The sequence below is a fragment of the Lithobates pipiens genome, unplaced genomic scaffold, assembly GCF_037356315.1.
Source record: "Lithobates pipiens isolate NorthernLeopardFrog02 unplaced genomic scaffold, aLitPip1_a1.2 Scaffold_25, whole genome shotgun sequence".
Taxonomy (NCBI): Eukaryota; Metazoa; Chordata; class Amphibia; order Anura; family Ranidae; genus Lithobates; species Lithobates pipiens.
The window spans coordinates 133,880,759-133,952,847 of NW_027507787.1; positions in this window are offsets into that span (position 1 = coordinate 133,880,759).

Consider the following 72,089-nt stretch of genomic DNA (forward strand, 5'->3'; position numbering starts at 1 on the left):
GAGATGGGGAAAAGGGGGAAGGGGGGAGGGTTAGTCGGGAGGGGGAAGGATAGGCTAGGGAGGGGGGGAGAGGGAAAAAAAGGGGGGGGACAGAGGTCATCAGGAAAATTGGGGAGGGATAGGGATAGGAACCAGAGGAGGCGAAAGCTAAGGAGGGAGGGGAAATGGGGGGCTGGTGGGTATATAGTAGATAACTAAGAGGAGCTAACATCATCTACAAATGTAATTATTAGATCATGTATATAAAATAATCGCGGATATAGCCTTACATCACTGGACCAATATAGTGCAGGTGTGAGGCTCTTTTAGCATAGCAATAAAAAGTGAATCACAATACAAAGGAACAATATGAGAGTTAGGCTCCATGTAGGCACAGAGCCTCAGATCAAAAGAAAAAACGGTTAGAAAGCAAAGGATTTCAATTTAGGAGTCGTCGGTGCTGAAGAACTTGAAAAAATAAAAATAAAAAGAAGAACAAACAAGAACAAGTACGTACGGAACAGCAGGTCGAAAAGATTCGGTGGAAGAGGTCCTCCGGAGTAGGGGACACCATTCATCTTCCGTTCGGATGTCCGAATCCTAGAGACCTCACAGGGAAATGTAAAAAATTTAGCGATAGAAACCTGAAAAAGAAAGGAGTGAAAATTTCCGAGCAGTTAGTTCAGCGCGGCGGGCGAGATTTGGGAGTAGAAGCTATGTCATCCGACAATCTGGCGGGGGTTCCCTTGCGGACAGACAACGGGCCCGGTTGGTTACGATGCGGCGTAGCTGAGTAGGGATGCGCTGCCGAACGTGCTGGAGTGCGGGGTAAGCTGGTCTCCGAGTGTAGGTCCGGACGAACTAGGTGAAGGCTTTCCAACAGGCGTTGCAACGATTCCGGGGACGAGCAAGTGTGTTGCTGTCCCTGATAGGAGAATTGTATGGCAAAAGGGAACCTCCAGGTGTACTTCAATTGGTGATGAAGTAAGATCTGTAATTGTGGTTTCATGGCCCGGCGCTTGGTGATAGTGAGGGGAGCCAAGTCCGAAAACAGCTGATAAGTGTGGCCCTGAAATTGCAACGATTCTTTATTGTGTGCTGCAGTGAGTAGTTGTTCTTTCGTGCGAAAAAAATGCAGCTTAACGATGATATCCCTGGGAGGTCCGTCCGCCTGTCTGCGGGTCAATGCCCTGTGGATTCGATCGAATTCTAGACGTTCGATTGGTATGCCCGGGGCTAATTCCTGAAACATAGCCGTTACGAAGGACTGAACATCGTCAACAGTCTCAGGGATTCCTCTTATTCTCAGGTTGGCTCTTCGAGAGCGATTCTCGGCGTCCTCCCATCTTGAGAGGAGGGTGACATTCTCCTCTCGGAGGGCAATTTGCTCTTGGGCTTGCTCCTGTAAGGTAAGTTCAATATCGTCCATTCTGGACTCCAAGGTGGCTGTGCGCTGACCGATGTCACGTATCTCCCGCGAGAGTCTGTCGGTGATCTGCTCTGAGGTAACTTTCAAGGCTTTCTGTAACATGGCTTCCATGTGTTTAAGAAAGTCACTGGGGATCATACTCGATGGTAAAGAGGAAGTATCCGCGGGATCATGTATACTGTCCTCATGATCATTATCGCTGTCTGAAGTTTCGCGGCTGGGGGCAGAGGAAGCTCGCTGGATAGCAAGGGCCTTAGCCGCCATTTTAGACGAAGCACGGGCGAGGGCCTCCTTGATGGGTTTGGGTTTGTTCTTACCTCTGTGACCCGTGAGCACCATACCGTTTGATGCCAGGGTTTGCGAGGTAGAGATACAGTCCAATAAAACGAATGTTGCGGGTCCGGTTCCGTAATTAGGTCCCGATACAGTGGTGGAGAGTGCGGAGCCTTAGCAGGATGCGACCGCCATGCTAGACTTCGCGCATGCGCCCCCGGATCTTTAGTTTTTTTAATAGGTAGTGCTATCAGAGAGCAATCTCTTAGCCTCACCAACATAATCACTTTTGTTTTGTATTACGATCCCTCTGCCCTTATCGATCAATTTGATGGCAATGTCATCGGCCTCGTTCAGAGATTTAAGAGCTCCGATCTTAAGGGGGGAGAGATTGTTGGTTTTGGTGGTGCTAGAGGACTGGCACAATTTTTGAAAGTCTGCGAACACAACCCTATAAAAGGTTTCGATATACAGTCCCTTGGCATGTGATGGGTTGAAGATGGACTTAGGCCTGAAGGGTGTATGGATAACAGGAGGGGAAGTGGCAGAATGTTGTGTGAGCAGATGAATCAACTCTTCATCTAACAAAGAGTTGTCAGTATCCTCAATGGAACTAGTATTAAATAAAAACAGGTCTGACACAGTGGGGGGGGGGGTTGTGTAGGGAGAATAGCACTAGACAGTAAATTATTTTTTTTCTTTAATGTAATAGAATCTTTTCAGTGAGGTTACGTACATATCTGTTAGGATCCTTGAAAAGAAGAAAGAGATTGGGTTTATTGAGGGGAGCAACATTTAGTCCTCTACTTAAAAGAGAGGTGTCAGCAATGGAGAGGGTGTGTGTAGATAAATTGAATATTTTTAGAGTTGCCTGATTTTTAAAGCATTGGGATTATTTCTTCCTCCTCTGCAACCTTTCCGGTGAGTTTTCCTTTTGTGTTGTTGGAGGCTGTCAGAGGAGGACTGAGCACTAAAAAAGAAGTGGTGGTGGAGGGGGAAGGATTAGTATTAGTGGTAATTGCTGATGGATCAATGTGAGATGTGAATAGGATAGCATCAGTTTCACAGAGGGAGCTTCTGTAGTATCCATGATATTAAGAGTGAAGATACTAGTGTCTACATTACCAAACATTATACGGTTATAAGATCATCTCCCCTGTATTCTGGTTTCCCTACAATGGGCTCCTCAGCATTGTTCACTTGCATTGGACATAATTATGGTCCAAGAGAGGGAGCCTGAGGTGACGAAGTTTGAAACTGTCCACCAACATAGACTCCTGCGCATTACTCCTGTTAGTAGGATCATCTGAGAGAGCAGATGTCTCCTCCACTGTGCTAAGAAACCTGCCTGGAAATACCTCAAATGCCAATGGGTCCAAAGAATTAGGGGTATGCATGAGGATATGAAGCTCAGGCATTATAAAGTCATCATATGCGAGCTCTGGATGACTCCGATCATCCTCTGAATGACGATCCTTACTTTCGGAGGTGGTAATGACACTGTCCCCTGTTGCGTGTCAAACATTGCACCCAGGTAGATTACTCGCTTTGTTGGCACTAGTTGACTCTTAGTTGTCCTTGGGGACATCCTGGCGTAAGGCCGTTTCAAAATTTTCTGTCCAGGCTCTGATGGCATTTGAGACAGAAATGAGGGAGGAGCTGCTTGTAAACCAGATAAGTAGGTTCTTTTAGGATCTAAGTGTAACACTGACCCACAAAGGAGCTGCTGGTTTTAATGGGCTTACCATTACCTTCTCACTCCTCGTGTCTAGGGGTTCCTGTGGTAGATGGTCCAGAAACTTTAGAGACTGACGACAGATCCACTTAAAGGGATTTTTATTTGCTAAAACTTAGTTAACAACAGTCTCTAGTATAGGATTAGATGGTTAGGTGAAAAGTCCAGGTACTCTTAGTGTCAAAGTCAATAATAAAGAACTTTCTTACTTTGAATAAATCCAGAGAATAGCCATTCACAGCTCGATGTTCACTCTAGTTGGATAGTCCCTCTCTCACAAGGCCTAGCAGCCAACAGGGTGCTTAAATCAGGAACAAGTCTCTGCCACAGACTCGGTTGTAGAACACGTATGAATAAATCTCTGCCACAGACTTTGTTGTAGAACATGTACAATGAAACTTGAATACTTTTAGAACACTCGTGCAGTATCAGAATCTTTCAGCTAGTCCGGCGATACCGCATGAGATAGGATTCACTCAGGTCCTTCAGCTTTACCAGGCTCTTGCTAAGAAGCCAACCCTTGCGTGGCCTTCTTCTGAAGAGTCCTCCCCTGGATAACTGTGTTACCCTGCCTATCAGAAGAGACAGCACCCCCTATGGCCAGGCTGAACACCCTATAGTCCAGTCAGACTGATGCTGAGGTCAAAATTTGTAATAATTATACCCAAACCAAACTGCAGTTCAGGTGTAACGTTAAATTTCAAAAACATAGCGCTTGCTCTTCAGGAGCCAGTGCTACACAAGTCAATCCGTCTGTCAAGCATGTCCTTGCAGGATGCCTTCATCGGGAGAGTGATATTTTTTGCCAGGCGTACTACAGTTGCATCTTCTACTGGCATGGAGTTTAGCGACTGTGTTTCTGACTCTTTCTTATCCGGCTTTGTATATTCATTCTCGATTATTTCTTGGATTTCGGCCATCAAAGGAAAGACAATCTGTTTCCTTTTGAGGTGGTTCCTCTGGGTCCTCCCAGGCAATTGTGGTCTTGATTGCCTGGATGAAATTTTGCACCAGAGCATAACTGAACCCAGATGGATCTGATTCCTGCAAAGGCTCCTCCAAGGGATCTTCAGGTAATGAATCCCCAGCCGGTTGATCTGACGGGAGCAGAGACGTGCTCACTGCTGATAGACCTGGAGTATTAGGTCCCACACCCTGCACTTGGGATGCTTGAGGGACTGGCTGAATGGGAACTAGGGCCGCTAACTCTGAAAAGGAGTCCTTCATTGCTTAAGCAAGTCAACAACCTGCTGACTCTCCAGCTCACAGTTGTTCCTGAAACAGACCTTACAGATCAGCTTAGGGATTGTGAGGATGAGGCCCTTCTCCCCATCAACATGGGGACAAGGTGGTTTGGGGTGGGCCGCTACCCAAAAGCACCCTCCCAATGTTGAGGGCATGTGGCTTGGTATGGTTCAGGAGGGGGGGGGGGCGCTCTCTCATCCCCCCTCTGCCAGGTTGCATGCTCAGATAAGGGTCTGGTATGGATTTTTGGGGGGACCCCACACCATTTTTTTAAATGTTGGCACGGGGTTCCCCTTAACCACTTCAATACAGGGCATTTATACACCTTCCTTACCAGACCAATTTTTAGCTTTCAGCGCTCTCACACTTTGAATGCCAGTTACTCAGTCATGCAACACTGTACCCAAACAACATTTTTATAATTTTTTTCATACAAATAGAGCTTTCTTTTGGTGGTATTTAATCGCCACTGGGTTTTTTTATTTTTTGCGACATAAGTGAAAAAAGAGCGAAAATTTAGAAAAAAACAACACTTTTTTTAGGTTTCTATGATAAAATTTTGCAAATAAGTCATTTTTGTTCATAAATTTGAGCCACAATTTATACGGCTAAATCTCTTTGGTAAAAATAAACCAAATTAGTGGATATTATTTGGTCTCTTTGAAAGTTATAGAGTCTAAAAGCTATGGTGCAAATCATTGAAAATTGATCACATCTGATTACACCTGATGTACTGACTAATTTCTTGAGGCTCTGAAATGTCAGGAAAGTACAAATACCCCCCAAATGACCCCTTTTTGAAAAGTAGACAGTCCAAGGTATTTAGTAAGAGGCATGGTGAGTTTTTTGAAGTTGTAATTTTTTCCCACAATTCTTGGGAAAAAGAAGAATGTTCTTTTTGTTTTGTTTTTACAAAATTGTCATAATAACAAGTTATTTCTCATACACAGCATATGCATACTTCCAATTACACCCCGAAATACATTCTGCAAATCTTCCCAAGTATGGCAATACCACATGTGTGGGACTTTTACACAGGCTGGCCACACAGAGAGGTCCAACATGCATGGAGCACCGTAAGGGGTTCTAGGAGCAAAAATGACACCTCTAATTTCCTAACGACCTATTACATTTGTGAAGGTCCTGGAGCACCAGGACAGTAGAATTATCCACAAAATGACCCCATTTTGGAAAGCAGACACCCCAACATATATTCTATGAGACATAATGAGTCTTTTTTGTATCAATGAGTTTTTATTAAGTTTTTCAAAGACAAACAGAACATAACACAATACAATACAGAAAGGAAAATTGGGGTGGGTATCTGGACTCAGGACATACAGCCAGTAGATATGTAAAATATATAGTACAGACAAGTAAAGTACTTATCGTTCAGTTAGCAAAAATCAAAGCAAAAATTATTGTATCAGTCAGCGATAACAAGGTTCTAAAATAAGATGTAATTACGTATCAAGGCCCAAATCTGGTGGTCCACAGCTTCCAATCTTTATCGAATTGCTTACAGCAAAATGAGTTAATTGCAATCAATCTTTCAAACGTATAATTTCTATTAACAATGGTGACAACTTCAGAGAAGTTAAGGGCCATAGATTTCTTCCAATTACGAAGAATTAGGTTTCGTGTGGCTAGTAAAATATGTGTCACCATAGCTCTATCCCCACGTGGAAAGGTTTCAATACCAATGTGCAGTATAGCTAGATTAGGGTTTGGAGGGGTGAGGATACCTGTGAGATCAGAAATTGTTTGGAAAACTTTGTTCCATAAGCTTTTTAAACACGAGCATTCCCATATAATGTGAATCAAGTTTCCAGTGTGACCACAATTCCGCCAGCAAAGTGGTGAAGAGGATTGGAACATGATAGACATTCGAAAAGGGGTATAATGCCACCTATAAATAATTTTCAAGGTCATTTCCTAGTGACTCACACAGTGGGAGAATTTGTGGATAGATTTAAAGGCAGAGAGCCATTGTTCATCAGTAAAGGTGGTTGCTAAAACTCCTTCCCACTTTCTGAGGGCTGGTGATTTGTGAAAGGTGTGTTTATCCTGGAAGATGTTATAAAATAGTGATATACCTTTGGTATTATGATATGGATTCGAAAAAAAAGCCCATGCCTTAGTGGGTACTCGGATGGTGGGTATCGGGCGTGACTTTAAATAGTGAGAAATACGGGTGCAGGAAAACCATGTGGTGTGTGGTAAATCAAATTCTGATATAATCTGTGCTACCGATTTGGGTTCCTTGTCCCTGCATAAGTCATGGATATAGTGAATATTTTTCGCCTGCAGTTGTGAAGTTTGTAGAAAGGGGAGTTTGGCATGTAGGATTTCTAATGGTAAGTCATATGTTATGTCAGTTACTTCTTTGTTATCTTGTTTGAGAAGGAATCGCCACGCTTGTAGTGATACCTGTATAGTGGGGGGTAAACTTCTGGAGTCCCAAGTGTCCCAAGAGTCACTAAATAGGAAATCTGTGGGATTACCTACAGGGAGCACAGAAATTTCCATGTCTGCCCACAGTGGGCTGTCCACTCGATTGAACCAGTGCTTGAGTTGGTCAAGTCTCGTAGCCCACATATAATCTCTTAAGTCCATATATCCAGCTCCTCCTATGGATTTGTGAGGTGTAAGAATGTGGCGAGGGCATCTAGCTTTTTTACCCCCCCACGTGAATTTCCACATGACATTGGACAGCTTGTCAACATAGTGTAGGGGTATAGGAATTGGTAATGAGCGGAACATATACAATATTTGAGGCAGTATAGACATTTTATAGGCTGCAATTTTGCCTAGCCATGACAACTCCCTTCTTCCTATCTCCGTAAGTTGGCGGTCTATTTTGGCCAAGAGAGGTTTGAAGTTAGCATCAGCTAAGGTGAGGAGAGTGTTAGTTAACGTCAGACCCAGATAAGTAAAGTTGTTGGTGGCCCAAGAATATGGAAGCGTGAATTGCAAGGACTTTTTTACTTGCGGGTGGGTTCCCAGATCTAAAATCAGTGATTTAGTGTGATTTACCTTATAGTAGGATATGGCTCCAAAATCAGACAGGGCCTTGTGGGCTTGAGGGAGAGAGTGAATAGGATCAGTTAATAGTAGAATAATGTCGTCAGCAAACAGATTTATGACATGCTTGGATTTGCCAAAAGAGAAACCTTTGATCCGGTCATTTGCCCGTTTAGATTGCGCCAATGGCTCTATAATCAGATTAAATATAGTGTGTTGGAAGTGAACAAGAAGTACCGTTATATATCTAAAGTTCTACACATCTGTTGGTACAACTGAACTCAGCCATATTGATGTTTGCAGTCCCACGTTTAGAATGTGTAGAGGAATGTGGCAGAATCTGCATAGCAAAGGAGTTGTCTTCAGCCCAACTGGTGCACACAAGCTTCAAAGAGATTGATGACGAAGACAGCCCAGGGCACATCAGATGCATACTGGCCATAGAAGCCAAGTATGGCAAGGCAGTGAGTAGTATTAGGAGGGCTGTCATGTGAACACTGATTGGTCCAAACCAAATGAGACTGGCAGTAGGGTGTGGTATGGCTGAGGTATGTTTAACAAAAAGGTTTGCAACCATGAGGTCTCCCTCTGTCCTCTTTATTCCATCAGGAGACCCAGTCATGAGGATCGATAAGTATAAGGCTTATATTGCACTGTGATTGTATGCTATGTATTATTGTAACTTCTACTGATACTTGATGCACGTTTTCTTATTTCCTTGGGAAATAAATGAGATTTTGATTGATCTTAGACCGTGTATTGATTTCATAGCCAAGGGTGGTAGCATTGTGATATTAACAATAACATGTGCTTGGCGTATTGATTGATAGCTAAACTATAGGGACTAAACAAAGGAATACATAACTGATAATAATAGTACTAGAGTGAATTGATCAGTTACTTCATTTGGCACCCCAGAAGGCGTGTAAAACGTATTTTTACACAGAATCCACAAAAATCTAAAGTATTTTTGTTTGAGTCCCTGTAAGCACAGATGCTCAGACACCCAGAACTGAAAGTCATCTCTAGTGTGGACAATATTGGCGCTGGCTCGCGAATTCTGAAACCACGCTTGGATGAGCAGGAAAATTCTGTGAGATATTTCACTGGTATAAACGCACACGTAAAACCTGGTGAGAACTGTGACTGATATATATATATATGTACGTATTGTTGTGTTTGCAAACTTGTAACCAGAGGGCAAATTGGCGCACTGGCGAGATAAGGGACTGATCATCCCTGGTTATGTGATATAACCGCAGATTGACAGGATAAATCATACAATTTTGAGGGAAAAGTGGAAATATCCACGTGATTGTGAAAAAAAACTTTCTGTCCCAATAGAAATTCCCTATGACCTGCTATCGTATAGGAGGGCATTGAATAAGAGTGTGTTCTCCTAAAGAAATTCGTGGGTAAACGGATTTGTATTTGTTTTTTTGTTTTTTTTTGTTTTGTTGGCTTTTTGCATTTTTTTTTTGTCTGTATTTGGAGTGGGACTACAGGTCAAAGCTAGCTTCTAAACAGCTTCATATGTGTCTTTGTGTGTTTGGTATCTGATTGTTTAGTGTATTGCTAATGCACAGTGTTGGTTAGAGAGTGGCAGGAATTACCATACATCTTTGAGGAAAAAGTGGGGGAAATATAGGTTTTTATTTCTACACACGTGAGAGTGAAATAGCTCTGGTCCAATAGAAGACCAAGGCATTGATTAAGAGTGTGCCTTGTGTCTTGTATGCTGTAGAACCACAAGTCACTGGAAATTTAAACGGTTCGTATCTATTTTTTTTTTTTTGTTCGTTTGTTGGTAGGAATCTGTCTTTGTGGGGGTTATATAGTTGTTTGTCTATTGTATAAGCAACTGGTGGAGCAACCTGGTGTGGATAGGCTAATTAGCATATCAATGGAAGCCATTGAAGGTTTCATTAGCAAGCATGGTGGGATTAGATTTCAATTTACTCACGAAGGTAAATTAACATATCAGTTTAATGAACTTTTAAAACAATGTAATACACATAACAGTCGCATATTTAATAAATCAAAAAAAGGCAGGAAACAGAATGGCCAATGCCTTATGCATGTTAATGAGAATGAAAGAAATTGCGGAACAAAAAGAATTAGAATGGTTTGCTGATAGAGAAAAAGTGATGGAACAGGTAAGTGATATATCAATGAGGATTGAAAAGGCTGATGCGGATGCTTGTAGTCGGATTAAACAATTAGTGGCTGAGAAATGTGTATTGCAACAGAGATTAGATGAATTAGAACAAACGTGTAAATTAAGAGAAAGTTGCATTGCCTCTTTGAATCAAAGGGAGGCTGAGAATTTGCAGGTTATCACAAGGCTTAAGGCACAAGCAGCCATAATGGAATTATCCTCCAAGTGTGCAATAGTGGAGGTACCCTCCACACATGCTCAGTGTATAGAAAAGCTAGAAGTGAAATATGAAGAAAACCAGTATGCTATTATCACTGCAAATGATAGTAATGTGATGGGAATCGATGTGGAAGAAGCAAATAAAGGTGGGATAACTGCACTTGAAATTGACTCAGGAGTTGACACTTCGGATGACTCCTCAGACAACGAAAGTGTAAAGTCTGTGCATTCCAATCACAGTAATATTATCCAGCAATGTGGGTTTCCAGCGCCATATGCTAAAAAAATGGCCTATACAGGGAAACCAGAACTAAAATGTTTTTTGTGTAAAAGGGGGGGTCACACTTCAAAATATTGTCGGGCGGCGAATAATGATATCGAAAGGAAATTATACCCGAAAACTACCCCAAGGCTTCATGTGTGTTATTCAGCCAGGTGGGGTAGCCATCCACAGCACGGAACCCATAGTAATCAAACCCATTTCCCGTGTAAAACGCAAATGCGGGGTCTAGAAACTAAAAAGCAATATGTAGGACAGTTGCTTAGAGTCAAAATGGAGATAGACGCATGGTTACTCAAATATAGCACTGGGGGAAACAATGTTAGCAGAACTTAGTGAGCTGCAAGCATGGTAAGAATATCCTGGTCAATGTTTCCCGGCTATGAAAAAGGTTTGATGCAAGTTTCAAGTTCAGAATATGATAGAGGACCTGGATATAGATATACATTTTTTTGTTTTGTACTTTTAGGGATAAACCCCTGAATTGGTATCGTGGGTTTTCTTTTGTGTGGTTAAAAGATGTTTCTGTTATGAGTTTTTTTTTTTTCTTGTGTTTCTTTACTCTTCTCTTATTGTCAGTCTTTGTAAACTTTTCCTGAGTAATATCCAATACTGCTGATTAACATAAGAATTGTGTGTAATCACTTGTGTGTTCCTTTTTCCAGAGACCAGGAAGAAGTTAAACTGGTTCGTATACAGACATTTGCATTTGTTTGCAGGTCTCTCAAAGTGAGAACAATGGGAAAATTATAACAGAACAGGGGTTAGGTTATTGTAAATGCATAATCGATTATCACATGGTACCATGAGCTCATTAGTTAGTAATTGTTTGCAAACAATGAAAAATAAATAGTACTAAAAAGAGTTACAAATGAAGCTAAAATGTTGTGATGATACATATGCTTTGTTTTGTTTTTCGTTTTCCCCATTAACTAATTGTATTTCAGATTGGAATAAGCACTCTTTGCAGGAGAAAAGTCCATGGATGTTGTCAACTAAAAGTTGAGTGTTTGTCATTGTTGTATGATGGTTGTCTTGTCGTATGATGGTTGTCTTGTCATGTTGTTTGTGTGATCATGGCCAGATTTTTAAGTTTTTTACATTTTTTTTTTTTTTTTTTTTTTTTTATTTATTTATTTATTTTTTTCTTCTAAAATTTTTTTTTTTGTTGATATTGGTTTAGTCCTCTATGTTAGTTATATTTTTATTCAGGTGGAAAAGTAGTAGGTCCAATCCACCTGAAAGGGGGGGAATTGACAATGCCCTCAGTTAGAACCAGTCACCTGAAAAGGGGTAGTGCATACATCGTAAAGATACAGATAGATGCAGTGTTTTTTTTAGTTTGTAAAATTTGAAGTTTTTGAGAAGCAACACTGACGTTCAGTTTTAAACGTTTTTTGATCATACCATGGGGATCCATTTTACAGTGGGTGTAGCCTAAAGAGGTCATGGTTGTTTGGATAGTTTGGTCAGAGTTGCAGAAGCCAGGAATACTGAGGTCCTGAGCTCCAAGGAGGGAACTATAAGTAAACATGGTAAGCGATCAGATATTGTGGATAAGAATTTGATACTGCTCTTGTTTTTCATTTCCAGAATCCAAGTGGAGCGAGAATTGGAGAGGCTTCTGGAACATGGATGACAGATGATCATCTGGTTGGCAGTTTGTCTGTGCCACACCATACCACAAATTAGTTCCGATAAACATCAGGAGAGAAGGAAAACTGAAAGATTCAGATTAATACCTGTTTTTTTTTTCGTATGGACAATTTGGTGCTAATGCTGAATCTGAAAGACTGTGCCTAGCAAAAGAACTTGTGAAATATTTTTGCTGAAGTCTCTCCTGATGAATGCAAACATGTTATTTATACATGTGCAATGGGTTGGAGGTTGGGGAAGAATTATGACACATCCAATCCGTCAAAACATGAAAATGTAAAATATGTGTTTTTTTGTTGGAAGGAGGAATTGAAAGAAGAAAGGTTTTAATGTATTGATGTAACGGAGACAATATGGTGCAGGTACCCAGGAGGTATACTGGCGCTTATGCATAATAAGGTGGCTGTTGGTCAGACTAAAGGGTGCCAGGTGATACATCAATGGGGTGAAAACTTCCTCGTAGGGGTGGTGTCTCAATCCTAGCGGTCCTAGAGAGAAGCTTTCGGTTACAGGACATGCGGGACACCAGAACTAGACACGAGGAAGATACGCCCGGTTGGTGTCTCACCTGAGAGGTTGAAACCCTGCACAGATAATGCCAGTGAATACACACAGGAGCATGCTCTGTTAAAATAAAGGGAACAAACGCTGGCTACCAGGGTACCGTAGGACTTCACCACATGGTGCTGCAACATCTCATGGTGGTTGACAAAAACCTATCACCCTATATGTGCTGAGTATACACTGAATCAGGTGCGGGTATTGTACCAGTGACTTACTCCCAGAGATGAGAATGAGGTCCATGCAGGATGCTTATTTCTGAGGAGTAACCCAAAAGAGGAGGGATGTATTCAGCACTATATTGGGGGGGGACAATAGCTGGGATGGGTGTTGTTAATGGAGGGGACATCAGCCTCCTGAGGAACAAACTCACAGCCATAGCTTCAGAGAAGGAGCGTGACTTTGTTACCCCGGGAGATTGGTGGTATCCTTGATAACATTCAATGAAGTCACAGAAACACTCAGGTTAGAGTGGCTCCGGATTTTGTCAACCATGTTGAGAGGTTGGTAGGAAGGACAGAAACCTGTCATTGGCTCTGGCGCGCACTCTGTGGCAGGTGGAAATATCAGCCAACATCAAGCTGATTGTACTGTCTCTGTATGAAGGGGCAGTGGCCTGATGAGTTAGCATCACCGCTCAGTAAGATTTTGCCAAAACACGTTGCTTACACTAATCCAAAGTAGTGGTCGAATGCCTGTATGGGTGGTGCTAAGTTGGATTGTGAAAGGTGTTATGCTGTATGTTCTCATATACAGAAGTGCAGACTTGGTCTGTATATTTGGTGGCATCAATGGGCTTACTGACTGGGGACTCTATCTTGTTGCATTTGAGGCTATATCACACATGTGATCAGAGAAGATGAACGCTGGAGGCAGGTTGATATTTCCCTTTGTCGGAAGCATGACCATGATGTCCTTTGTAGGCCAGGTCAATACATGGGGATGAACGAATAATGTTGGGAAGTTATTTCTCTCTGTATTCTGGATGGAGAGGTCATTGCTGGGAAGAAGGCACCCAGGTATTATGTAGGACATAGGCGAGTTTTTGTTTCTTTGTCCTAAAGAATACCGGTGTAGTGTTAGTCATAGGACTCGAGGGTTCCTTGAACCTAACCGTAGGTAGAGGTGCATGGTACACAATGGGCATGATCTCTGAAATCCAGGCACAGGGGTGGAATTGTGTGGGTTTGGTAATTGTTGTAAACGTATATGTGTAGTTAAGCGATATTTATCTAGAAGGGTCTCTGTTAGGAAATTCCCTTGTGATCAGTAAAAAAAACATCAGGTGTTCTGAGAAGCAGGAAAATTTATTTCTGATGTGGCCCACAACAGGGAGACATGCTTACAGCACGAAAGCTGAAGAAAAAGTCCCAACAAAAGAAAGTGTTCCGCCCTCACATATCCCACAAGTATAACATCTCTGTGCTTCTATTGGCTGAGGAAAACATAAATTAAGTTGTCATGGTACGAACTAGTACCTTTATTCAATGAGCTTATGTTTTCCTGTACATTCTTAGGCTATCATATTTAGTTAAATCTAATCATCCTACTTACTATGGAGTTAATTAGGACAAAACAATACAATGAGTTAATACAATAATGTGCTCAGAAGTAAGCTTTTTAACAAATCAGTCTCAGGACTATTGTTTTTCTAATAGTCACACAATAAACATTTAAAACTTTTCTAACATTCCCTCCTCTTTGTGTGACTATTTTATCTCCACACATTTCGATGATGGTCCCTGTGTTATACACTTTCGGACTGTATGTCATTAAGTTGAGCTTCAATGTCCACATAGGTCTCCTCAGAGGTAGAGAGGGTTTGATACATTGTTCTTGAGACTGCAGTTTCAATGAGTTTTTGTGAAAGTCCTTGAATACAGGGAATGCAGCAGCATCCGCAAGTGACCAAAACAGCCAAAGCCACAGCGATTGAGATCAAACATGATATGATAAATCCAGTCCATTTACCGAACCATCCTTCAAGCCAAGTTGTGAATGGATCATTAATACCTGAGTTTTCCGCCAATTCATTCAATAGCGCAGTCAGTCCTTCCAAGGCTCTGGTCACGGTCCCTCCAGGAGCTGTATTGTAGGGATAAATGTACACATGCTACCAAACATTTTGCATACCCTCCTCTTTCAGCTAAAACCATATCTAAAGCCATTCGGTTCTGCCAGGCCATTAGAGATGTGGGGGCCAACTGTTCTGCTAGGCCCTTCACAGCATCCCTAGTATAGTTTACAAATCGTTGTTGGTTATAATATATATAATTAATCCAGTCAACATTTTTATTTATAGTCACCCACCAGAGAAGAGACTCAAACCCAGCTGTCACCTGATTCCTGGCTTTAAACTCGTCCGGCACCCCGCGAGGAACCCCAATCTCATCTATGTAGATCTGAGAGTCAAATGACCCCAAGGGAGAGGTGTCCCTACGATACTGTCGGTGACTCTTAGTCCACGGGTATTCTGACAGGTTTCTCAGGGGCATAGCCAGCTGGACCATAGCGCAATCCCCTTGGGCATTGGCCGGTAGTCTAGCTCGCAGTTTCTTATCCCCAAACATCCACCAGACATCAGCTCTCTGAATGTCATGTTCAACCCAGTCACCGTTGTCCGTGTTAATCCTCTCCACACAGTAGTCATCAGGTAGTGACCCAAGATCCACCGCGCTACGGTTCCCTGGGAGTGCAAAACAAGTAAAGTTGCCCGGATAAGTGGTAACCGCTGGAGGTATCTGAGGTCTCTGTACTGGGGGGAAACAACAAACTCAATGTGTGACAAGTAGAATTTATTTCAGGTTTATAGCTCTTATTATACAATTGCAACATACATTTTAAACCTTCTGGTTCTGTATTGTGATCTAGAGGAAAAGGAACTGTTGCTAAATGTGGTCTGGCTCCGGCACAAACTAAACAGTTTTCCTTTTTCAGAGTTCTAACCTCAACCATTGTAACCACTCATTTTTTCTTGGTAGCCCGTCTCCAAAGCTATGGCATCTTCTATTGTTAGGTTAGTGAATCTTATAGTTATACTCAGAACTTCTATTTTAGTATGGCCTTCTTCTTTCCCTTCTGAGTCTACTTTTTCCTGTTTAATTTTATTAGGAGGTAATACCTCAAGGAAAAATGTTCCTGAGGGGTCAGTTCCTGACACCCATGCTCCCATGGAATACAACCGCTGATCTTCCTTCCTCGGCTCCGTTAATGTTATTAATAGTTGGTTACAGTTCTTACTATTTGTGCAGGGGGAGTTGGCCGCTTTTGTGATTATGAGTCTCTCCTTTATACCACTCTTTTTAGCTCCTGGTTGATTATACCCCCAATCTTGATGCGCTGTAGTCCACAGGGCCTGATCCCATGCTTGACATCCTACCTTATTCCAGAGCCAGCAGATATATTTATCTGCCCATAGAAGTCCTCTAGCCCCAGTTGTATCCCCACAATCTGCAATCTGACAGAAGTCTACCAGTATAGTGCTAGTTATTCCCTCTATAAAGGTTAGATTTAATGCTTTTCCTGTTCTTTCCCAATCCAAAAGTTCCTCTACTCTTCCATAGCGCCTACCCCCTCTTATGGATGCCTCTCCTAGTGTCACCAGTAACCCAAGGATAATTACTGTCCCTTTCATCCTAACCAGCTACAGAGTTCCAGCGGATAGGATAGGGGAGTTGGAAGGGGAGGGAGACTTCACCGGTTTGAGACAAGTCCCACCTTGTGTGAGACCTCCCTTTGTAGCCGGACTTTCTGGACCTCTTGTAGCCAACTGGCCCTACTCTGCCTGTAAAACGTTTTTACAATGGGACTGGTGAATCCAGGTAGACCTCTCTGCAATCCTTATCACAGTAGGGGTAGTTAAAAGGACTTTGAAAGGACCATCCCACCTTGGGGAGTACCACTGCTTTTTTCTTATTACTTTTTATTGAGACCCAATCTCCCACATGCACCTTTTTCATCTTCTTTTGGGGGTGTGATATACATACTGGTCACAGCTACTAGTAAGCAATACATCCAATTATTTTTACCTATTTCTTCCATAACTTTTCGCAGTTTGCTTTTTAGAATGCCATTATGTCTTTCTACCAATCCAGCTGATTGGGGATGATATGCACAATGGTATTTCCCTTTAATTCTCATCACTTCTATCAAATGTTGTATATTTTTTAATTACAAAATGGGGTCCATTATCACTGTAAATCCTTTCAGGGATTCCAAATCTAGGAATAATATCTCTTAGTAATGCTTTGGCTACAGTCTGTGCATCTGCACTTCCTGTCGGGAATATCTCCACCCATTTGGTCAGGGTGCCTGGGTACCAAACAATATTTCTTCCTTTCACATTTGTCTAATTCAATAAAATCCATGCAAATGTGTTGGAATGGATATTGTGGTGTAGGGAACTTCCCTTTCAGTGGTCTTATACCTCCCTGAGCATTGTGTCTTGCACATATAAGACATTGAGAGCAAAAAGTTTTTTTTAAATAATTTGTGAATCCATAGGCTGTACATACTTTATTTAACATCTCAGTCATCCCCCTGTTTGACACATGCGTTACTCCATGTGTCAATACTGCTGCATACCTAAATAAAGATTTTGGTAATACCGGTTTCCCTTCAGGTGATGTGTAAATATCATCAATTATTGTGCAACCCTTTGTTTTCCAATATTGTTTTCCCCAGGGGGGGCATTTTGCTGCATATCAGTAAGGACTGTATGATCTATCACTATGATTTCTCATCATTATTTTATGTGCAGCTTCATCTGCCCTTTTATTTCCCTTTGAGATGGGGTCCGTATATTTTGTGTGCTTGACATTTACAGATTGCAAGCTTTTTTGGTAACTGTATGTGAAATTGGTTTACCACTGGAGGTGACCATCCCCCTGTTTTTCCATTGTTGTGCAAAAACATGCACTGTTGAAAAGGCATATTGACTGTCAGTGTATATGGTTACAGATTTTCCTTCTGACAGTATACATGCTCTTGTCAGTGCTACAAGTTCTGCAACTTGTGCTGAATAATGTTTTGGTAGTGGCCCTGCTTCCAAAATCTCATCCTGTGTCACTACTGCATATCCTGTTGCATTTGTGCCATCTGCATTTTTCTTACTAGAACCATCAACAAAAAGTATCATGTCAGGGTTAGATAATGGTACATCTTTCAGATCACTTCGTGACAGTACCTTTTCAGTGATGGCAACAGTGCAGTCATGTTTATACCCGTCAGTAGGAAGTGGTAGTAGTGTGGATGGTTTTAATGTAGTACACCTCTGTATTGTTAAGTGAGGTTGTGTTAAAAGTATTGTCATACAGGAAAGGTGTCGTGCTGGGCTCAAATGTGATATTCTTTTGCTGTAACAGGATAACAAACACTGCATGTGGTACCTTTTCAGTTAGTAAAGTTGAATAAAGACAACAGTCCATCCGGCCCAGCCCGAGCGAGCGTCTAGCCCCTACCCCTGTACACCCACACCGCTCTCCACCCCCAAGGATCCAACGTCCCCATTCATATACCAGGGCCAAACCGGGACAGAAGCCAATCAACCCACCTGCATGTCTCCGGAGTGCGGGAGGAAACCAGAGCACCCGGAGGAAATCCACGCAGGCACAGGGAGTACATGCAAACGCCAGGCAGGCAGCGTCATGATTAGGATTCGAACCAGTGACCCCCTTCACTGCTAGGCGAGAGTGCTAACCACTACACCGCTGATGCTACCAGTGCTTGTACACAGGGTGGAAGTACTCTCGTTGCACTGTCTATTTCTGTAGAGTAATCCTTCCTCTATGAGACCCCTCTAGTTCTGCCTCAGCAGTGTACTCTTCTGCATCCTCCTCCCTTTCATCACCTTGCATAAGAACCTTTAATTTCACATTCTTTTTTGCTTTCGCTTTCAAATACTTCTCAGAATGCTTAGCATATTGTAAAACATCTAAAACTGATGCAGTTCGGTAAGTAACCATGTTTTAAACAATGTAATCCTTATGATCCTGTTTCAATCCATTTAAAAAAGCAATCTTTAGCTGTTGCTAATATGCACTATTCACATCTTCAGCTTCGGGGAGCCCGGAGAACACTCTAAAAATCTCTCGTAATTTATTTAGGTAGTCACTGACACATTCTTTGTCTTCTTGTACTGTCATATATTTTTTTTTTTCCAATCAGTCCGTTGTACCCATCTAAGCTGGCATCTGTTCAGTAGGGCAGTCAACCTGTTTCCTAAGTCTGGGCTTTCTGGAGGCAATGGATCCCCCCCCGTCCCTGTGCATGAGTTATGGCGTCAGTTAATGTTTCAAGGATCGATCTGTTCATCTCCAGGACTGAACTACTGTCTGGAGAGATTGAGGAAGTGGAATTGGGGTTTTGTTCAGAGGCGGTTCCTTTGACAGGGGTGGATGTCACAGGGAAGGTGTTACTCTGGGCAGTTACTTGCACCTGAGGGGGAGGACCACCATAGGGAGGTGGTCTCTGGGTACAGCAGATGAGATCATCCTCTTTGTCCACTAGGGGCAATTGGGCTTGGCATTTTTCCTTTGTCCTTCTACCCTAATTTTAGCATGCTGAAGCCAATAGCTGCCATTTTTAACCTATACTTTTTTTGAACTTTGCCTTTTGACTTTATAAATGTACCCAAATATAAACAGCATTGCATCATTAACACTTCACAGTTGAAAGTCTATGAATTCTAAAAATAACCCCAATCCAATATAAATATTTACTTAGACTATTTTTCGAACACTTTTTCCCACCAAAAGTCCTAACATTTTCACAGATGCACACATTAACCTCTGTCAGGCAATCTGCATTTTCTTGTTTCTGAGAAACCGCTTCATAGCAATGAAAACATCCTCAGCCTTTTTTTTTTTTTTTTTTTTTTCATTTCTTTTCACATTCATCAAGCCACCTGATAATTCTACAACATTCTATTTACTCCAAAATGCCATCTACCTTCTTTTTCTTTTATGCTAAGTTTCAATATATACAATATAACCCTTCTGTATTGTCATAGCTAATCAAGGGTTAACTTTTACAACGGTCTTGCAGGATCAGGAGAAATCCTTCCATGAGGGGAGGGGGAGGGGGAGAGAGTTCAGTGAATTTGCCTTCTTATCTGCTGAGAAATACCAGCACAAAAACCATGTCAATACAAGAGAAAAAACATCAGAACAAAGATAAAGTAAACACACACAGAAGAAAATTAGCCTTGCGATCTCTGTAGATCACTTAACTAAACAGCGCTTAAAATAGTCAGGCAATTAACCTCTGACATTCGGTATACCTCAAATCTTTTTGTTATCTGTCCGGACAGCGGGCGACGTAATTTTTTACCTTAGACAACGTCCCCAAGTGTCTCTGTCTACGAGCACTGGATCATCTAGATATTATACGATCAATACCAATGTCGGCAATTACAACACATTAAACCAGAAGCAAGAGAAAGAGAAGAAAAGACTCAGAAAGAATTAAGAATAATTTAAATTATCTTACCTCTCAAACACCTGGACTGGATCACACAAGGTTCGGAAACAGACAGTGGAATTCAGATCTATGGCCCCGCCCCTTTTTCACCAAATAACATTGATTGGGGGGACTTGTAAGGTTCGGTGAGCTTCAAAGTCCAATACTCACCGAAGTGTTGTCGGGCCGTCTGATCTGAAAACCAGCGTGTTGCTCCCGGCTCGAAAGACCAAAAATGTTAGGAAATTCCCTTGTGATCAGTAAAAAAAACATCAGGTGTTCTGAGAAGCAGGAAAATTTATTTCTGATGTGGCCCACAACAGGGAGACATGCTTACAGCACGAAAGCTGAAGAAAAAGTCCCAACAAAAGAAAGTGTTCCGCCCTCACATATCCCACAAGAATAACATCTCTGTGCTTCTATTGGCTGAGGAAAACATAAATTAAGTTGTCATGGTACGAACTAGTACCTTTATTCAATGAGCTTATGTTTTCCTGTACATTCTTAGGCTATCATATTTAGTTAAATCTAATCATCCTACTTACTATGGAGTTAATTAGGACAAAACAATACAATGAGTTAATACAATAATGTGCTCAGAAGTAAGCTTTTTAACAAATCAGTCTCAGGACTATTGTTTTTCTAATAGTCACACAATAAACATTTAAAACTTTTCTAACAGTCTCCCAGTTGTCTATGCAAGTTGAGGGACGATTTGACGGTGAGCTCTCTGTGTACAAATTGGAGACGTTGCTGCCAAGTCAGAGCCCTGCAACGCCGCTGCGAGCAAGCCTGCCTAATCCCGACCCGTATTTACAGTAAAAGGTTATAGGAGGTTGGGAGCGGGGTGCGTAATACATATATATGTATATATTACGGTAATAAGTTGATTTATGTTCATGGTATAGTGTGACCTATGGGTATTGTAGGCTAGTAATATGGGCAAGAAAGGCCCTCCTCAAGACTCTGGGTCTGAAAGCTGGGTGATATGTTGCTCTGAATGGGTGCTGGTGAATGGTGAATGAATGGACACCCCTTGCCTGTACTGCCGTCCTGAAGATACCCAAGATACAGAATGGTGACATGGAAGCTGTCGCTGAAGAATGGTGGAGGTGTGTAACTCAGTGGCAAAGCGGCACGTGTTGGGAGACATCACAGGGTAAAACAATTATGGACTGCGCCATAGGACCTGCTTCTGCACACGTTGAAAACACAGCGTGGTAAGACAATTGTGTACTGTTCCATGAGAGATGTCTCTGGAGCGCTCGTTGAAACCAACCATGCGTTACACAAGCTAAGGATGTGCTACAGGTACTGGTTCGGAAGCACATGTTGGGGAACCACACACGTTAAGACAGTTATGGAATGTTCAAAAGGAGCCGTGTCTGAAGAAGGGTGGTATGCGCCTTTTAGGCGCAAAGCGGAATATGTTGGAAGTGAACAAGAAGTACCGTTATATATCTAAAGTTCTACACATCTGTTGGTACAACTGAACTCAGCCATATTGATGTTTGCAGTCCCACGTTTAGAATGTGTAGAGGAATGTGGCAGAATCTGCATAGCAAAGGAGTTATCTTCAGCCCAACTGGTGCACACAAGCTTCAAAGAGATTGATGACGAAGACAGCCCAGGGCACATCAGATGCATACTGGCCATAGAAGCCAAGTATGGCAAGGCAGTCAGTAGTATTAGGAGGGCTGTCATGTGAACACTGATTGGTCCAAACCAAATGGGACTGGCAGTAGGGTGTGGTATGGCTGAGGTATGTTTAACAAAAAGGTTTGCAACCATGAGGTCTCCCTCTGTCCTCTTTATTCCATCAGGAGACCCAGTCATGAGGATCGATAAGTATAAGGCTTATATTGCACTGTGATTGTATGCTATGTATTATTGTAACTTCTACTGATACTTGATGCACGTTTTCTTATTTCCTTGGGAAATAAATGAGATTTTGATTGATCTTAGACCGTGTATTGATTTCATAGCCAAGGGTGGTAGCATTGTGATATTAACAATAACATGTGCTTGGCGTATTGATTGATAGCTAAACTATAGGGACTAAACAAAGGAATACATAACTGATAATAATAGTACTAGAGTGAATTGATCAGTTACTTCATAGTGGGAGAAAGAGGGCACCCTTGGCGAGTGCCATTTGTTATGTCAAACGATTTGGACAATAGGCCTGCTGTGTATACCTGTGCTGATGGGCATGAATAAAGTGCCATAATAGCAGTGAATATTGGTCCCCTGAAGCCAAACTTGATCAATACCTCTTTCATATACATCCAGTGCACTCTATCGAACGCCTTCTCTGCATCTATGGAAAGAAGCAGAGAAGGCGTTCCGGAGGCTTTAGCATGGTGAATAACATTGATAACGCGCCTAGTGGTGTCCGAAGTCTGCCGCCCCTTCACAAAGCCCATCTGGTCCTTTGGTATAATGCATGGAATGATATTGGTCAGTCTCCTGGCCAGCAATTTAGCATAGATTTTTATATCAGAATTTAAAAGGGAAATTGGCCTAAAATTAGCGGGAGTGGTGGGATCTTTACCCGGTTTTGGCAAAGTTACAATGTGTGCTCTCAGCATCTCAGAGGGGAAGGAGGAGATTGATTCCGCTTTAGCGAAAACGTCAAGAAGGTGTGGGGAGAGCAGGTCCATGAGGATTTTATAGTACTCGTTCCCGAAGCCATCAGGGCCCGGGGATTTGCCATTGGGCAATGTGGATATAGTCTTAGCTATCTCCTGGAGTGTGAATGGGGCATTTAATTGAGTAAGATGGTCCTCCGAGAGAGATGGGAGATTGATGGCTTTCAGGAATGTCTGAATGGCTTGTTCCGTCGGTTGTGGAGTGTTTATGTCATTGCGTAGATTATAGCGAGCTCCATAATAATCATAAACTGGTTCGCTATGTCCTGGGGATTAGTGATTTTGTGGTGTGATGTCGGGTGTATTAGATGAGCAATTTTGGAGTGGGTGCGGGCGGCTTTAATTCTATTAGCTAGGTATTTCCCTGCTCTATTGGCATGAGCGTAAGAATTTAATTGCAGTCTGCGTAAATGTCTGTCAAATTTTTGTGCAAGGAGGTTTCTTAGTTTGTGTCTAAGGTCAGTGATGGCAGCCGCTATAGCGGGCGTGGGGGAGACTTTGTTGTGGGTGTCTAGCGAATGTATTTCATCTAACACGTCTTTCAATAAAGAATTGTATTTCTTCTTCTCTCTGGCTCCTAACTGTATAAGAATACCTCTCATGAATGCTTTGTGTGTGTTCCAGAGGATAAAGGGATCAATGTCGGGGGTGGAATTGGTTTGGAAAAATTCTCTGAGATGCTGAGAGATTATTGGGGCAAGTTTGGGTTCTTGAAGAAGCCTGTTATTGCAACGCCAGATGGGTGGTGAGGGAGCGGCCTTTTGTGTATCAATAGACAATGATATTGCAGCATGATCCGACCACGTGATATCATGTATCGTAGTGGCCCGAACCCTCTGCAAAAGCCACTTGTCAGTTAGGAACATATCAATCCTTGAATAAGTACAGTGTCTAGCTGAGAAAAAGGTATAGTCCCTTTCATTAGCGTGGTGACATCTCCAGACGTCGAAAAGGTCTCTTGTGTGTAGAAGATTAGGCAGAGGTGATGATCTACGTTTGTGAACAGCCGTAGTGTCCAAATGATGATCCGCTACCAGGTTGAAGTCCCCTCCGATGAGAAGACTACCGTAAAGCATAGATTCAGCTTTTTTGAGCACTCGTCTGATAAATCTTAGTTGATGGGAGTTCGGAGCATAAAGCGTTACCAAGGTGAAGGGTTGAGAGTCAAAGTCGCCTGTTAGAATTATGAATCTACCTTTATCATCTATGAATGATTCCTTGAGAAGGAAGGACACAGTGTTCTTGATTGCTACCATCACCCCACCTTTTTTGCTGTCTGGAGTACATGCCAAAAATATGTGTGGGTAATCTTTATGGGTACAGGCCGGAGTTTTCCGCTGTTGGAAATGTGTCTCTTGGACGAGTAGTATGTCCGCTTTTTGTTTGTGGGCCTCTCGCCAGAGTGAAAAACGTTTGGCGGGGTGGTTCAGCCCCCGCACGTTAAGAGATAAACATGTAATAGTCATTTATGATGTGGTAAGAAAGTCTGTGGGATCATAAGTGCATGGTACTCACTATTGTCGCACGTTCTCAATAGATGCGGCTGCACCAGTGCTGAACGGAATAATGTTGTTTTTTTCCCAAGGAAGTTCTCGGTTGCATCGTAGAGGTCCATGAGTCCAGAAGGGAGGAAAAAAGGAAAGAAACAAAAACATAAGACAAAAACGTATAATGCATGAATAGTAAAAAAGGATCTAACAACTGATCCGTGTGCAGTCATGACTGCTGAACTTAGTAACAGGGCGATTGGAGAGTAAAAACTAACTCCGTCTGCCAGAGAGAAGAGATGTAGAGAATGTGGAGTAGTTAAGAGCTACTCCCGGCCTGTGGTTTGTTGTGGCGCTTGTGTGAGACTAGCTGCCATTCCCCCTGGAGAGGCGAGGGGCGCCGTGGGGGAGCTAAAGTAGGTGGTGGCTCCTGCAGAATCCCCCATTGGGTCAGGAGGTTAATGCCTTCTTCCAATTTATTAATGGATTTGGTGACCCCATTGTGTGTGATGATGAGTGTGGCTGGATATTTCCATTTGTGTGGGATGTTATGGTTTCTTAAAGCTTTCGTTATTGTCGCCAAATTGCGTCTTCTCTGTAACGTATACCGAGAGAGGTCCGGGAGGATTTGCAAATCGGCATATTGGGGAGGCATATTGTCGGGGCTGCGTGCTGCTTGAAATATTTGCTCTTTAACATGGTAGAAATGGATCCTCAATAGCGTGTCTCTCGGGGTGCCCTCAGGGAGGAAGGAGGGTTTGGGGATCCTATGGATCCGGTCCACTGTTAAGTCCTGTGCAGTCAAATTAGGCAACAGAGAGGAAAACAGCGTTTGGGCAAATTGTAAGAGTTGTTGTGCAGAGACAGATTCAGGTATTCCCCTTAATTTAATGTTGTTACGTCTGCTGCGGTCTTCGAGGTCTGCGACCTTGTCTTTCAACCATGCTATGTCCTCCCCCTGTGCTGTGTGTGCATCCACCATCACATTATAGGTAGCTGAAAAATCCTCCATTTTGCGTTCCACCCTATCCACTCTGACCCCTATAGCCTGCACTTCTCTGTGGCACTGGTTAATACCTTGCACCATATCTGCATGGAGAGCTGAACGAAGTGATATCAACATTTCTTTTAGCACAGTATCTGAAATAGGTTGGCCAGATGTGGGAAATTGTGCTATGGGGTCAGGGTCTTGTGATGGTTGTGCTGTCTTGTCACATTGTGAGGCGCTTACCTCCATGGCTGGGTGTCTGTCAGGAGATAGCAGCCTGGGTTTGGATTTGGCTGGGCTCCTTGTAGTGGGGCTCGGCGTACCTGACGACTGGCCACTGAAGGATCCCGCAGAGTCTCGGTGGGAATTAAGCTCTCCGCCTTCCGTCCCGTTCTGCGCGGCCTGCTCTGCTCTGAGGCGAGTATGTAAGCCGCTGCCATCTTGCGGGGGCCCGCGGGACTTCGCTGAGAAGAAGTGAGCCAGCTTCTGCGGTTGAGGGGTGCTTTTTCGTCTCCTCGACATTCCTCAGCCGTTCCGCTGATCGTTCGGGTGAGTTTGCGGGTAAAATACGGCCGGTGAGCGCTGATGCGATGTATTCTCTCTGGCAAGCGAACGGAGCTCCAGAATCAGGCATCCATCTTAGAGCTCGGTCGCCACGCCCCCTCATAATGAGTCTTTTGAACAGTTAATTTTTTTCCACACGTCTTTGGAAAACGTGGAAAGAAAATGAAAATATATTTTTTTTTACACAAAGTGGTCAGTTTATAAGATATTTCTAACTCAAAGCATGTACATAGAAAAAATGACACCCCAAAATACATTTTGCTACTCATCCTGAGTATGGCGATACCACATGTGTGTGACTTTTACACAGTGTGTCCACATACAGAGGCCCAACATTCAGGGAGCACAGTCAGGTGCTCTAGGAGCATAAATGACACCTCTAATTTCCTAACGACCTATTACATTTTTGAAGGCCATGGAGCACCAGGACAATGGAATTACCTATGAAATGACCCCATTTTGGAAAACAAACACCCAAAAGTATATTCTTTGAAGCATTATGAGTCTTTTGAACGGTTCATTTTTTTTACACAAGTCTTCAGAAAGCGTGGAAAGAAAATTAATTTTTTTCTTTTTTTTTTTTTTATACAAAGTTGTCCATTTATAAGAGATTTCTAACACATAGCATGTATATAGCAAAAATTACACCCCAAAACACATTCTGCTACTTCTCCTGAGTATTACGATACCACATGTGTGAGACTTTTACACAGCCTGGCCATATACAGAGGTCCAACATAAGAAGTGGTACCTTCAGGCGTTCTAGGAGCATAAATGACACATCTCATTTCGTTCCTACCTATCACACTTTTGAAGGTCCTGGAGCACCAGGACAATGGACTTACCCACAAAATGACCCCATTTTGGAAAGTAAACACCCCAATGTGTATTCTATGAGGCATGGGCTGCCAATAGGTACTCCGACGGGCTGGTGACAGGTACTTCATTACTCCGACGGGCTGGTGACAGGTACTCGGGTACTCCGGCGGGCTGCTGACAGGTACTCGGGTACTCCGACAGGCTGCTGACAGGTACTCGGGTACTCCGACGGGCTGCTGACAGGTACTCGGGTACTCCGACGGGCTGCTGACAGGTACTTGGGTACTCCGACGGGCTGCTGACAGGTACTCGGGTACTCCGACGGGCTGCTGACAGGTACTCGGGTACTCTGACGGGCTGCTGACAGGTACTCGGGTACTTCGATGGGCTGGTGACAGGTACTCGGGTACTCTGATGGGCTGGTGACAGGTTCTCTGTTACTCCGACGGGCTAGTGACAGGTACTCGGGTACTCCGACGGGCTGGTGACAGATACTCGGGTACTCCGACGGGCTGGTGACAGGTACTGGGGTACTTCGACGGGCTGGTGACAGGTACTCGGGTACTCGGATGAACTGTGACAGGTGCTCAGGTACTCGGGTACTCAGATGGGCTGACAGGTGCTCAGGTACTCGGATACTCAGATGGACTGTGACAGGTACTCAGATGGGCTGTGACAGGTACTCCGGTACTCAGGTACTCAGATGGGCTGACAGGTACTCAGGTAATCAGATGGGCTGACAGGTACTCAGGTACTCGGGTAATCAGATGGGCTGACAGGTAATCAGGTACTCAGATGGGCTGACAGGTACTCAGGTACTCGGGTAATCAGATGGGCTGACAGGTGCTCAGGTACTCGGATACTCAGATGGACTGTGACAGGTACTCAGATGGGCTGTGACAGGTACTCCGGTACTCAGGTACTCAGATGGGCTGACAGGTACTAAGGTAATCAGATGGGCTGACAGGTACTCAGGTACTCGGGTAATCAGATGGGCTGACAGGTAATCAGGTACTCAGATGGGCTGACAGGTACTCAGGTACTCGGGTAATCAGATGGGCTGACAGGTACTCAGATGGGCTGGAACAGGTACTCGGATGGGCTGGGACAGGTACTCGGGTACTCAGATGGGCTGACAGGTACTCAGGTACTCAGATGGGCTGGGACAGGTACTCGGGTACTCAAATGGGCTGGGACAGGTATTTGGTGATAAAGAGCCAATTTTATTGGCTCTTTACTGCGATCGTGGTTGGGCTGTGTCAGGGTGACAAGCCGCATCCCCGATCGCCGCTCTGCACGCGCCCTGTAATGGCGCAATACATGTGACCGGCTGTGATTGGACACGGCCGGTCACATGTATCGGGGGGTGGATGGGGCTCGCAACCACACAGATCGGGGATGGGCTGTGTCCAAGGGGGCCCGCAGGAGTGGCGAAATACCAAGGCCGTTATATGACATCCACCCAGGATGGGAGATCCCATCTGTGGCCGTCATATGACTATGGCCCGGTATTGAAGTGGTTAAAATCCATACCAGACCTGAAGGGTTGGTATGGATTTTGAGGATGACCCCCTCCCCATTTTATTTATTTTTTTGCGTGGGGTTCCCCGTAATATCCATACCAGACCTGAAGGGCCTGGTATGGAATTTAGGAGGACCCCACACATTTTGGTTTGGGGTTCCCCTGTGGGGAAATTCCATGTCGTTTTATCAATGAGTTGTTATGTGTATTGTCGGACCGACAATTCATTATAGCCGTGAGTAGTTTTTTTCCCTTTAGAAATTAAATTTTGCTGTCAGACTGTTCTAAACATGGGAAACATGCATCCCTTTACAGGCATACTATAGACACCCCCCAGGTACAAAATTTAAAGGAATATTACACTTTTATTGTTTCACTTTAAGCATTATTAAAATCATTGCTCCCAGAAAAACTGACGTTTTTAAAACTTTTTTTTGCATTGATACATGTCCCCTGGGCAGGACCCAGATCCCAAAACACTTTATGACAATACCATACATATAAGCCTTTAAAATTTTTTGATTCCTCCCATAGACTTTTAAAGGGTGTTCTGCGGCTTTTGAATTTGCCGCAAACACAAAAAATTGTTCGCTGTTCGGTGAACTGGCTAACAGCCAATGTTCGAGTCAAACTCATGTTCAGGTCAAACATAAAGCTCATCCCTAGTCCTAAGGGGGGAATCAAGGTGGAGCTCTATCATCTGTATGCTGCCATGGAGGCACCAGGAAAAAGTGTTGCCTTGTTCACAGGATCAGATTTTTGGACGGACGTTCATCCATTTTTTGTTGCATGGTAGTCTCATATCAAAAGTGTAGAGGTTACTCACCATACAAAAATTTTCGTATGACAGAATTCAGCTTCAGACGTGACATAATGTGTTGAATAGATTTGTATGTATTCTTTCGTTTCTGAGCATGTGTAATCTTGCTTTTAAGATTTTTTCGGACAAAAACCATACTAATTAAATGAAGATCGGATGGTGTGTTCACATCCGACAAAAATGTTATAGTCTGCACACCTGGATTTTGACGTACGAAAAATCTAAATCATCTTTTGAAAGCACTATACTAATGATCCGAAAATCGGCAGATGGTTTGTCGAATTAAATTTTACTTCCGCTCTAATCCGAGTATACATGGCCTCTAGATTGCCTCCACCACCCATAAACTCTGCCTCTTTGTGGATGACGCGTTGTTATTTGTAACTTCTCCGCACATTACTCTACTCAACCTCCTACAATTACTAGCCAAGTTTGCGAGAGTTTCAGGGTTGGAGGTAAATCAGGAGAAATCCAAAGCTCTCAATGTGTCCCTTCCCCAAGAAGAACTCAGACTGATACAGACTAACTTTCCCTTTCAATGGTCCTTCTCCTCAATACCCTACCCTACTTAGGGATCAAATTGACTAGCAACCCCTCCCACTTATTTCAATCCAACTGTCTCCCAATGTTAAGACATTTATCTTCACTACTGGACACCTGGCTACCCCTCCATGTCTCCTGGCTAGGCCGAATAGCAACTGTAAAAATGTCCTTGCTACCTAAACTAATCTACCTCTACAGAGTCCTCCTGATCACAATCCCAACTTATTTTCATAGGGTAATTCAAAGCCAAGTGTATAGGTACATTTGGTGTACTAAGACTCCTAGAATCTCAAGAACCACTTTACTCCGTAGTAAGCTTAATGGGGGCCTAGGTGTTCCCAATTTTCTCCGCTATTATCACTCAGCCCAGTTAGCCCAATTAACTCTCATGCATGCAAAAATAGAGATCCCTCTCTGGGTCGCTCTGGAAGCAATAGATCTACATTCTATCTCCATCACCAATGTACTATGGCTCCCTGCCTCTGCTCGGGGGCCCTATTTCTAACCCTGTAACTCAACATTCCTTACAAATTTGGGACAAGCTCAATAGACCTTTTAAGTTAACCTCTCCACACTCACTCCTGCTCTCCTTTATTGGCCACCCACATTTCTACCCAGCCTATACCGAGCCCACCTTATTCCAAGCCTGGACTCGTGCCGGCCTGGAACGCATACGAGATTTGATCTCCGATGGTGTTGTTAAATCGTTTCCAGCTCTACAAGATCAAACACACATTCCTTCTCAGGAATGTTTTAGATACCTCCAAGTCTCCTACTTTGTTCGAACTATAATAGGAAAGCACGCCACAACGAATACCCTGTCTATTGTTGAAAATGTGTGCGATTCAGATCCCCACGCTCCAGGTATAATCTCTAGCTTCTATACATACTTCACAACACCCCCTTCCACACTCCCGTCGTACACCGCAGCTTGGTCTAAGGATCTAGCCATGGATTTGAACAATGCCGACTGGACAAGGATATGGGAAGCCACCAAGATTTCCTCATAGAATGTTGTCGCATCAGAAGCTAGCTATAAAGTCCTCATGAGGTGGTACCTGGTCCCGTCTAGGATAGCCATATTTCTACCATCTTATTCCCCTGATTGCTTTCATGGCTGTGGTGATAGAGGCACCCGTCACCATATATGGTGGACCTGCCTCATTGCACAGCGCTTCTGGGCAACAATATTCCAAATGGCTTAAGACTTATTTGGTGTTACCCTTGACCCTGATCCCTCCTTTGCCTTGCTCAACCTCCCCCCGCAGGACTACACCAAGGCGCATTTGCGCCTTCTTCTTCAACTCTTCATGGCTGCCAAGCAGACGATAGCAAGAGCCTGAAAGTCCCCAACCTTGAATACTACGGAAGTTAAAAATAGAGTCAACCAAGCAATGATACACAGCAAAATCGAAGCCACAGTTTTAGACAAGATTCCTCAGCACCTTAAAATCTGGAGCCCCTAGTTGGACCGATTCCTCCCCGGGCTTGGACAGCCACCCTTGGAGCCCTGAGTCTCACCCCCTGATATATGTAGTAGGCCCTAGTTTCTTTGCGCCCCCTGAGAGTCCCCAGGCCAGAATTCTCTTCTTCCTTCTCCCACTCTCTTTCTACTTTACTCACCCCTGTAGCCTATCTCTCATCCTGCTCCCCCCTTTCTCCTCTTCTCCCTCTTTTTTTCTTCTCCCTTCTACCTCCCCCTTTTCCTCCTTATACTCTGTTGGTAATGAAGCCTGAATTGTACTTTATGTCATTACTGTTGCCCAGTTTGATCCGGGCAGAGTAGACACCCTTGAGTTTATTCCATTATCACTAGTGGGCTTACGCCCTCCCCCCCCCCCCGTTAATACATCAGTTATTGTATACGTGTTTGTACCTAACTAATTGTCCTGTTGTGTTGTACACCCTACTTTTCTGAAGCTTTTTCTCACCCAGCCATGTGCAAATACTCTGCTAGTATCTTCTAGTCAAAAATTGTATGCGTGACAGTGATTATTTTGTCTCTTGCTTGTTGCCAATAAAAATCTTTGAACAAGAAATTTTACTTCCGATTTTCATATCATGTGTACGGGCCTTTAGTTATACTTTAAGTTCTTATGTGAAGATCCAATAGAATAGTGGTGGTTATGGTCAATGCAGAATGCACAGGCATTGAAATATTAACTTAAATGGCAAAAATGTAAAAATCACAAAAATAAAATAAAAACAGATACAGCCTATATTCACAGCAAATGATATAAACATTGCATTCATATATGAGGAGGAATACAAATGACTGGTAAGACATCATTGGAGTGGATTGAATTAACACTACTTGATGATCCTGCCTTTATCTGATATGTGTTGCTTACAAGTTAAATCAATATTACCCGCAAACATTATACATATTTTTTTAGCAGAGACCCTAGAAAATATAATGGCGATTGTTGCAATATTTTATATCAGACTGTATTTGCACAGCGGTCTTTCAAATGCAATTTTTTAGGATAAAAGTCACTTTAATTAATAAATAAAAAAACACAATAGTTACCCCAATTCTTATGTATAATGTGAAAGAGGATGTTATGCTGAGTAAATAAATACTTAACATGTCATATTTTAAAATTGAAAACGCTCGTGGAATAGCAACAAATGACAAATGACAAATCCTTAAAAATCTCCATAGGGGGCACTATAAAAATTTTTGCAGGTTAACATCGTTTACATATGCAAGCGCAACTTATGTATGCGTTCGCTTCTGTGCTCGAGCACAAAGGGATGGGGTGCTTTTATTTTATTTTTTCTTATTTATTTTACACACTGTCCTTTTTTTATTTTTATATCACTTTTATTCCTATTACAAGGAATGTAAACATCCCTTGTCATAGAAATAACCATAGTAGGTCCTTTTGTTTGAAAGATTTGGGGTCAAAAATACCCCATATCTCTCATTTACCCTTAAAAGCAAAAGTAAAAAAAAATAAGTTTTTGAAATTATCCTTTGTTTATGCCCAAGAAACAGAAGTGATGTCAGAGGTTGCTCTGGTCCTCCAAGGGCATAGAGCCGAGTGGGGGCCATCTTTCCCTCACTCGACTTACTGCCCAGCAAACGGCCACATTGGATTATTTCCAGGCTTAACAGATGGCTCCGGTAAGCTTGAAAATGACCAAAAAGTGGTGGGGGGCACCTCTCCCGTGTCCGATAAAAGTGATCTCAATGCTGAGATCACTTTTATTGGAAAGCGGGCATGCCTTAGAAAAAAAAAAACAGTACTGGGGTTATGTCATCTAGCTGCAGCCATAACCCCAGTATTTAACGTCAAAATCATGACATACATTCTCAGTTAGGTGGTCGGCAAGTGATTAAAAAAAAATACTGCCCAGCAAAGTTGCTCCAATACATAAAATGGATAATATGGATTCACAATTTTTTTTAAAAAGATAGCCCCACTGCCAATAGAAACTGTATGAATAAATACACTTAAAATGCAAAAAAAAAAAAAAAAAAAAAAAAGGGGGGGGGAGCCTTTCCCCTGAAATATGCCAGCGGTATACATAATGGTAAACATTTTAAATCATATATTAATTTGTAGATATTTGTTTCAATTACTGCTAGACTAACCTAAATGATTTTCAAGATTGAAAATATACATTTTGAAGAATGCCATACATTTACCTTGAATGTGACATATATTTACAAATTACACAATTCCCTGTGACTATGCACTTGCTGTGGCATACATTTCACTGAATTTTGCAATTTTGTGTCATCTCAGTTGAACATCAATTTTGTCCGAGCTGCAGCGAGGAGTGAAACATTTTGCAGTGGTATTACCACTGTTGCTAAATGCGCCAGCTTCCTTCAGGATTATTGTTAGGAAACTGGTGGCCGCCAATGTCCTAACAAGCAGTAAAGCATCCCCACCATTTAATTGAATTGTAAATTAAGAAAAAAAAACTAGCCTGGAGGTTCCCCTGAACCCCATATCTAAATTTTAAGGGGATAAAACATGCAAAAAAGTAAATAAATGGAAAGAATGGAGTCCCTCCAAAATCTATACCAGACCATTATTCAAGCTTGCAGCCTGGAAAGCTAAGTAAAGGGGGGAAAAGCGTGTGTGTCCCCAGACCATTACAGGCTACATGCCCTCAACATTAGAAGGGTACCCTGCCAGTAGGGACCCCCTGGCAAAGCACCTTGTCCCCATGTTGATGAGGATAAAAGCTTCTTCCTCACAAGCCTGGCCTAGATACCACCCCTTTTTAGTGAATGAGTATCTAAACTTTATAAAAAAGTATGTTTTAAATAAAGAAACACACTTTCTGACAAATCCTTTATTAGAAAAAAAATAAAAAATCCAAAAATGTCCTTCAATGTAAATTCATCATAAATTACTTTGTCCTTTTATGTTGATCATCCTTTCACTTGCTATGAATGACAGCTCATGGTTTCGTCAGCAGAATTTAAACAAAGGGCTCGGTTGTCCTGGGTGGCATTATTGACTTTTTGGATTAGGAATTCCTAACTCCACACCAAAAATATACATTAGAAAGAGGCAGCATGGATAATTTGGCATGCAATCTCAATTTTACATGAACCTGGGAGAAAAAAAGGTCTTCCTAATTTGTAATGGAAATTATAAATATTACAATGTCCCCTTGAATTAATAAATAGATATGCGTGCAGCCTGTGGGTTTGCATTATATACTTGTATGATTTGTTAAAGCGGAGTTCCACCCAAAAGTGGAAGCTCTGCTTATCTGACTCTTCCCCCCATCCAGTGCCACATTTCGCACCTTTCGGGGGTGGGGGGAGCGGGTACCCATTTTTGACAGGTACCTGTCCCTGTCCCCACTTCCATTGCACCTTGCTGTGACGAGGTATGTCCAAAGTTTGGCCCCCCTTCTCCATCTTGCCCTACCACTGGGCCAGTTAGAGAGTGCATTGCGCTTCATGCATGCATGGTAGGGAAACTGGCTGTGAAGGTTCACTGCTGGTTTCTCTTACAATGGTAGCTAGTGGTAACTTTTTTGGGGTGTTGCAAACAGTGAAACTCACTCCCCATCCGGTCCGTGGCTGGAGCACTTACCCCATCTATGATGGGCAGCATTCTCCAGGGCTTCCCCTGCTTTCTGTGGTCATCACGGCAGTGGCTTCCCTTGCTCTCTGCGGGCATCACTGCAGCTTCCGTTTCTTCCCTCCTCCTCGACAGGCAATCACCATGCTTATCCTTTCAGCCCTGATTGGCCTGGAGGAGGATCGGTGTTTGATTGTAACACACTTGGGTGGGCTCATAGCGCAATGCTCTGAGCCCTGAGCCCAACCTATTTTGAAGCCTATGCTCTGTGCTCTTGCTCTGTGCTCTGTGCCTATGCTCTTGCTCTAATAAGGTGCCCCCCCCCCCCCCGTTAGAATTCATGCATCCAGCTTCTTACATGGGTGCAGCACCTGGGGCCACCATTGTTTCCTTATCTACTATGGCATCGGTAGCACCCGAGAGCTGATGTAAACATTGGCTGAGGTGCTGACGTCGCTAGATTTGAATAGACAGGTAAGTATCCTATTATGAAAAGTCAGCAGATACAGTATGTGTAGCTGCTAACTTTAAAGTTTTTTTTGTGCGGGGGCCAAATTCCACTTTGAAGTTATTTTTTTATTTTAGTATACTTTTTTTCCTAAACGTTATCACTTTCAGTGGCCAGCTGATATGCCTCTGAATGTGACAGCATACTTTGCTAATAAAAGTTTGTTTTTGCAAACAGATTGTGGATACGGATTGTGGACATAGATTCCTTGATCTGCAGAGTAAGCTCAAATCACTGGCACCGGTGAAGTATTGTATGTGATCAAGTGACTTTCCAGCCTCCCCAATCACTTTCTATATTAACCACTAGGGATGAGCTCAGTATTCGTCTCGAACGCATGTTCTACTCGAACATCGGCCGTTCGTCTGTTCGGCGAATTCAGAACCGTTCGTACCAAATTTGCGTGGCACGAACGGCCCACAATGCACTACGCCATCGCAGTGCATTGCTGGCTCATGATTGGCCAAGCATGCACTGTGACCCCGTATGCTTGGCCAATCACAGCGTTGGCAGCGAGGAGAGTAGGATGCCTGTGGCCAATTATAGCTCAGGGGGTTTAGTACATGCCCCACACTATATAAGGCCGCCAGTGCGGCGGCCTTGTGTGGTGTGTTCCAGCGTGCAGGGAAAGAGCAAGATAGGCAGGGACAGTGTTCTCTTTTCAGGCATCTGCAGGAGTTAAAGTGGGTGTTGTGTGCCTCCAGTACAGTATACACCTGAAAATACCCCTTATTGCTGGTGTTGTCTGTTGCATATCTTGCATATTAGCCTTTAAAATTATAACTTTTAATTTCGAATGTTCGAGTCCTATAGACTTTAATAGGGTTCTAAAGTTCGTAATTTTTGGACCAAATTTTTGGTCCGTTCGAAGGTTCTGGTGCGAACTGAACATGGGGGGGTGTTCATCTCATTCCTATTAACCACTTAACAACCGGCCCATAGCCGAATGACGGCTACAGGGCGGTTGCTTAACTCTGGGAGGCCGTCATATGATGTCCTCCCAGAATTCTGCTCTCGCGTGCCCCCTGTGGCACGCACTCAAGAGCATCGGTGACCGCCGGGTCCACAGGACCCGACGGATCACGGTAAACGGACGCTCATCGTGGCCATTTACCACGTGAACACTCCGTCAAATGACGGAGCAATCACTTGTAAACAAACCAGCGTCATGTTATGACACCAGTTCCTCCCTCCAATCTCTATACCGATCGGTACAGTGAGAGGGGAGAGATCGGTGTCAGCGGCGCTGTGGGCTGGATCTGCAGTGCCCACAGCGCTGCTCACCGACAATTAACCCTGCAATTCCCTGCCAATACCCAGCAATGCCCTACCAATACTCTGCAATTCCCAGCAATGCCCTGCCAATACTCTGCAATATCCAGCAATTCCCTGCAATACCCAGCAATGCCCTGCCAATACTCTGCAATACCCAGCAATACTCTGCAATAGCCTGAAATACCCAGCCAATACTCTGCCATAAACTGCCATACCCAGCAATACCCAGCCATACTCGGTGATACCCAAGCAATACCCAGCCATACTCGGTGATACTCTGCAATACCCAGCCATACTCGGTGATACTCTGCAATACCCAGCCATACGCTGCAATACTCAGCCATACCCGGTGATACCCTGCAATACCCAGCCATACACAGTGATACCCTGCAATACCCAACCATGCACAGTGATACCCTGCAATACTCGGGAATACCCAGCCATGCTTAGCTGTACTCGGCCTCTGTATGTGGCCAGGCTGTGGAAGTCTCACACATGTGATATCACCATACTCAGGAGGAGTAGGAGAATCTATTTTGTGGTGTTATTTTTGGTATGTATATGCTATGTGTTAGAAATATTGTATAAATGGACAACTTTGTGTTAAAAAAAAAAAAAAGAATTTTAACCACTTCCCGTCCGCTGGCCGTCACATGACGTCCTTGACTTTGTGCAGGGATATCTGAATGATGCCTGTATCTACAGGCATAATTCAGATATCAGATTTTTCAGCCAGCGATTCCCTACACCATTAAGAATGATCATAGCAGCTGTTCCACTGCTTGATCGTTCTTAAGGCCGGGTTCACACTATAGCGATGCGGGAACGCCGCGAATCCGCGGCGTTTACCCACAATCGCACACCTCCCGCCGGCAGTTCACACTGCCCTATGCGGACGGCTGGGAGTGTCAATGTTATGTTAATGACACCCCCAGATCCGTCGGCATATCGCAGTGCGATCTGCCGACTCGCACAGGAATCGGATCGCATGGTGTGAACCCCCATGCGATCCGATTCTGTTGTGGACCCAAAAAAGGGTCCCGTGCGAGTTTGCTGCGGGAGCGCTGCGAATTCAGCCATACTATCTGTATGGCTGAACTCGCATCGCTACGGAGATCGGATGTGATTTGCTGTGCGAATCACATCCGGATCTCCCCCCGCAGCGGTGTGAACCGGGCCTAAAGGAGGCAAGAGGGGACCCCATATCTCACTGTAAAAAGGACTGACATGCCATATTCCTATTACAAGGGATGTTTACATTCCTTGTAATAGGGATAAAAGTGATCAAAAAAATTAAAAGAGAATGAAAAAAAAAAAAAAAAAAAAAAAAAAATTTTTGGAGAAAAAAGTGTCAATCGAAAATAAATAAAGTAAAATGAACAATTAAAAAATTTAATTAAATTAAAGCGCCCCTGTCCCCCTGTGCTCACATGCAGAAGCGAACGCATACGTAAGTTCTTCCCACATATGAAAACGGTGTTAAAACCACACATGTGAGGTATCGTTGTGAACATTAGAGCGAGAGCAATAATTCTGGCCCAGACCTCCTCTGTAACTCAAAACATGTAAACAGTAAATAAAATTAAACTGTTGCCTATGTATGCAATTTTGAAGGGTGACATGGTAGGTATCTATTTACTTGGCGTAACTTCATCTTTCACATTATGCAAAAACATTGGGCTAACTTTACTGTTTTTTTTTTTTTTTAAGCACAAAATAGTTTTTTTTCCCAAAAAAACACGTTCGAAAAATTGCTGCGCAAATACCGTGCGAGATAAAAAGTTTCAACAACCATCATTGTATTCTCTAGGGTCTTTGCTAAAAAAACATATATAATGTTTTGGGGTTCTATGTAATTTTCTAGCAAATAAATGATGATTTTTACATGTAGGAGAGAAATGCCAGAATTGGCCTGGGTGCTCCAGAACGCCTGATGGCGCTACCTGCATGTTGGGCCTCTGTATGTGGCCACGCTGTGTAAAAGTCTCACACATGTGGTATCGCCATACTCGGGAGTAATAGCAGAATGTGTTTTGGGGTGTAATTTGTGGTATGCATATGCTGTGTGTGAGAAATAACCTGATAATATGACAATTTTGTGAAAAAAAAAGGGGAAAAAATAATCTTGATTTTGCAAAGAACTGTGGGGAAAAAAATGACAACTTGCAACTCACCATGCCTCTTACTAAATACCTTGGAATGTCTTCTTTCCAAAAAGGGGTCTTTGGGGGGTATTTGTAATTTTCTGGCATGTTAGGGTCTCAAGAAATGAGATAGGCCATCAGTACTTCAGGTGTGGTCAATTTTCAGATATTGGCACCATAGCTTGTGGACTCTATAACTTTCACAAAGACCAAATAATATCCACCAATTTGTACTTATTTTTTACCAACGATATGTAGTGGTATAAATTTTGGCCAAAATTTTTGACAGAAACAAAGAATTTTTTTTTTTTTTTTTTTTTTTACAGAATTTTCGGTCTTTTTTCTTTATAGCACAAAAAATAAAAAAAACAGCGGTGACCTAATACCACCAAAAGAAAGCTCTATTTGTGTGAAAAAAAGGACAAAAATGTCATATGGGTACAGTGTTGCATGACTGAATAATTGTCATTCAAAATGTGAGAGCATCGAAAGCTGAAAATTGGTCTGGTTATTAAGGGGGTTTAAGTGCCCAGTGGTTAAAGAACAGCAGAGGCAGTTACAACCCTGGATCTATTTTTGCAGCAATACGATTTTATTAGTGCCTTGACTGTACCACAGTAGTAGTTTCAGCAGTGGTAGCAAAAGGGTTAATGAGAACATGGATTATATTTCAATGGCTGCATGGATTAGGACAATTGACTGGAGAATACAAAAATTAATTTGTTCTATATTCCTTGCAGAGTCCCAGCAGTATAAAAACTAGGTATCATTTTTAAAGCTGGTGGGTCCTCAGAATTGCTAAATTCAGTAGTCTTATTTGTTAAAAACAGGCTCAGAAGAGATGCAGATTTTCTAGGTATGCAGAGACCTAGATAAGGCTGCAAAGCGAGAGTCCTATGAAATACCTACCATCAAGTCTTCAAAAGAAGCTTATGAGTGAAGTATACTTCACTGTTCAAGATGTCACAGTAGAATATGGGCAAGGAAAGTTAGCTACGGACAGTTTCATTCTTACTACATTTACCATATCATAAAGTACTGCTGTACCTGCCTACCATTTAGCATCAAATCTACATAGAAATTCAAAGACAGAATTCAGAGGGATAGCTTGTTATGTGGATGGTCGGAGTTCTTGTCATCTCTATGGAAGACACAAGTTTAATGTTAAAACCGTAGCTAAAGTAGAAGAAGAGGAAACTACTGTACTTTTTATTACAAGATAAAATAGGGCCGAGCTGGAAACCATTATAGGAATGGGTAACATTTGGCAAAATGTATTACAAACCTCACCAATGCTGTATAACTGTATAACCTCAGTTAGGGTCCATTCACAACAAGTCTCTGCAATGTGTTTACATGTGTTAGACAGGCCGTATATGGTTCAAATTATTTTCCTGCAACCAAGAAATTTGCACAATTCCCTCATCAACACTGACTATGTTGACAGAGGAATCAGCAATTGCCTTCTCTGGGTGGGGGAAGCCAGTGATTATCGCTAGCAGCCACTAGTGATAATCGCAAGAGAAACCGGCAGGCTGGTTGCACCCAAATTGATCGAATGATCAACTTTGTACATTCAGCCTGCTCAATAATGGTTCGAATCGCAGCCAGCATCTGCTGAACCGTTACATTTTGCATAGGATTATGACTGGGCTGCCAAGGTAACATGACTGATTAAAAAAAAACATGCTTTGCCTTTTTTTGGCAACACAGTGCACCACAATACACAGTATGTACATTGTAGTATGTGGTACACCATGTGTTGCATTCATTCATGAGGTCCGTTCGGTAAAATATTCTTCCAGCAGAGGTCAGCTTCTCATATTGGCACCTGTGACAAATTTTCTTGTGCACCAAACCACATGTTGCTGCAGCATCATACAACTTGGTGTGGCGCAATTTGGTGTGACACTTCTTTCTCAGTGTTTCTTACGGGTAGTGAAGACCATTAAAGTGAAAAGGCTGACCTACCCCGTGACATGTGTGTCAAATGTTCATGCAAAGATCTAAGCCCATATTTACATCAGTGTCCTCAGTCCCCACTGCACCTCATGGTCCCCTCCCCCTTCACACAACCTGTCCTCAGAGCTGCCCCCACATTACAGTCCCCTTTGCCCCGCACATTTAATTTCTCATCTCCGACATTACAGTCCTTAGACCCACCACATGACAGTCCTCAGCGCCCCCACTTGAATGTCCTCACCCCCCCTTGTTTTAATGTATTCAGCCCCCCCCCCACATAACAGTCCTCAGCTTCACCCACTTTAATGTCCTCAGACCCCTACATTAAAGTTCTCAGCCTCCTCGCATCCCAGTCCTCAGTCGCTCTCACACATTACAGTCTCAGCCCCCCCCCCCCAACTTTAATGTCTTTAGCCCACCACATCACAGTACTCACCCCCTCACATCACAGTCCTCATCCTCCCCCCAAATTAATGTCTTTAGCCCCCCCACATCACAGTCCTCAGGCTCCTCCAATATTAATGCCCTCAGTCCCCCACATCACAGTCCTCAGCTCCCTCAGTCCTTCAACCCCCCCCCCCCCCCACATTATAATCCTCAGCTCCCCCTCCACCCCTACATTCATAAAAACACTTGAATATGGAATATGGTCCTTAATTTCTAGTGGGGTAGCTTTAAAAAAAAACAGTCTGGGGGGGGGGGGGGGGCAGCACCGGCTTTGAATTTTTTCATGAAAGGTGTCGAGAAAAAAACAAAACGCAAGCAACGTACAGGGGGTGAATTCAATAAAGCCCTGGACCATTTTGCTGGCCAACGATCAGACCACTTTTTGCAATTCGGCACTGCGTCGCTTTAACTGACAATTGCACGGTCGTGCGACGTGGCTCCCAAACAAAACTGACGTCCTTTTTTGTTCCCACAAATAGAGCTTTCTTTTGGTGGTATTTGATCACCCCTGTGGTTTTTATTTTTTGCGCTATAAACAAAAAAGCGACAATTTTGAGAAAAACGCATTATTTTTTACATTTACTATACCATATTTATTATCGCAATAAGCGTTTATTGATTGGTTTGCGCAAAAGTTATAGCGTTTACAAAAAAGGGAATAGTTTTATAGCATTTTAATCAATCATTTTTTTTTTTTTACTAGTAATGGTGGTGATCAGCTATTTTTATCGTGACTGAGACATTATGGTGGACACATAAATTTTTGACACATTTTTGGGACCATTGTCATTTATACAGCAATCAGTGCTATACAAACGCACTGATTCCTGTGTAAATTACACTGGCAGTGAAGGGGTTAATCATTAGGTGGCAGTGTAGGGGTTAAGTGTGTCCTGGGCATGTTTATAACTGTGAGGGGCATGGCTGTGCGTGACACGTCACTGATCTCTGCTCTGATGACAGATAGCAGAGATCAGTGACACTGTCACTAGGCAGAACGGGGAGATGCTTGTTCACATTAGAATCTCCCCGTTCTTCCTCCCTGTGAGACGATCTCGGGTATCCCCACAGCGATTGAGTCAGCGGGACCCGCGATCCAACTCACAGAGGTCCCGACCAACTCGTATGCATGCAACGGCAGGGCAGCAAATTTAAAGAGACGTACAGGTACGCCCATTTGCCTGTGACATTCTGCCGTCTTATATCGGCGTGCGCCGGTCGACAAGCGGTTAATAACTCTTGTTAATGCATTACACCAAATTCAAGAAGAATTTGGTTCTGACAGTGACCTGCATATCAAATTCAAGTAGTTTTGAAATGCAAAATAATCCAATTTCAAAATAATTTACAGACAGTTCGTATCTTATGAAATTGGAGCCAAGACCAACTCTCTTTTTGTGTACAGAAAGAAACTGGTGCAAACAGATTTTGCAAAAGTGTCTCACATGCATTTTAAAAGTGGCACAGCATGCTTCAAATTCAAGTTCTAGACAGGTTGATTTGGTGTGTACTATACCGCTTTTAGAATGCACACAAGAAACTTGTGCAAAATCTGTCTGAACCAGTATTTATGAATTCCAGGGAGTGTGAAATGTTGTTTGATTGCTACTTAGTTAAAATATTGTATGCAATATAAATATAATAATATAATTTATATTGTATAAACACTGTCATGTATTATTTATTTTATTAAGATTGATGTTTTAGGACAATGACTTAATATGAGTGTAAGAAGGGCAATTTTGTTTTTGTCAATCTGTCTCCACTATTGCTAAAGACCAACAAGCATGCTGATATATGTAATGCTATAGTTTTAACTCCCTATGCTCAGCTGTTACCTATTAGCCTACAAAACTTGTGTTTGAGACTGGTTAAGCACCTGTTTATTCAATTAGCTGCACACCCAGCCCATCTCCCCCTCTTATTTAGGCCTGGATCATTGCTTCAGGCTTTGCCTGAGCAACAGCTAGTGTTCATAGAGCCAGAGCCTCCAGCGATTACCAAGAAATTTTCTAGTGGTCTCCCTGATTCCTAGTGAAGTTTAAGGCCCCATGCACACTGGCTTAAGGCTGGGTTCACACTGAAGCGATGCGGGAACGCCACAAATCCGCGGCGGGTTCCCGCATCGCATGCCTCCCGCCGGCAGTTCACACTGCCCTATGCGAACTGCTGGGAGTGTCAGTGAAACGTTAATGACACCCCCAGATCAGTTTGCATATCACAGTGCGATCTGCAAACTCGCACAGGAATCGGATCGCATGCGATCCGATTCTGCTGCGGACCAAAAAAAGGGTCCTGTGCGAGTTTGGGGGGCGGGTGCGATGCGAATTCAGCCATACTATCTATATGGCTGAATTCGCATCACACAGAGATCGGATGTGATTTGCACTGCGGTGCGGTGTGAATCACATCCGGGTCTCCTAGCCACAGCAGTGTGAACCCAGCCTAAAAGTTGCTTCTTCTACAGGAGTTTGGTGTTTGGCTTGTAGAAGCAGCTCAAAGTTATCCTATGTCCATGCACATTATGACAGTTACAGGCATATCTTGAGCTCAGCATTTAGAGGCAGGAAAAAAAAAAAACTTTGGCTTTGCGTTTCTGATTGGAGCTTTCTGGCAGAAAAATGCTAAACTGTCTTCTAAATGCTCTATATGAGGGTTTTTTTAAGCTCAGTGTGCTTGGAACCACGTCCCATACACGCTATTAGATTTTCTGCATATTTTTGTCTTCAGATATACCAAAACCGTTTAGTGTAAGGCCCTGCCTGATTGCATACAAATTGAAACTCTAAAGCCCCATACACACTCAGTTTTTCTGCTGAGTTTTTTCTTCAGATTTACCAAAACCATATAATATGAGGTCAAACCTTAGGAGTTTCACTTTGTATGCAATCAGGTAGGCCCTTGCACTACATGGTTTTGGTAAACCTGAAGGAATAACTCAGCAGAAAAAGTGATAGTGTGTATGGGGCTTTAAGGTTTGACTTGATATTATATGGTTTTGGTAAATCTGAAGAAAAAAATCTATAAGGCTACAGTTTGCGTGAAATAAAACCCGGAAGGCTCTGATGTCAGGAAGAAGGTTCTTTGGCTTGATGTGATAAAATTTGTTCTTTTGCCAATTGGACCAACACTTTGTTTAGCATAAGACAAACACAACACATCATCATAAATACATCATCCTCACTAGGATGCACAGCAGTGGAATCATCATGCTGGGGAGATGTTATTCTACAGCAGGTCCTGGAGAGCTTGTAAGGGTACAGGATGGAGTGTTTGCAGCAAAATGCATGGGTCCATTAATAATAATCTTTGTAAAGTTCCAGACAGAGATGGTTTGCTGCAGTGGATCCTCGTGCTCTCCCCTTTGTAGTTATCCTCACCTCAGGGCGTGTGACCGCACAATTACGTTTGTTTTATACACGCAGTTGAACCACCCATGGGCTCTGTGTCAAGTTGGCTTTGCAGATTCTTGGATCGTTATGAAAATATATCCTTGATGCATATAAAAAAGAAAGCAAACCGGATAGTATTTTATTGTTTAACCACTTGACCACTGGGAACTTAAACACCCTTAATAACCAGACCAATTTTCAGCTTTTGGTGCTCTCACATTTTGAATGACAATTACGCAGTCATGCAACACAGTACCCATTTTCACACAAATAGAGCTTTCTTTTGGTGGTATTTAATCACCGCTGGGTTTTTTATTTTTTGTGCTATAAAAGAAAAAAGACCGAAAATTCTGTAAAAAAATGCATTTTTCTTCGTTTCTGTTATAAAATTTAGCAGATTAGTAATTTTTCTTCATAATTTTTTTTTACTTTTTTTTTTTTTTCACAAAATTATCATATTATCAGTTTATTTCTCACACACAGCATATGCATACCACAAATTACACCCCAAAACACATTCTGCTATTACTCCCGAGTATGGCAATACCACGTGTGAGACTTTTACACAGTGTGGCCACATACAGAGGCCCAACATGCAGGGAGCGCCATCAGGCATTCTGGAGCACCCAGGACAATTCTGACATTTCTCTCCTACATGTAAAAATCATCATTTATTTGCTATAAAATTACATAGAACCACAAAACATATATTTTTTTTAGCAAACACCCTGGAGAATACAATGGTGGTCGTTGCAACTTTTTATCTCGCAGGGTATTTGCGCAGCAATTTTTCAAACACTTTTTTTGGGAAAAAATAGTTTTGTGCTTAAAAAAAAAAAAAACAGTAAAGTTAGCCCAATTTTTGCATAATGTAAAAGATGAAGTTACGCTGAGTAAATAGATACCTAACATGTCACTCTTCAAAATTGCACACGCTCGTGGAATAGCGCCAAACGTCGCTACTTTAAAATCCCCATAGGTGACGCTTTAATTTTTTTTACTGGTTACATGTTTTGAGTTACAGAGGAGGTCCAGGGCTAGAATTATTGATCTCGCTCTAACGTTCGCAGCAATACCTCATGTGTGGTTTGAACACTGTTTTCATATGTGGGCGGGACTTACTTATGCGTTCGTTTCTGCATGCCAGCACATGGGGACAGGGGCGCTTTAAATATTATTTTATTTTTTTTATTGTTCATTTTAGTTTGACATTTTTTTCCCCAAAAATAAATTTTTTGATCACTTTTATTCCTATTACAAGGAATGTAAACATCTCTTGTAATAGGAATATGGCATGACAGGTCCTCTTTACAGTGAGATATGGGGTCAATAAGACCCCACATCTCAACTCTGAGCTGGGAAGCCTGAAAAAAAAAAAAAAAAAAGATTCTGGCTTTGATCATATTGGCGAGTTGGTAGACGCACCGGAGGGCAGCGGGGGGGGGGGGGGGGGGGCGCGTCTATGGCTGGGTATTGCAGGGTATCTCCGAGTATTGGCAGGGTATCTCCGCGTATTGGCTGGAATTGTACTGCAGAGTATTGACGGGTACTGCAGAGTATTAGCTGGCATTGCAGAGTATTGGCAGGGTATTGAAGGGTTAAATTCTGTGAGCAGCGATGTGGGCACTGCAGATGCAGCCCACAGCGCTGCTGACACCAATCTCTTCCCCCTCCGCTGGAAACAAAACGCCGGTTTGTTTACAAGTGATAAACGTGGTAAACGGCCGCTCACGGATGCTCTTGAGTGCGCGCCGAATTCTGGGAGGACGTCATATGACGGCCTCTCAGAGTTAAACAACCGCCCTGTAGCCTTCATTCGGCTATGGGCCGGTTGTTAAGTGGTTAAAAAACACTATTAAAAATCCCAATTTAGGGTACTCACACATTAAAGGTGCTATTGCACACCAATCTATATCCAACAAAGCTGTTAGTAACCCAGTGAGAGCCATAGGTCCACTTGTTTTGTCACAACAGGTTGTGCTAATGCTCCTGCTTCCACCTACACTGTACTGTCCCCTCCCCAACACAAGGAATCGCGTGTCTTCCTCAGGGGTACAATGGGGAGAGAAAAAAATATGAATTACTGCACTTGCCACAAAATATTATACAGTAGCTGACACTTGACAAAATTGTAAGAGTATATAAAGTAAAAAGTGCAGCGCTAATTAACTTCAGTAAGTGTACCATATGTTATATGGTATGAACATCAGTATGTGTATACTGATAGAGCAATGTGTAAAGTGCTTATTATTATTATTCTACAGGATTTATATAGTGCCAACAGTTTACAGAGCACTTTACGATATAAAAGGTGACAATACAGTTACAATACAATAAATTACAAGAGGATTAGGAGGGCCCTGCTCAGAAGAGTTTACAATCTAATAGGGTGGGACGGGTGGTATAGGTGGTACAACAGGTTGTAACTCTGGGGAATGAGATGACGGAAGTGGTAGGAGATTAGTTGGAGACATGATAGGCTTGCCTGAAGAGATGCATTTCAGGGATCACCTGAAGGTAGCAAGAGTAGGGGATAGCCGGACCAGTGAAGGTAGTGAGTTTCATAGGGTGGGAGAGGCTCTGGAGAAATCCTGGAGACGAGCAAGGGAGGAGGAGACGAGAGAGCTGAGAGTAGGAGGTCTTGAGAAAAGCGGAGAGGACGATTTGGGTGATATTTGGAGACAAGACTGGTGATGTAGCTTGGAGCAGAGTTGTGAATGGCTTTGTTTATTGTGGTTAGTATTTTGAATTTAATTTGCTGGGTGATTGGGAGCTAGTGTAGGGATTGTAGGAGAGGGTCGTGTCCACACAATGAGTGGTTGGTAAGGTGGATAAGTCTGGCAGCAGCATTCATGATAGACCGAAGAGGGGATAGCCTATGGAGAGGCAGGCCAATGAGAAGGGTGTTGCAATAGTCAAGGCGAGAGATAACAAAGGAGTGAATGAGAAGCTTGGTAGTTTCGGTTTTTAAAAAGGGGCGAATTTTAGAGTTGTTAAGGACATGAATTCTACAAACTTTTGACAATGATTGGACTTGGGGCTGAAATGACAAAGCAGAGTCTAGGATTACACATAGTACCCTGGCATAAGGGGAGGAAGGGGACTGATAGTCGCATTGTTGATTTTGATGGAAAAGTCATGGAGGTGGGCACGTGCAGGGGGGAATATTAATAGCTCAGTTTTAGAGAGATTTATTTTAAGGAAGTGGTGCAACATCCATGCTGATATGTCAGTTAGTAATGCGGGAGGAGACTGAAGGAGGTGAGGAATAGACAGATAATTTTGGGTGTCATCGGCATATAAGTGGTATTGGAAGCCATGGGCGGTTATCAAGTGACCAAGGGAGGAGGTGTAGATAGAGAAGAGAAGGGGTTTAAAAACAGAGTCTTGGGGAACCCCCACAGAAAGGGCCAATGGAGAGGAGGAGAAAGTGTTGTAGGTGACACTGAAGGAGCGCTGTGATAAATAGGCAGAGAACCAGGATAGAGCAGAACCTCGGAGGCCAAGGGAATGTAGTTTATTGAGAAGGATCGGGTGGTCAACAGTATCAAATGCCGCAGAGAGGTCAAATAGTAGGAGTATGGACTATTGGTTGTTGGTTTTAGCAGTTAGTAAATTGTTGTGAGTTTTAGTAAGGCAGTTTCTGTGGAGTGCTGCGAGTGAAAGCCAGACTGTAATGGGCCAAGAAGGTTATTTTCACTGAGGTAGGAGATAAGACGGTTGTAGACTAAGTGTTCTAGAAGTTTAGAGGTAAATGGGTGCAATGAGATGGGTCTTAAGTGGTTTAGATTGGTGGGGTCCAGTGAGGGCTTTTTAAGTATGGGAGTGATCTGCACATGTTTTAGAGGGGAGGGGAAGGTGCCACTAGAGAGGGGGAGATTGAAGATGTGAGTGAGGGAGCATAGGATAAAAGAGGAGGGGTGACCGTAGTAGTTGTGAAGGAACAGGATCCAAGGGACAATTGGTTAGGTGGCTATCTGAGAAAAGTTTTGTAACCTCTTCAGTAGTAGCCAATTCAAAAGAGGAGAGTGTTGAATGTGCTGTTAGGCAAGGCATGTTGGGTGGGGAAGATGTACACACAGTGGAGGTGTCCTCGAATTGCATTAATCTTGTCTTTGAAGTGATTGGCAATCTCTTGGGCAGTGAGTAAGTTGTTGGGTAGATGGGGTGGGGGACAAAGCAGAAAGTTAAAGGTTGAGAAGAGCCAACGGGGACTGGATGACAAATAAGTAATAATAAGAGAAACAAAGTAGGCTTGTAGACAGTCGGCAAGTAGACAGTCGTTCAAGAGCACGACAAAGAGAAGCACGGATTAAGAATGAAATGATATAAGGAGTGCTGGACATGACAGTGTGGATGAGGGACACAGAGGGTTAAGCTTTAGGGGTGGAGTTGAGGAAAAGGTTTGCAGGAACAAGTTCAGGGTAGGGGAGGGGTCACATAAAAGGGAGGGGTGTGGCTTTAAGGGATCATTCGGAGCCCAGTGTGACACAGAGGAGGCAGTTTTTCGCTGCTCCTCTGCTATGGCTGACCTGGAGGGACTCTTCGCGTGGCTGCGACGGGCGGCGGAGGTGCACGGCGCGGACTGGCTGCGGGACCGCGTGGGTGACCTGGCGGATGGCGATGAGGACGGCGGCGGGACAGGTGAGGTACAGCTGCGTTTTTCCCCTGGGCCTACACCTCGGCCGCCTCGTGACTCCCGGAGCCCGGGGGAGGACCGTTCGGTCCCCCCGGCGAAACGGCCGGTACTCAGCTCTCCCCGGTCCGGGCGGTCGTTGTGCCGCCGACCGGAGGGGGCGGGGCTTCGCGGCAGCATGGCAATGGCGCCGGGCCTGCACGGGGCCCGGTGGGGGAGGGAGGGGCCCGGTGGGGGAGGGGGAGCTTTGCGGGATCTGATGGGGGTGTCACAGGGGGGTGCGGGGCCCATGGGGTCCCGGGATGACATGGGGGGGGTTTCGGCTGGTCCATTTGGGGGGGCGGGGCCAGTTGTACTGGGGGGCCCCTCGGGTCCGCTGCAGGAGCTGTTGGAGGGGCTGCGGGCCCTTGTTGGTAAGTTTGCTGGGGGCTCGGGCCGCATCAGGTGGCCCCCTGGCTGAGTACTGGGGGGGGGGCCGGGGGGGCGGAGGCTGTGCCTGCGCAGGACGCACCGCCTGCGGTGGCGTCGGGGAGCGTGGATGCGGGAGCTGGGGGCCCCCCCGGTGCCCGCGGACTCGGGGGCGCGGTCCGATCTGGTTAGGCTCACGGATGCTGCCCGGTGCGAAGTTTATGTTTGCTTCGAGGGCCCGTTGGGGGCGCATTTGAAGCAGGAGGTGAGGGACAAGATCGGCAAGGGTGAGTATGTGGAGATTTTCTCTTTGCTCCCCCTCGAGAAGTTTAACTTGGATAGGGTCAAGCCGGACAGTTCCAAGAAGGACGACGAGGAGAAGCGTAGGTATCGGCTGATCCGGCGCACATTTGCGAATTGGCTTCAGGCGTTCGCTATCTTGGCTAGCGTGATAGGGGAAAAGAACCCCGAGCATTGCTCGGCGTTATTTTGTTACCTGGACGCGATTGGTGAGGCTCATCGGGTGTATGGCGGGTTGGCGTGGCTGCGCTATGATGAGCAGTTTCGTCAGCGGAAGGCGGTGCGGGCTGAACTGCGCTGGGATCACAAGGACATAAGCCTATGGATGAGGCTTATGTCTGCTCCGCGGACGCCCACTCCGTTTCTTCAGGGGGGGGCCGGGAGTGCGTCGTCCTCGGGACTGCCGGCTGGAAAAAAGTGGGGGGTGTGCTGGCCCTTTAATGAGGGGGCTTGTAAATTCGGGGGCACGTGCCGTTTCAAACATGAGTGCTCCGGGTGCGGCGGCACCCACCCCCTGTCCCGCTGTTTCAAAAAGGGTAAGCGCGCCGGTGACGCCGGTCACAAAAGGGATGACGCCGGTGAACCTGGGAAGGATGCTTCCTTTCCTAAATAGGTATCCGGATGGTGAGGCGGCGCGGGGGTTGATTTCGGGCTTTCGGGACGGTTTTAGGATTCCCTGTTCTTTGGAAGGGGTGCCGCCGTTAGCCAGGAATTTGCGCTCGGCTTTAGATCACCTGGGGGTGGTGGATGACAAATTGGGTAAGGAGGTGGCGCTGGGGGTCTGTTGGATCAGGATGTGCAGGTGGTTGCGGATCGGGTGAGTATACGGTTGCGTAGGTCTAAGACTGATCAACGGGGCAAGGGAGTGGCGATTACGCTGCTCGCCCTTCCGGGCTCGGCAGTGTGCCCGGTGGCGGCAGTACGGGCTTTCCGGGCGGTACGGCGTGCGGGGGCGGGCCCCTTTTTGGTGCATGCGGAGGGCTCTTTTCTATCCCGGTTTCAGTTTGTGTCGGTTTTTCGGCAATGCCTGAGAGCGGTGGATGAGCGGGAATACGCGTCCCACTCTTTCCGGATTGGGGCGGCAACGGAAGCGGCACGATGTGGGCTGGAGGAGGCGGTGGTTCGCCGGATTGGTAGGTGGGAGTCCCGGAGGTTCCGGTCCTATGTCCGGCCGCAGTTGATACTGGGGTAAGGTGGGTGCGGCTGGGGTTGTTGTTTGTTGTTGGAATTTCTGGAGGGGGAGTACTGTGCTTGTAGCATTCCGTTGGTTGTTGTGTTATTTCTTTTGTTTTCGTTCCAGATGGAGGTTCTCCACGCCTCGTTTGGATCCTGGGGCATTCGTACGTGTGCTGGGGGGCCAGGAGAGGTGATTCTCTACCAGCAGGCAGGCAATTGGGTATCCCCAGGCGGGTGGCTAGGGTGATGTGGTTGGGGTTCCCGGGCATGAGGTGGGAGCGTGTCATGAGGGAGGTGGAGCGCTTCGCTTCGAGAGACAGGCCCCCGGATGTGCTGGTGGTTCATGCGGGGGGCAACGACCTGGGCGTTCGGAAGGTGAAGGACATTTTGGCGGATATTAAGGCGGATGTGTTGCGCCTGCGAGTCCTTTTCCCGGGCACCATTTTGGTGTGGTCGGACATTGTGGCCAGAACGGTGTGGCGGTGGGCTAGGTCTTTAGCCAGCATTGAAAAAACTCGGATAAGGGTGAATAAGGTGGTTGGGCGGTTTGTGGTGCAGAACGGGGGCATTGTGGTTCGACATCGGGAGTTGGAGGTGAATGTGGGGCTTTATCTTCGGCAGGATGGCGTTCACCTATCGGATGTGGGGATTGACCTCTGGTCCTTGGGCTTACAGGAGGGGATACAAAAAGTGCTTCGGGTGTGGGGTGGCCCTCAAGGTTGAGGGGGTCACCCTTTCGGGCTGTGGCGGTGTGTTTTCTGGTGGTTTCTGACGGTAGACAGGTACTCAGAAGGGATCTGAGGGTGTGGGGGGCTCATCTAACGATCGGCCCCTCTGGGTATTCCTGAACGTTGGAGGGAACGTTGGAGGGAATACGGTTATGTTCACTGGCGGAAGTTGTCTCCGACCGGTCACAGGTGGAGGCCTTTGGGAAGTTGGTCAGGTGTACCGCAGTGATTTGGTATTGGTTTAAGTGGGGTCACCGTCAGAGATCACCAGAATGGGCAGTTAATGTTATTTAATGTGGTTTACTGTTAATAAAGTTATTTATATTTATATATTTATATATTTTCATATTTACAAGTTATTGGAGTGAATTTTGAGTTATGTTTAATAAAGGCTGTTGTGGCCAGTTTACTTCAACCTATGGTGTGGTCTCGTTTCTAATAGGTAAGGAATAATATAAGGGGAACATTCAGACTACACTAGTCATGTGTCTTGAGATTTCTAGTGTTTCTAGTGTTGTCAGTTTGCCAGGGTTGTAACGATTGGGACCTGATTCTGCATGTCGTTAGAGAAGCAACTAGTGATGATGAGAGCAAACTGTTGTAGACAGAGGTGGCCAGGACAGGACAGAGGAGAGATTATGTCATATAGGTGGTCAGTAGCAGAATAGAGAAGAGAAGGGTTAAGGTGGTGAAGATTCCTACAAGTAATTGTTTGCTGCTTAGATGGATGGGTGGTTGGAGGCACAGATACAATGAAATTAATGAGGTTGTGATCACAGAGAGGAAAGGGGGTGTTTGTGAAGTTGCCAGGGTTGCAGAGATGGGAGAATACAAGGTCAAAGGTATTACCAATGGAGTGAGTGGAAGTATGTGTCCATTGTGTTAGATCAAAATATGAAGTTAAGTCGAGAAGTTTAGCTGTGGTTGGGCTGTTAACATTGACAGGAATGTTGAAATCATCAAGAATGATCATGGATATTTCAGAGGAGACAACGTAGGGTAGCCAGGCAGCAAAGTAATCAAGAAAGCATGACACACAGATCCATGTCCTGTCAGGTGAGAGGAGACTGATGGTGTGTTCCCAGTACAGAAGAACACTGATCAGTCTCCTCCCCTTGCAAGTCCCCTCCCCCTACAGTTAGAATCACTCCCTAGGTAACACATTTAACACCTTGATTGCCCCCTATTGTTAAACCCCTTCCCTGCCAGTGACATTTATACAGTGTACATGTTTATAGCATTGATTGCTGTATGAATGTGAATGGTCCCAAAATAGTGCCAAAAGTGTCCGATATGTCCGCTGCAATATCAGTCATGATAAAAATCACAGATCGCCACCATTACTAGTAAATAAAAAAAATAATAAAAATGCCATTAATCTATCCCCTATTTTGTAGACTCTATAACTTTTGTGCAAACCAATCAATATACGCTTATTGCATTTATTTTTTTTTACCAAAATTATGTAGAAGAATACATATCAGCCAAAACAGAAGAAACTATTTTTTTTTAAAATATAGATATTTATTATAGCAAAAAGTAAAAAATGTTTTTTTTTCAAACTTGTCACACTTCTTTTGTTATAGCCCAAGAAATAAAAACTGCAGAGGTGATCAAATACCACCAAAAGAAAGCTCTATTTGTAGGGAAAAAAATATATAAAAATTTCATTTGGGTACAGTGTTGCATGACCGCGCAATTGTCATTCAAAATGTTACAGTGCTGAATACTTAAAATTGGCCTGTGCAGGAATGGGGTGAAAATGCTCTATTGAAGTGTTTAATCACTTCAGCCCTGGAAGATTTGGCTGCTCAATGACCAAGCCGTTTTGTGCCATACGGCACTGCGCTGCTTTAACTGACAATCGTGAGGTCATGTGACATTGCACCCAAACAGAATTGATGTCCTTTTTTTTACCCATAAATAGAGCTTTCTTTTGGTGGTATTTCATTATCACTGCAATTTTAATATTGTACGCTATAAACAAAAAGAGTGACAACTTTGAAAAAAACTCAATATTTTGTACTTTTTGCTATACCTATCCCCAAAATAGGGGAAAGATTTATGGAGTTTTTATTATTATTATTTTTTTTACTAGTAATGGCAGTGATCAGCGATTCTTATTGGGACTGTGACATTATGGCAGACTGATTTTTGGGACCATCGACATCTATACAGTGATCGGTGTTATAAAAATGCACTGATTACTGTGTAAATGTCACTGGCAGAGAAGGGGTTAACACTAGGGGGCGATCAAGGGGTTAACTGTGCTCTTTAGGGAGTGATTCTATCTGTGGGGGGGGGGGGGGGAGGGACTGACTGGGTAAAGAGACTTATCGATGTTCATACTTAATATGAGCAACAGATCGCTCTCCTCACCCCTGACAGCACGGAGATCTGTCTGTTTACATTGACAGATCTCCATCCTGTCTGTGCAAAACGATTGTGGGTGCCCGGTGGTTATCGTGACTGCCGTGGCAAGCACGCTTCCCCTAGTGGTCAAAAAACGAACTGACTTACAGTTAGGTAGTTTCGGCCAGGGGAGCCAACCTGCCGCAGTACAACTGTGGCAACTGGTTGGGAAGGGGTTAACCACTTGACCTCATTTATTGAGGTCCTAAAATGCCAGGACAGTACATATACCCACAAATGACCCCTATTTTGAAAGTAGACAGTCCAAGGTATTTGGTAAGAACCATGGTGAGTTTTTTGAAGTTGTAATTTATTGTCACTATTTTTTGGAAAATTAAGATATTGAATCAAATTCATTTTTTTTTTACCAGTGCACCACAGCATCATCATTTGACTGTTGTGGCGGTCAGATTGCTTTTTTTTTTTTCAAAAGATTTTATTGTAGTATAATACAATAACAGATATTGATAACAACCATTGTATATAAGAAACAGAGAGTTGACGGGCCAAAGAAAAATAAGACAAGCAGGAATTGCCCGGATAGATTGAAAAACATGCGTTACTAACAGAGGAAAGAAAAAGAAAAAGGAGAAGGCCTATGGGCCTGAGGCCCAGTTGCTGTATACTACACATTCCGTATCGCTAGGTCCGGTAGGTCCGGGGGCATCCCGTCCCCTCTCGACACCTCAGTGGGCTGTGTCGAGTGGGGACGCCACGCCAGATAAAACAGTGCACGGTAAGGTAGAGTGAGAGTGAAATTTAGTCCCAATGCGGTTGTAAAAAGGATCAGGAAGAAGAGAAGGGAAGAGAAACAGGTAAGATAGAGGAGGAAATTGATGGAAATGCTTGAATCGAAAAACCTGAGCTGCAGGATAATCAGAGCTAACTTACAAATACTGTATGAGAAATAGTACACTGAACCAGTGACTTTCGCTGCCGGCTCTACTTGGTCTGGGGATGATGGATTACTAGTTAGACAAGCTTAACACATTTTGGGTGTGATAACCAGGAAGACCATTGTTTGTTAAATCTAGATTCTGTCATGTGTACTCTGGAGAAAAGAAATTCCATGCGACAATGAACATTAAGTGTGTTAATGAGCTCAGTTAGGGTTGGAGGGAGGGGGTTTTTCCACGCACGAGCTATGAGCAGGCGCGCTGAGATTAAGACGTGGTGTACCACGGGTAGACAGGAGGAGGGCCAATATTGGGAATCCAGACCAAAGAGAGCCATTCGCGAGGTCAGCTGTTGGGGAGAGTTGGTTAAGGTCTGAACCAGAGAGGAAACTTGTAGCCAAAAGGATCCAATAGCCGAGCAGCTCCACCAGATGTGAAATAAGTCCCCGGTGGAGTTGCAATTTCTCCAGCACTGTGGGGAGTGGGTGGGGAAGATGGTCGCTAACTTTTGCGGTGTATAGTACCACCTATGAAACAGTTTCATGACCGCTTCCCAATGTGTAATGTTTTTGGAGATGACTAGTGGGGTGCGAAGTACTCAATGCCAATCTTCCATGGGGAAAGAGCAATGTAGCAGGGATTCCCAGTAGAGTATGCTCGAAGATTTTGAGGATGAGGTGGGTCTGGAAAGGAGTTTGTAGATGAAGGATATGCCCTTTAAAACAGTAAGAGGGCGGTTATAGAAATGGAGAAGCTCCTTGGAGGTGGGATCTGGAGTCGTCAAGCTTTGAGAGATGATATGTCGAAGTCTTAAGTAGATATAAAAGTCCTTATGTGAGAGACTAAATTCCGAAATCAGTTGTTGGAAACTTTTTAGATCCGGACCAAGAAACAGGGCTCCAATGGTGTTGATTCCGGCTTCATGCCAGTGCTTAATTGATAGGTCCGGAGAGAGAAGTTGGAGCGCTAGTAAGGGGAGATTGTTCAATGCAGCTCTGTGTATGCCCAGATGATCTTTGCGAATTGCACTCCATTGAGATAGGCAGGCCCTTACTGTGGGAAGGATGGATCGTGTGATCGGAAGAGACAACCAGATTGCAGCTAGGGTCAGTTGTGGGTCAGCTGGGAGAGTTGCTGCTTCGATTTGGTGCTATCTCGTGTTGGGGTCTTGCGACCAAAGTTGTCTCCCCTGGTCTAGTATGATTGCCTTGTAGTACTTTTTAACGTCCGGCGAGCCCATCCCTCCTGAGGTAGAGGGAGTGCTTAGAACAGAAGATTTCAAGCGGGGTTTACGTCCTGCCCATATGAACGAATCTAAGGTACGCTGCAGTTTAGCTAGGTCTGCTGAGAGAATCGGAAGCGGGAGGGTCCGAAAGAAATAAAGAACATGTGGAAGGAGAAACATTTTGGTTAGGGCTATCCTACCAGCCCATGAAGCTTTCAAGGAGGTCATATTTGAGGATAAATTGTTCAGTTTCGTGAATAAAGAGACAAGATTACTTCGTAACAAACCAGAGGAGGGAGAGACCAATTGAATGCCTAGATATTGCAGGGATGAACCGGGGGCCCAGGAGAAGGGTGCTATTTTAGTAATTTCTGCTTTGAGCGCTGGCGAAATCTCTATGCCAAGCATGGCTGATTTTGAGTGGTTTAATTTGTAAAGGGAAGCTTCACTAAATTTATGGAGGACGTCAGTCAGGGTAGGAAGGGATTTCACTGGATCGGAGACAGCAATGATGACATCGTCTGCATAGAGACCTATCTTATGACAGGTATCTTTCACATTAATACCATGTATATGGGGGTGCGCACGGATGGACTGCGCCAGAGGCTCCATGACTAAAGCGAAAATCAAAGGTGAGAGTGGGCAGCCCTGACGTGTACCATTAGTGATTCTAAAGGGATTTGAGAGAATGCCGAAAGTGCGGACCCTCGCAGTAGGTGAGGTATATAGCCCTAGAATAGCTTTTAAGAACTCGCCCTCTATGCCAAATTTCCGGAGAACTGCCTCAAGATAACCCCAATGGACTCTGTCGAACGCCTTCTCTGCATCCAGTGATATCAGCAGAGAAGGCGTTCGACTGTGCTCTGCCCAGTGGATAAGGTCTACAAACCTGCGGGTGCCATCTGAGGCTTGGCGGCGGGGAATAAAGCCCACCTGGTCCGGGTGTATTAGGGAAGTCATGTGTTGTGAAAGTCTGGTGGCAAGAAGCTTGGCATACATTTTTAGATCGGTGTTAAGTAGTGAGATAGGGCGATAGTTAGCCGGGTCATACGAGGCCTTCCCTGGTTTATGTATGGTGGAGATGGTTGCTTCTAGGGATTCCGAGGGGATCTCCCCTGTGGCCAGCATGTGATTAAAGGAGTTGCATAAATGCGGGGTCAGTTCATCTACAAACGTCTTATAATATTCGTTTCCAAAACCGTCTGGACCCGGGGCTTTATGAAGGGGGAGACTTTTAATTGCGTTTTTAATTTCCAGCTGTGAGAAAGGTAAGGCTAGGTCAGCAGCTTGAGAAGGGGAGAGGGAGGGGAGGGCAACGTTGGAGAGAAATGTCTGGATATTCTCTGTCGTGGGCTGCGTATCCGTCGTGGAGTCTTTTAAGTTATACAATTGTTGATAAAATGCGCAAAAGCAGTTGGCTATGTCTCTGGGATTAGTCAGTCTGTTGCCTTTAGAATCTATTAGGTGGGAGATTGTGGATTGGGCAGTCCTGTGTTTGTATTGTTGGGCTAGAGCTTTCCCTGATTTGTTACCCTGAGAGTACCAAGTTAGTTTAAGTTTTCGGAGATAGAATTCATGTTTATTCTGAAGATAAGTACTCAATTCAGATCTCAGTTTGCTGAGTTCTGCGTGCGTGGAGGCAGAGGGCGATTTCATATTACTCTTCTCTAGAGATTTTATCTTATCTAGATAAGTGTTAAGGGTCGCTGAGCGCTTTTTCTTCTCCTGAGCCCCTAGTCGTAGCAGAATTCCCCGTAGAACTGCTTTGTGTGCGTTCCAGCACGTGGTGGGCTTGGGGACAGAGTGCTGGTTTACATCGAAATAATCTTCTATGGCAGTCTTGACCTGTTCCCTAATGTCCTTGGTGCTGATCAAGTTGGGATTTAGTCGCCAAATTGTGAATGGGGAGGTAGGAGGGGAGAGATTGAGAACCATAGAGATGGGGGCATGATCAGACCACGATATTACACCAATTTTAGTGGATGCAACTGCTTGCAGTAGCACTTTGGATGTCAGGAACAGGTCAATCCTGGAATATGACCTCTGAGCAGTGGAATAAAACGTATAGTCTCTTTCAGTACCATGTTGACACCTCCAGGGGTCATAAAATTCTTCCAGATGTAAAAAGGAGGAGAGGGTAGAGGACCTTCTCCTTTGGGGGGATGAGGAGTCCAATGCGTGATCTGGTACCGCATTGAAATCTCCACATAAAATGATTTGATCTTTCGGGTAGTGTTGTATTTTGGCGAGAATGGACTTAAGAAAGGGCTTTAGGTGAGTGTTGGGAGCATAGATGTTCACAATCACCATGGGTTTGTTATTGAAAGAAGCGAAAAGGATCAAGAACCTCCCTTCGGGGTCTTGCTCTACATTGGAAACTGTAAGTGCCACCGTAGAGCGCACTGCAATCAGAACACCTCTAACTTTTTTATCTGTGCGGGAATGAAAGATATGTGGGTAGCGTTTATTAGTACATTGTGGTGGGTTCCGGGAAGAGAGATGGGTCTCCTGTATGCATAAGATATCAGAATGAGAAGTCGCAGCTTCCCTCCATAAGAGGGAGCGCTTGAAAGGACTATTCAGTCCCTTAACATTAAGGGACGTGATTGTAAGGGACATTAGCAGATAGGGTCAGTTGTCAAGATGGTACTGGAATTGACGGACCTTTACAACAGAACTAAGTACAAATACTAACTCTGCGAGTAGAGAATGAACACAACAACCGTTGATTGTAAGTCAAGGTGTACAAGTAACCAAACAGTAACTTTAGAAAAGAAAAAAAAATACAAAAACTAAGTTGCAATGAATCAAACAAACAGTAGTAATGTGCCTATATCTATGACCGAGAGATATAGAGACGTGAGCCAAGGATCCAATTGGTTCCTGAAGGAACAGAAGGTGGCTTTGGATAAGGTACGCTGGTAGATATGGGAAGAGAATAATGCCGTGTGCTTAGCACACAGTGGCAGTTCGGCGTGTGGGGGTTCAAAAGGGGAGAGAGAAACAGTCATCCACTTTAACCTGAGAAGTCAAGCGCCTTGCCAAAAGGGGGGGTTACCCAAGGGGGCGGCCCCCTATGTTTGGAGGTTCAGGATTTAGGTTTCGTATCCCATCTATAGGGGATCTTTGTAGATCTAGTGTTCAGAGGCGGAGCCGGGAGAGCATGAGGGGCAATGCCCCAGTTGTGTAGTTGTTTGAAACCGTCCTTGGGGGTCAGAAATGCGACTTGTTGTTGCTGGTAGTTTACAAGAAGCTTGGTGGGGAAACCCCATTTGTATGCGATTTTATGTTCTATTAGTATCGCAGTGATTTGAGAGAAGGCCTTGCGTGCCTGTGAGGTGGCGGCTGAGATATCATTGTATAGCTGAATCTTAGCGAAAGGATCAGGGAGATTGCGTATGGTTCTTGCGGCCCTCATAATCTGCTCCTTAGTGTTAAAGAAGTGTATCCTAGCCAGGATATCTCTGGGTACTGTGTCTGGGAGGTGCTGCGGCTTATGGATTCTGTGTGCTCTGTCAATAAGGAGTTCCTGCGGTGTAAGAGCCGGTATAAGTTTGTGAAACAGCTGGTGCAAGTAGGGGACAATATCGGGGGGTGATACAGTCTCTGGGACTCCCCTGATCTTGATATTATTCCGCCTTGAGCGGTCTTCGAGGTCTGCGACTTTAAGACGCAGTTGGTGAATCGCAGAAGTATGTTCATCCTGAATGTCAACTACAGTGTTGTGAGAGCTAGTAGCAGCAGAGAGATGGTGCTCTATATGATCTATGCGCTCTTCCATGTCTTCCATTCTGTCCATCAAATGGTTAATGGAGGATCTGAGCTCCTTCTGCATGTCAGCTTGTAGTGAAAGAAGCATGGCTTTCAATGTATGTTCAGATGCAGGGCTATCTGATGTGCTGTAAGCGGCCAGTGAGGAGCTAGTGTCAGTCAGCGCTGCTGTGGAACTACAAGTGCCAGCGCCATATTGCTTCTTCATTAATGGAGGCTTAGAGGGAGAGTGTGCTGGGGAGATTGCTGCTCTCTTACCTCTGTCAGCCGGTGACATGGAGGGCGAACGCTGCCGCTCTCCAGAGTCCTCCATGTCAGAGAGATGATCCTCTGTGGGTGCAGGTGCTGCCGAGGCCGCTGGTTTCTGCTGAGGAGTGAGGCCTTCGTCCCGAACGGCGCCATCTTGGGCCTGCGCGCCGGCCGGCTTCATGTAGAAGTCTGTGAGCTTCTTCGCCCCGTGGACGGCGGATCTGCCTCGGGTCATGTCCCCGGAGGTGCGGGGTGATCCCTGGAGCTCCGTGGAAGGAATCGCGATGGCGGATGGCGCTGGATGCTGTGTGTAGCTGAGTGGATGAGAGGAGCTCAGCACTTATGCGGCCATTCCGGTCAGCGGCCAAGCCACGCCCCCCCAGATTGCTTTTTTTTTACATACTTTCATCGGAGTAGTTCAGTGTCACCATAGTGACATTCTACTACTCTGGGGGGAGTGATCAATGATTATTTTTTTTTACACTGTTGTTGCTTATAATAGTGAAGTTCATAAGCAATAGTTTCAGCTGTCATGAATTGGTTTTCATTCATAACAGCTTAGTTACTGTTGATATTCTATGATTGGACCACAGCTAGACACATGATACAGGGAGCCAGGTACCATGTAATATCTGTTGGCCAAACACAGCATCACAACAGTAGTCTAGCTGTCACAAATGGAAACCCATGTATTACAGTTTGCTTACATAAATATCAGGTAATTGCTATGATTGGTCATAGTAATCACATAATACCCTGGCCGCCGTGATTCACTTTGTCCACAGGACACAGCAATCACAGGATCTCCCCACTGCATTCTGCAGGGGACACGCTAGTGCACATATTCCAAGTGACATACCAGTACATCACCAGGCCTGTCTGTGTTGCCTATCTGCAGTAAAACTACTGTGACCCGGCAGCAAGTGGTTAATAAAAAGAAATAATGCTTTGGTGACAAGGTCACTTAAACACTAAAGCTAACTCTTTAATTAGTTTTGATTAAGGGACTAAAGCATGTTTACATAAAAAAAAAAAAAAAAAAAACTTTACTAAGAGCTGGGCACTGCCATGGGGGTCATGTACCAATAAAGAATAATTTTGACCTCCTGACGCTTACGAAACGACAAGCAAGCCTGCCCACCTTTCATCACCATTCCTACCTATTGCTCACTTTTATTTACTTTTGTTTTCATTCTTTCCTCCTTCCATGCCTTCTTCCACTATCACCGTTCCTTTGGCCTATTGCCTCAGCTGACCTGTTGACATCTGCTTTATATTATTCCCTTAGTATTTACCACAACCTACATTATTCCATTTGTTCATATGACTATATGAATGCTTTTCCTATACAGTGATACCTCAGTTCACAAACTTAAGTTGTTTCACGACTCTGGTCCCATAGGGTTCAATGTAAATCAGGTTAATCCGTTCTGAACTTTTGTTTTTTGTTTTTGAACCACAAAAATATGAAACAAAGTGTAGTACAATACAGTATGAAGAGAGAGAACACTACCCTTGCTTGAAATGACTTCTGGCGTGGGGGAAGGTGGGTGGGAGGCCGTTATTGTTCGGATGGAGAGTCCCCCTCCATAAGGACATTGGGGAGATCTCCTTCAGGGGTTTCCTCTCTTCTTTGTTTCTTAGCCGCAGGCTCAGTTTTGGTGAAAAATCTGTTCAATGTCACTGGTCTTTTCTTTCGCTGCATAACCCCCTGGAAATGAGACGTTATAGTTCATCAGCTTTAACATTCTGTTCATTACAGTTATGTTGGGGTGTTGCTTCTGTAAAAAAATCATGGCACTGATTCAATTTTTTCAGAATGGATTTTATGACATAACTGCTAACCTCAGCCCCGTCTTCCTCTTCGGTGGAATGCTCCTCAATAAGCACCTTCTGCTGCTCACTGTGGAGTACAGAAAGTTCTCTGGTCAGATCCTCCTTATGTGCCTCAATAAGCTCCTCTATATCTACACCATCGATGTCCAAGCCCATACTGTTGCCCATGGACACAATCTTCTCCACTACCTCTGCATTAGTCCCCTCAAAGTCACATTCAGTAACACATTCTGGTCACAGTTTCCTCCAGCCTGATTTTAAAATTTCGGTGAGTGACATCTTCCTAGGCTTTGTCAGTGAGGTTAATGCAGTGGAGAACATTGACATTTTTCTTCCAGAATTCTTTCAGACTCAAGGACGTTTCTTCAGTGACATTAAAACACCTAGTGAAGAGTGCCTTTGTGCACAGCTTCTTGAAGTTGCAGATCACTTGATGGTCCATGGGCTGCAGAAGAGGTGTCATGTTGGGGGGGACTTGACCTTTATGAAGTCATACTCGGCATCCATATCATTGACCAAGGCTGGAGGATGTGCCCGGGGCATTGTCCGTTAGAAGAAGGCACCTTTCAGGCAGTTGGTTGTCAGAAAGATATTTTGTTATGGTGGGTGCAAACACCTTGTGCAGCCATTCCATGAACAATTGCCTTGTGACCCAAGCTTTCACATTAGCCCTCCACATGACTGCACCTGAATGCACTATGGGCCTGCGAATGGTATTTTTGTTATAAAATATATCCAATAAACTCAATTTTAGTCATACATTTAGGCCAAAATGTATTTAGCCACATGTCATTGGTAAAAAAAAAAAGTCAATAAGCGTATATTTACTGGTTTGTGCAAAAGTTATAGCATCTACAAACTAGGGTACATTTTCTGGATTTTAAACAGCTTTTAGTTTAGGACTGCCTATCTCATTTCTTGAATTGCTAAAATGGCAGGGCCATACAAGCCCCCCCCCCCCCCCCCCCCAAATGACCACATTGTGGAAAGTAGACATCCTAAGGAAGTTGCTGAGAGGCATGTTGAGCCCATTGAATATTACCTTTTTTGTCCCAAGTGATTGAATGACAAAAAAAAAAAGTTGTCTCTAAATGATATATTACTCACACATGGCATGGTTATATGTGGAATTACACCCCAAAATACATTTTACTGCTTCTTCTGAGTGTGGAGATACCACATGTGTTAGACTTTTTGGGAGCCTAGCCCGTATGGGGCCCCTGAAAACTAACCAAGGCCTTCAGGATTTCTAAGGGTGTACATTTTTGATTTCACTCCTCACTACCTATCACAGTTTTGAAGGCCATAAAATGCCAAGATGGCACAAACCCCCCCAAATGACCACATTTTTGAAAGTAGACACCCCAAGCTATTTGCTGAAAGGCATGTTGAGTCCATGGAATATTTATATATATATATATATATATATATATATATATATATATATATATATATATATATATATATATTTTTTTTTTTTTTTTTTATTCTTTATTTAGTATTTTTTTCCACATGTTTTATATAATCACATAATAAACAAGGTATAAAAGGAGAAACATCATAAATCATAGGGGACTACCTTTGGATAACATTCCTGGGCAGAACTGAGGAGGATAGGGGGGGTCTTCCATTGCCTTACCCCACCCTCCTCTATCCTACCCAGCCAGGCATAGACACAATACATCCCTCTCCCTTTTCACTCTACCATTATAATTCCTTTATTTCCCCCCTTCCCTCCCTTCTAACCTATTCCTCTCCCACCCCATTCTCTACCCTCCTACAGCCCTATTACCGCGCTATGTTTCTTCGTTAGCCCCCCTGACGGTATTGCCGAGTCTGGCTCGGGGTGGAACTTTCATACCAAAAGCGGTATCCCCGAGCCAGACTCGGGACTGCATCGCTGGATCCAGGAGGAGGTTTACTTACCTTCTCCCTCGGATCCAGCGTTGTCTCCCCGCTGTACGAGCGAGCCGTGTCTCGCTCGATGCATCACATCGCCGATCTCCGTGCCCTGCGAGCGTTGCGACGCACGGGGACGGAGATCGGCGCCAAATTCAAAAAGTGAAAAACAGTATACATACAGTATAATGTAATCTTACAGATTACATTGCTGTATGTAAATATTTCACATCCCCGTTGTCCCTAGTGGTCTGCCCAGTGCCCTGCATGCAGTTTTATGTAATAAAAACTGTTCTTTATGCCTGGAAACTGGAGATTGTCCATAGCAACCAAAACTGTCCTTTTACATCAAAAATGGTTTTAGACCAGCTAGAAAACAGCGATAATAAATTAGAATCACTCGCAGAATTGAGCGATAGCGATTTGTGGGGAGATCCGTCATCAAATACTAAAAAGTAATGGACAGTGACAATTCTGCAGCTGAGCAAATTTCAGTGTTTTTGATGTGATTACATTATTGAATAATTTTTATTATTGTTATATTATTATTTGGTACAATTATTTATAATTATTTATTATATTATAATTTATGATTTCATTTTTCAAACTTTATTATACCAGGGATGTCTGCTAGACTCTGGTTTGGACAGATTTAAGTGAATTATTCCTAAGAATTGCAGGACTACAATATAAAACGCCAAATTTTCATGCAAAATAATGGTACCGCTTTTAGCACCTAAAATACGAAATATTCGTACCGCCAGGGAGGTTAATTTGAATAGTTTCCATTGTTCCCATTTCTTTTGAGGCTTCCTTTTTTCACTCTCCTCCTCTGCTACCCATCCTTCCATTTTATACATTTCGTCTACTCTTTCTAGTCATTCCCTCATTTTCAGTGCTTCTGCTTGTTTCCAATTCTTTGGAATCAAACTGTTTGCCACATTTATTAGACAACATATAAAGGAATCTTCATACTTTTTTATTGGGATATCTGTACCATGGAAGAGACATGTCCAGGGGTTTTTCTCATATCTGGATTTCTGTTATTATTTTTATGTAACAAAGTATTTCTCTCCAAAACTCTCTAATCTTTGGGCATTTCCACCAAATGTGTGCAGCATTCCCCTGTTGTCCACAATCCCTCCAACAATTCCCGGATTGATCTTCTTGATATCTCATCATATCTGGTGTCCTATACCACCTTACTAGACTTTTGTAATTCATTTCTATTAAACTTATATTTTTGGAGGTCCCGAGTATTAGGTACAGAATTTTTTCTATGTTCTGTTTCTCTCCCCGTGGTCCTATTTCTTCTTCCCATTTTTTTTTTATATAGATAGGCACCTCCATCTCGTCCATTCATCCAAGCATCTTATATATCTGCGAGATATTTATCTGGGTTGTTTTCCCTTCGCACATCCGTTTGAGAGCATTTAGTTCTTCTCTGTTTCTCAACGGTTGTGACAATGCAGAGACAAAATGTCTGAGCTGGAGGTACCGCCATCTATCTATATCTATATATTCCTTTCCTTACTGTAGTGTTTCTAATGTGTTTATTTTTCCATCTTATATTATGTGTCTCAATTGGGTGTCTTCTATTTTAATCCAGTGTCCTCCCATAGTGCTCTTCCCTGGTGGAAATAGATTATTTTCTTTTAAAGACATTAGTGGGGAATTATATTTCCATTTTTTGTGTTTATGGTCTCCATCCCATACTCTAAACACATTTTTTGTGAGTGCAAGTGTTGTTATCCCTAGTGATCTATATTTTGGCGGTATCCAAATTTCCCTTCCTAAACATGTCCCTGCTGAACTGTGTTCTATTGCCACCCATCTCTTTTTATTTTTTAACCACTTGCTTACTGGGCACTTAAACCCCCCTCCTGCCCAGACCAATTTTCAGCTTTCAGTGCTGATGCACTTTGAATGACAATTGCGCGGGCATACAACACTGTACCCAAATGAAATTTTTATCACCACAAATAGAGCTTTCTTTTGGTGGTATTTAATTACAGCTGGGAGTTTTATTTTTTGCTAAATAAAAAAAGATGCAAAATAAAAAAAATAATGTTTAATAGTTTGTTATAAAATTTTGCAAACAGGTAATTTTTCTCCTTCATTGAAGTGCACTGATGAGGTGGCACTGATAGGCTGCACTGGTGGGCACTGATAGGCATAGTTAAGGTGGCACTAATAGGCACAGATAAGGTGGCACCGATAGGCACAGATGGGGGGCACGGATGGGTGGCACTAAGGGGCACTGATAGGTACCACTGATAGATGGGACTGATGGGCACTGATAGGTGGCACTGATGGGCACTGGTAGATGACACTGATGGGCACGGATATGTGGCACTGGGGTGCAGCACCGTTGTTGAGGCAGACTGTGGGCACTGATGTGTGGCACTATGGGCACTGATGGGTGGCACTGATGGGGGGGCAATTATTTATTCCTGAGGTGGCACTGGCAGGGGGCAGGTGGGCATTGGTAAGCTGGCCGTGATCGGGACTCATGTCGGCTCTTTTTTTTCTCCTCGCACTGTCAGCGCGAGGAGGAAAAATAGCAGATTACCGGCTCCGTTATATCACATGATCAGCTGTCATTGGCTGACAGCTGATCACATGGTAAGGGGTCAGGATTGACCCCTTGCTCGGATCCGTGATCAGGCGAGTCTCATAGACTCGCTGATCACAGAGCGCGCCGCGTGCGCCCCTCAGGGGGAGCGCAGGCCGCTCATGCACGGGACGACGTCAATAGACGTCGTCCCAGAAAAGGAGGTCCGCGCTGTAGCCGTCATTTGGCTATAGCGCGGATCTCTAGTGGTTAATTTTGTCCATTCCACCACCCGTGTTAAAACTACTGATTCATAGTATATACTTTTTTTTTTGCACGCAGTTGTCACTAAATAATAAATATTGCTCAGACATGCCATGGTTATATATGGAATTGCACCCCGAAATACATTTTGCTGCTTCTTCTGAGTACGGAGATACCACATATGTGAGACCATTTGGGAGCCTAGCCATGTACGGGCCCCCAAAAACCAAGCACTGCCTTCAGGATTTCTAAGGGCGTAAAATTTTGATTTCACTCCTCACTACCTATCACAGTTTCAAAGGCCAGAAAATGCCAACCCCCCCCCCCCCCCCCCAAAATAGCCCAATTTTGGAAAAAAAAAGCGAGGTCTGCAAAATACTCACCATGCCTCTCAGCAAATAGCTTAGGGTGTCTACTTTCCAAAATAGGGTCATTTGGAGGGAGTTTGTGCCATCTGGGTATTCCATAGCCTTCAAAACTGTGATAGGCAGTGAGGAGTGAAATCAAAAATGTACACCCTTAGAAACACTGAAGGTGGTGCTTGGTTTTTAGAGTCCCGTACATGGCTAGGCTCCCAAAAAGTCCCACACATGCATGTGGTATCCCCGTACTCAGGAGAAGCAGCAGAATATATTTTGGGGTGTAATTTCACATATGCCCATGGCATGTTTGAGCAATATATCATTTAGTGACAACTTTGTGCAAAAAAAAAAAAAAATGTGTCTTTTTCCCGCAACTTGTGTCACAATATAAAATATTCCATGGACTCGACATGGTTCTTAGCAAATAGCTCGGGGTGTCTACTTTGCAAAATGGGGTCATTTGGGGGGGGTTTGAACTGTCCTGGCATTTTATGCACAACATGTAGAAGCTTATGTCACACATCACCTACTCTTCTAACCACTTGAAGACAAAGCCCTTTCTGACACTTTGTTTTTTTCAGTTTAAAGGTTTTTATTGAGAACAAAGCAGAATGTACATCAAATATCATACAGGATCTGTGGTACAAAGTATGTAACAATAAAAGAAAAATAAACACAGCGAGAGGTAATCTCAGAGCTAAACACAGAGACAAAAAAGAAAAGAATAAACATCAGTCAGCAAAAAGTAACAGCCACGGCGGTAGATGACTACTGGGAGGAGAGAACAGTCTCTATCCCCTCCTCTCCAGAGCATCCACGAGAAGCTCAAAGTAAGAGGAGACACAGAAGAAGAAGGTAGTGGCAAAGGGTAGAGTAGAAAATGGTAAACGGCCTGGGAGTATCAGTTAGAAATTTACAGCTTACAAAAGTAATACACCTATGATAAGGCTGAACCAACCGCAGAGGGCTCAACTCAGGCTATATGTGGGACAGATGCGCTTCCTCCAACCACAAGGGACAGAGTACTGGTGGTGGGGCTCAATGGGATATAATAGAATCAAGTGCATGACTGGGCTCTCTGGTCAGATAACCAATACTGCCAATTGTTATAAAATTTCCCTAAGGACATTTGCGCCTTTGCAAAAAGGAATTCCATCAGTAGATGTTCATTCAGGATCTTAATGACGTCAGAAATGGAGGGTGAGCAAGATTGTTTCCAGCGACGGGATATGGCCAATCTAGCCGCTATGAGTATGTGCGCAATTATGGGGTGGAATTTTGAGGGCCATGCTGAAAGGTCTAGACCAAATAGAGCTGTCTGCGGTGTCAAAGTGACAAGTATACTAGTGACCTCCTGGATAAAGGAGGAAACGTCCGCCCCTAATGGGCGGACATTCCCACCAAATATGAAAAATGTGCCCATCCAAGTCCCAATTTCTCCAGCATTTACTAGAGTGGGATGGAAAAATCCTTACCAGTTTGGTCGGTGTGTAATACCATTTGTAAAGAATTTTCATCACCGTCTCCCAATGGGAGACGTTCTTAGATACAACTGCAGGAAAACGGATTGCTTGGTACCAAAGCGATGGTGAAGTTTGAATTTGTATAGTAGATTCCCAGGAGGAAATCGCCGGTATGGTTTGATCCAGATTGGGCTTCATCAAGAGTCCATAGAAATATGATATGCCCCGTAGTTTAGAGTTAGTTGAAGAAAATATTTGCATTATGTCTTTAGTCAGGGTATTAACAGAGGTTGGGATGGAAGTTAGTATATGACGGATCCTTAGATATATGTAAAAATCTTTGTTGGGGATGTTGAAGAGCTTTGAGAGCTGTTGGACGGACCTAAGTTGACCCCGTTGAAATAGGTCCCCAAGGGTTTTTATGCCTTTCTAGGTCCAACTCTGAAGTGGTAAATCCTGCGATAGAAGTGAGATGGCGGCAAGTGGGAAATGATATAGGGCTTGGGCATGTAAGCCACGTGAGGTTTGCAAAATTGCCTTCCAATTATTTGTGAGGGCCTTGACTCTTGGTAGGTGAGAGTGTGTAGAGTGTAGGCCCATCCAGATAGCCGCTAGCAAGTGTGAGGGGGGGGGTGCAGCATATCTGAGGTTTCAATCAAAGTCCATGGTTGTGATGATGCTGAGTCCCACAGTTTTATAGATTGATCCAATATGATGGCTTTGTAGTAGGCTCTGAGGTCTGGAACTCCCAGTCCAGCAAATCTAGTAGGGGTGTTAAGTAATGGGGCTCTGATACGTGGCTTGCGAGCCGCCCATACAAAATTGTTGATAATCCGTTGTAGTCCAGCGATATCTGGTTTCAACATAGGGACAGGTATAGTCCTGAACAGGTAGAGGGCATGCGGTAATAGGAACATCTTAGCTAAAGCAATTCTACCTGCCCAGGAAGCTTTTACAGAGAGAAGGGAAGTAGCTGTTTCCTGAAGCTTCTGGGTCAACAGAGCAATGTTAGTGCGCAGAATTAGGGAGGCTGGGGAGGTCAGTTGAATGCCTAAGTAAGACATGGAGGAATTGGGCGCCCAGGAGAAGGGAGAAATTGATGTAATGCTTGTTTTAAGATGTGTGGAGAGGGAGATCCCCAACATCGCAGATTTGGAAGGATTTAATTTGTAGAGGGAGATTTGGCTAAAGAGGAGGAAGAGATTGCGTGGGGTTAGTGAGCCAGATGACAATGTCATCCACGTAAAGGCCAATCTTGTGAGTACTCTGGTTAATTTCAAGACCCGTTATTTCAGGGTGATATCTAATTGCCTGTGCCAAAGGTTCAATCATTACTGCAAAAAAATTCATGGTGACAGGGGGCACCCTTGGTGGGTCCCATTTGTTATTAGGAAAGGGGAAGACAGAAGTCCTGACGTCAAGACCCTAGCGCTTGGGGTAGAATAAAGGCCTAGTATGGCTTGACGAAACGTGCCTGAAATGCCAAATTTTTGAAGGACCATGTCTAAATAGAGCCAATTGACCCTATCAAATGCCTTCTCTGCGTCCAAAGAGATCAGCAGAGAAGGCACCTGACGGTGCTCCGCCCAGTAGAGTATGTCAATCAGTCTGTGGGTTCCATTTGAGGCTTGTCTTGTGGGGATAAATCCCACCTGATCAGGGTGAATCAGGGTGGAGATGTAACTGGCTAACCAAGTGGCTAAGAGTTTTGAGTACATTTTAGTATCGGTATTAAGTAACGATATGAGACGATAGTTGGCAGGGTCATGGGATGGTTTCCCCGATTTATGTATAGTGGTGATGACCACTTCTAGAGATTCTGATGGTATTTCCCCTGTAGCTAAGAATATATTAAAAGAGGCACATAAGTGAGGTAGTAGTTGGTCTATGTAGGTTTTATAATAGTCGTTCGTGTAACCGTCAGGTCCGGGTGCTTTGTGTAAAGGAAGTTCTTTTATCGCGTTGGCAAGCTCTTGTTGTGTGAATGGTTGGGCCAGTGATTCCAGTTGTGAGGGGGAGAGTGAGGGAAGCTGAAGGGGGGCCAAAAATTCTGCTAAACGATCTGAAGTAGGGTGTGGTTCTGATGTAGATTCGGAGAGGTTATATAATTTTGAGTAGAAGAGACTAAATTCATCGGCTATATCTTTGGGGTTACTTAGTTTCTGTCCCTTTTGGTTTAGCAGGAATGGAATCCTATTCTGTGCAGCTCTCTTTTTGTACTGTTGGGCAAGATGCTTCCCAGCTTTATTGCTTTGGGAGTACCAAGTAAGTCGGAGACGTCTGAGGTAAAAAATCAAAGTTTTTGTGAAGGAAAGAGCTAAGGTAATTTCTTAAGGTGCTAAGTTCTTTTGCAACTGAGGGGGAGGGTGTGCTTTTGTTTATAACTTCAAGATTGCAGATTTTTTTAAAAAAGGAATCGATCGTGGCGGTTTGTTTTTTCTTCTCCTGGGCACCTAATTTGAGACATACTCCGCGGATAACCGCTTTATGGGCATTCCAAAGCATTGTGGGGTTGGAGACAGAGCCAGAGTTGGAATCAAAACACGATGATATCTCAGATCGAATCTGCTCTCGAGTCCCCGGTACACTAATGAGTGCGGAATTCGGACGCCAGAGTGAGTGTCTGGCGGTGGGTGGGGAGGTGGTGATAATAATCGACACTGGAGCGTGATTTGACCACGTAATGAGGCCCACTATGGCTTTACTGATTCTCTGGAGTAGAATTTTGGAGACTAGGAACAGATCTATCCGAGAAAAAGACTTCTGGGCATGCGAGTAGAAGGAGTAATCCCTCTCAGTACCATGAAGACACCTCCATGGGTCATGGAGGTCCTCCTGTAGGGTCACAGAGGATGAGCTGTGGAGTGTCTACATTTTATATTGGAGGTGTCCATTTGGTTATCGATAACATCATTAAAATCCCCATAGAGCACCAGGTGCTCCTTGGGGTAGGGTTGGATTTTACGTAGTGTGGACCTATAAAAGTCTTTTTGACCAGTATTCAGGGCATAGATATTTACCAAGACCAGTGGTTGATTATTGAATATGGCCGAAAAGGATTAAGTATCTGCCAACTGGATCTTGTTCAATATGCGTAAGAGAAAAAGTTATGGACGAGCGCACTGCGACCATCACACCTCTCATTTTCTTATCGGCACGAGCTTGAAAGCAGTGGGGAAACAGCTTATGGGAACATTGTGGGGGGTTGAGTTCAGAAAAATGTGTTTCCTGTACACACAATATATCTGCCTTTTGGGCTATGGCTTCCCGCCATAGTAGTGATCTTTTGAAGGGGCTGTTAAAGCCTTTGGCATTTAAAGACCCAATCCTGATCGACATGTCCCACAGGGGTTAGGGCCTGATATTATCCTTTAGTGTGGTACCGAGAAAGATACACTCCTGTATAGAGGAGGACGATAGAAGGAGAACAAGAGAGCGAAGATGTAGCAGAGAAAAATATAGTACCTAACGTGGCACGTATACAATGGAATGTGTGATCAGGTCAGGCTGTATCCAAGGGGATATGTCTGGTCCAATCACACAGTTGTAGAGACTAATACAACAGCTATTCTTAAGTGAACAAATAAAAAAGTAGGTTGTAGTAAACAATAGGGTGTTTAGCCCGTTAACAATTTAACTCAAACCAATGGACGTGCGTAGCACATCAAAAAGAGGAGTGGAGCGTGGAAGGGATATCATAACAGCTTCCACTCC